The sequence below is a fragment of the Arachis stenosperma genome, chromosome 6 (genome assembly GCF_014773155.1).
Source record: "Arachis stenosperma cultivar V10309 chromosome 6, arast.V10309.gnm1.PFL2, whole genome shotgun sequence".
Classification (NCBI taxonomy): Eukaryota; Viridiplantae; Streptophyta; class Magnoliopsida; order Fabales; family Fabaceae; genus Arachis; species Arachis stenosperma.
Window position 1 is genome coordinate 92330616 of NC_080382.1, and position 71578 is coordinate 92402193.

Sequence of the window (71578 nt, forward strand, 5' to 3'; positions counted from 1 at the left end):
TCTTCTTTTAGAGTTTTTATAATTGTTGGAATCTCTTCTGGAGTCCCAATGATATTTAAATCATCAACGTACACAGCAATTATAATGAATCCAGATGCAGATTTCTTTATGAAAACACATGGACATATATCATCATTCTTGAATCTATTTTTGACCAGATACTCAGTAAGACGATTATACCACATTCGTCCAGATTGCTTCAGACCATATAAAGATCTTTGTAATTTAACTGAGTATAACCCTTACGAATATTCATTGGATGGTTTAGATATCTTTAGTTCTTCAGGGACTTTCATATAGATATCCCGATCTAATGAGCCGTATAAGTAGGTTGTTACCACATCCACTAAATGCATATGCAGTTTATGATATGCAGATAAACTGACTAAATAACGCAATGTTATCGCATCCACTACAGGGGAATACATTTCTTCATAATCTATACCGGGCCTTTGTGAAAAACCGTGTGCCACAAATCGGGCTTTATAGCGCACAACTTCATTTTTCTCATTTCGTTTTCTCACAAATACCCATCGGTATCCAACAGGTTTTACATCTTCAGGTGTACGGACTACAGGTCCAAAGACTTCACGTTTTGTAAGTGAGTCTAATTCAGCCTTCATGGCTTCTTTCTATTTTGGCCAATCATTCCTTTGTCGACATTCTTCGACTGATCTTGGCTCAAGATCCTTACTTTCATGCATGATATTTAATACCACATTATATGCAAATATTTAATTGATAATTGTCTTATTTCGGTCTCATTTCTCTCATGTAAAGACATAATTTATCGAGATCTCATCATTTTCACAATTTTCAGGTACCTGAACGTCTTCTGGCGTTAACATTATATCAGAATTTTGGACAACTGCAGGTGTATCTACTATGTCTTTTTCAATAGGAATTGTATTTACCTCTTTTTTCTTTCGAAGATTTTTATCTTTGGAACCGACAGGCCTGCCATGCTTCTGGCGTGTATTTACTTTAGTGGCTATTTGTCCTACCGGGACATCAATTTGAATTGGGGCATTTTCCACCCTGCCACGCTTCTGGCGTGAATTTGCTTTAGTGGCTACTTGTCCTACTGGGACATCAATTCAAATTGGGGCATTTTTCACTGGTATATAAGATTTGGTTATCCTCTTTGTATCGAAAAATGCATCAGGCAATTCATTTGCTATTCTTTGCAAATGTATAATCTTTTAAACTTCTAGTTCACATTGTCCTGATCGAGGATCTAAATGCATCAACGATGATGCATTCCAATTAAGTTTCTTTTCAGGAAGCTTATTCTCTCCCCCTAATGTTGGAAATTTTGATTCATCAAAATGACAATTCACAAATCAGGCTTTAAATACATCTCCCGTTTGTATCTTAAGATACCTCCCTATAGAGGGAGAATTATATCCAATATATATCCCCAATTTTCTTTGGGGTCCCATTTTGGTGCGATTAGGTGGTGCAATGGGAACATATACCGCACACCCAAATATTTTTAAATGGGAAACATTTGGCTGCTGGCCAAAAGCTAATTGCATAGGAGAGAACTGATGGTAACTCGTTGGCCTCAAACGAATAAGTGCTGCGGCATATAAAATAGCATGCCCCCAAACCGAGGTTGGGAGATTTGTTCTCATAAGCAAGGGTCTAGCAATTAATTGGAGGCGTTTAATAAGTGATTCTGCTAACCCATTTTGTGTGTGAATATAAGCTATTGGATGTTCAACACTTATTCCATTAGCCATACAATAAACATCAAAAGCTTGGGAAGTAAATTCACCAGCATTATCAAGATGAATTGCTTTGATTGGATTTTTTGGAAACTGTGCTTTTAATCGAATAATTTGAGCCAGTAATCTCGCAAACGCCAGGTTGCGAGAAGATAACAAGCACACATGTGACCATCTCGAAGATGCGTCTATTAGGACCATAAAATATCTAAAATATCCACATGGTGGGTGAATAGGTCAACATATATCACCTTGAATCCTTTCTAGAAATTCAGGGGACTCAAATCAAATCTTTACTGGTGATGGTCTTAAAATTAACTTTCCTTGAGAACATGTAGCACAACAAAATTCACTAGTTTTAAGAATCTTCTAGTTCTTTAGTGAATGTCCATGAGAGTTTTCAATAATTCTCCTCATCATGGTTGTTCCCGGATGACCCAATCTATCATGCCAAGTTATGAATTCATTTGGGTTAGTAAACTTCTGGTTTACAATGTCATGTGATTCAATTGCACTAATCTTGGTATAATATAACCCAGATGAAAGTGAGGATAATTTTTCTAATATAACTTTCTTATTTGAATCATGAGTTGTGATACATAAGTACTCATGATTTTCCTCATTCATAGTCTCAATATGATATCCATTTCGGCGAATATCTTTAAAGCTCAACAAGTTTCTTCGAGACTTGGTAGACAATAGTGCATTATTTATTATGAATTTTGTTCCTCCAGGAAACAAAATTATAGCTCTTCCAGAGCCTTCTATCACATTGCCCGAGCCAATAATAGTATTAACATATTCTTTTTTTGGCACAAGATGGGTAAAATATATATCACTTTTAAGAATAGTGTGCGAACTTGCACTATCTGTAAGGCAAATATCTTCAGAATATGTCCTTGCCATTTTTCTTCAAAAAACAAATGATAATAATAATAAAATGAGTAGAAGTACATGCATAGTAAAATTATTCACATGAATACTTAAGAAACATATACATATGTCAAACTATTCCATCATTGATCAAATAGGCAAAATTTCCTTCAGAATCCTTAAAGAAATTTGATACATCATAATGAGTGGTAGAATTTTCATCATTTGAAACAAAATTTGTTTCCTTTTCTTTGTCATCCCTTTTCAAGGATGCTTGATAAAGATCAACTAGGTGCTTTGGGGTACGACAGGTACGTGACCAATGGCCCTTTCCACCACAACGAAAGCATTTATCCTCAATTGATATATTTTGCCCATTATTTCTTTCTTTATCCCACTTCTAGTGAGATCTTTCTTGTGGACATAATTTCTTTTCCTTCCATAATTTTTCTTGTTATCAAAATCTTACCATTTACCTCTTCTGGGGTTAATTGCCGCATTTACTTCAGGAAATGGGGTGGCGCCAACTGGGCGCGCTTCATGATTCCTTAAAAGTAACTCATTGTTGCATTCAGCAACAAGAAAGCAAGAAATTAACTCAGAATATTTTTAAATTCTTTTTCTCGATACTGCTGCTGCAGGAGCACATTCGAGACATGGAATGTCAAGAAAATTTTCTCTAACATATCGGGCTTGAAGAAGTATCACATAATTGTACATTTCTTCAAAGTCTTTCCACAGATCTGCATGATCTTTTAATGTGGGATATTCGTTTTTCAATCATTCGTCAAGATGACGATAAAGGAAAATCATGGCCTTGACTTTTATCCTTCTAAGATGTATTATTTTCAGCCTGAATGGTATCTTCAAAATCCATTGAATCAAAATGGATTTCAACATCAATATCCATGATAAATAATTGTTTCCAGATATATCAAGAGCATTGAATTCAAGATGAGAGAATTTCGATATAATGAAAAATTATTACCTGAGTCTTCTTAAAAATTTGATCAGAGTCTCGTGCTGATAACGTGTTGTAAAATAAATAAGGAAGAAGTAATAAAATAAAAGTATGAATAAAAAATACTATTATTAATATTTACCAACACTATTATACTACTATAAAGATAATATATTAATATTATATTAGTAGTGTATGAAGAAAGAAAATAAAAAAGTGCTTTTAGACAGAAAGAGAGAAAGTATTTGCCTTTTATTGCTCTTGCTTTCTTAGAGACAAATAACCTCTATTTATAAGCATATATGGTAGTAGGTTTTCAAACTTCATTAAATAATATTCTCCTTGAAAACCTGAGCCTTGTGGAAAAATGGTCATCCACTAAATCTATTTTATCACAACACTTTACACCAACTTAATTTAGTCTCAATTTTTGTCTTTTTGTCTTTGTCTTTTAATTATCTATCTTTCAAAGGCAGCCTAAATGATAGGTGTGTTTTTTAGTACGCTTCTAGGTTAAGATTAGTAATCAAATGCCTTCATGTAATTACCATTGTCGGTAGGAACTTGCACAATAAGAGGAAGTGATAGAAGTTTTCGTCACAAACGGAGGCATTTCACACTGCATGTCTAAACTAAACTATAAAGATTGATATAATGATATTATAGAAGTGTAGGTAGAAGATAGGGTGACATTGTCGGTTTTATTTCACATCGAGGCTTTGCACTTTGGTACTTGACATTGTGCAAGTACTCCGGTATTGCCATAATAGTAGAATCACATTATGACTTTTGAAATATATAGTTCTATACTTGAAAGTAATACTAGTTAGGAGATAAGTTTGATTGCACTTGAAAGAGGGTAGAGACATTGTGATCTCAAAGAGAACCTTGGTTCTACGCCTGAAAAGAATATTAGTTGAGAGCAATGTTCTGAAAACTGGTTCGAACTGGCCGGTCGTACCGTGAACCGGACGCTAAAGCGGTTCGGTCAACAAAGAAAACCGCAGAATTTGATAACCGGCATTGAACCGACAAACCGGCCGGTTATCGGTCAGTCGAACCGAACCGGGACCCGGCCGGTTTTTTAACCTGGCAGCAAAATGCCGTCGTTTTGCAATGTGGGAACCCTAATTCCCTTTTCTCCTTCGTCAGTTTCGTCACTTCGTGCTTCACTCCAGCCTCCAGCGTCCCACACTCCCACTCCCACAGAACAACACCGACGAGGCCACGAGGCCACGACCCACCACGACCTACCGGCCACCACTGTGAGAGACAGAACGCCTGAAGCCCTCAACGCACTCACCTCCGTCGCGCCCTCAGCAGCATCGCGCCCTCATCAGCGTCGCCCTCAGCAGCGTCGCGCCCTCAGCAGCGTCGCGCCCTCAGCAGCGTCGCGCCCTCAGCAGCGTCAGCACGGTCAGCGCCCTCAGCCACTTCGCCGTCAGCGTCTGCCTCTGAGAGAAAGCAATAGAGAAGCGTCAGCAGCGTTGAAGAACTGAAGTCCTCATTTCCAGGTAATTTTTATTTTTTTTAATTTAGTTATGAACATGATTTTTTGATGAAATCTGATACTCTGTGAACTCTGTGAACAAAGAATTTTGATGAAACTCTGAGTCTCTGAAACTGTTATGAACTGATAGTGATATGTGAACTCTGTGAACTGACTGAATCACTGAACTCTGATGAAGTCATGAAACTGTGATGAAATATGAACTGATTCTGTGATGAAATATGAATTGATTTTGTGAATTGATTTTGTGAATTCTGATTTTGTGAAATCTGATTGTGTGAACTCTGATTTTGTGACATGATTTTGTCATTGTGAACTCTGGTTTTGTATACTCTGATTTTGAGAGATGATTTTGTGAATTGAATTCTGAATTTTTTGAACCTGAGATGTTGTTTGTATACTCTGATTTTGGAATTTGGATGTTGTTTGTTCATTTGCTGTGAACTTGAGAGTTGAGATTATTTGGTTGGATTGCTGGTAATATTTAGGTATGGAAGAAAGTATCAACCAAGACCTACCTAGGAATAATAATGCTGAAAATAATTCTGCTTCGAATGAACGTTCTCTTCCTCCCGCGAGTAACGAAAATCAGTCACAAACTTCTAGTGTTCGGGGGAAAACTGATCCTGCTTGGAGATACGTTGCTTTACAGAATATAAATGGAAAGCCGCATTACCAATGCTTATTTTGTCTGAGTACTTTTGGGGGCGGGGGAATTAATAGAATGAAAAAGCATTTGGCGAAGATAGGTGGAGACATTAAGAAGTGTTCTAAGGTCCCGTATGATGTAGAAAAACAAATGGAAGGTTTGTTGAAAGAGATTCAGAAAAGTAAAACTAGTAAAAGGAAAGTAAGTTTCAACGAAGAGGGTACCGATGAGTGTGAGGATGCAATTGATGAAGCAATAACGCAAGAGGAACAACAAACTCCGAGTCAGTTACCAACTAAGGATGTTGTTGGAGGCGATCCAAAAAAGAAAGCAAAAATCATTATTCCTCCTATGTTTGCACCAAGAACAACTCCGGGAAGTCAACCAAGTCTGAAAAGCGTGTTTCAAAACAAAGAGGCGCTTCATGAAGTTGATAAGCGAGTGGCTAGATGGCTTTTGGATTGTAGGATTCCTTTCAATGCGGTTATGTCACCTTTTTTTCAAGATATGTTGGATGGTGTAGCTGGCTTTGGGCCTGGTTATAAAGGTCCTTCTTATGACTCTTTGAGGGTTAACTTATTAGCCGATCTCAAAAGGGAGTGTCAAATGGTTGTTGATAGCTATAGGTCTGCTTGGAAAGAAACTGGATGTACTCTCATGGCTGATGGTTGGACAGATCAAAGGCAAAGAACATTGATTAATTTTTTGGTTTATTGTTCGAAAGGGTTGTGCTTTGTGAAATCTGTAGATGCCTCAAGTATGGTTAAAAATGCTTCTAGCTTGTGTGACTTGTTTTCAGAGGTGATTGAATGGATTGGACCTGATAATGTTGTTCATGTAGTGACCGATAATACTGCGAATTATGTTGCTGCTGGTAGGCTTATTAATAAGAAATTTGAAAATATTCACTGGTCACCTTGTGCTGCTCATTGCTTGAATCTTATTCTAAAAGATATAAGCAGCATGCCACATATTTCTAGCCTTGCAACACGTGCTTCGAAGATTACCGTGTTTGTATATAATCATACGGTGTTCTTGTCCTGGCTAAGACAAAAAGAGGATTGGAGGGAGATTGTTCGTCCAGGTGCAACTCGTTTTGCCACTGTCTTCCTTACATTGATGAGTATCTTTGAGCGCAAATCGGAATTACAACAATTGGTTGTTGATACACACTTTACCGGACACAAATTAGGAAGGAGTGCTAATGGGAGAGCTGTGAGTGCAATTATCCTAGACAATAAATTTTGGGATGATTGTTTTACTGTATGCCAAATTGTGAGTCCGTTGATTAAATTGCTGAGGTTGGTAGATTCCGATGATAAACCATCATTGGGAATTGTTTATGAAGGTATGCTGAGGTCAGAAAATGGAATCAAAGAAATGTTCAAGCATAGGAAGAGTGCATATCAACCTTACACAGAGATTATCAACTCAAGATGGGACAAACATTTGAAAAAAAATATTCACGCAGCAGCCTATTTCTTGAATCCTGATTGCTTTTTTTCTGAAAATTATAGAGAATCACCTGATGTCATGCGAGCTTTACTTGATCTTGTTACATTGCATTGCAAGGTTAATAATTTAGATTCAGTTGAGGCAATGAAAGAAATACACTTATATAGAGATCGAAAGGAAATCTTTGATAGGCCTGTAGCTGTTCCAGCTGCAAAAAAACTTCAACCTGGTAATAATATCTGTTTGATAATAAGCTTTAGTTATTTACTTATTTTATGTTTTGATTTCCTTAATTTGATAACTAATACTTGAGATATGGGATTGTAATTTATAGATGAATGGTGGAGGTTATTTGGTAGTTCTGCTCCATGTTTACAAAAAATGGCAGTTCGCATTCTTAGCCAAGCATCTGCTTCTTCAGGGTGTGAAAGGAATTGGAGTCTTTTTTATCAAATTCATACAGCAAGAAGGAATAGATTGGAGCATGATAGGCTAAGTGATATTGTGTATGTTACATATAATTTGCATCTTAAATCCAGGTAATTTATATTTCATCCTTTCATTTCATATCATTAGATTTTGTATAGCTAATATACTAGGCTTATCATATATTGTATTTAATTTGTTAGGAATGAAAGAAAAAAAAGAAAGCAAAAGTCGCAATATGATCCAATCGATATTGAAACTATTGATAAGGTTGATTTTTGGGTGACGGAAGAGGTTGTTGAAAAAGAGCCTGATCTTCCAAGTAATATTGAAGACTTGCTTGGTGAGTATTATAGTTTATTGAACATACAATAAATTACAATAGCTTTGATCTTTAATTTATTGATAATGTGTTATATTTTCTTAGATGAGATTGATGCTGATTTAGATCAAGGTGGTGGTGGTGGTAGTACTAGTACATTTTATGCTGCACCACTTGCTTTTTCTGGTCCAAGTAGTGGAAATGAAGGTGATGAAATCAATGACGCAAATCTGCAACAAATTATGGAGGATTTTGATGGTTGATGACAAATTTGGCTCATTTTGATGCTGCTATGTTATGTTTGGTTGTTTGTTTGTTGACTTTTGAACTTTGAATTTGTATTTGAATGAGATTATAACATTTGGTTTATGTAGTACTTTTAATTTGAATGATATTTTCAAATTTAGATTAGACTATAATTATATTTTTATGTGCTTATTTATATTTTATTTATTATTTTATTATAAAACGGTTTTTACGGTTCAACCACGGTCGAACCGGTTGAACCTATGAACCAGTGAACCAATACCTAGAACGGTTCGATGACCGGTTCGGTTTTCAGAACCTTGGTTGAGAGCGAAGTCTGATTAAAACTGAAAGAGGATTGTCCATTTGTCCTTCTCATTTTTGCTGTGGATGTAAGCTATTCCTTAAGAAGGAAAGAATTCTCAATTCTCAATCAATATCTAAAATCAAAGCTTTTGAAGTGGGCACAACATCAAGCCAGTAATTATCTGATTCAACTGCAAACTGTAGTTATTAGCTGTTTGATTGGTACTGCACAAGGCACGCTGTATGCTGCAGTTGGGTAGGACCACATTAGAAGAAGCCTTATGTGGTTCCTACTTACTACAATTCTCAACCATAAATCAGTGTCAAAATCACATGAAAAGGAGTTTAGCCACGTTTTGTGGGAGACTTGTAATTGTAAACCATGCCTGTAGCTTACAATTTTGAATTTAAACAGCGAACACATATTCTGAGGAATCAGAATCAATCACAACGGTTTTCCTTCAGCCGGTGCAAAAGCTCAGGCAAGACAAAAGTCACTTTCACTTTTTATTATTCTTCTTATTGGTTCGTGAATTTGTTTAACGGGAGAGACCAAGAGGCATAGAATTTTGTTAAATGCAGAACCTTGTTCTGCCCTTAAAAGCCCCCTGCAAAGTAACTTGGAGCATGGTGTATTTTGCTTTAGCATTATATCCGTTTGAAAAAGGAGAAAAAAAAAAGGGGGCTTACCAATTACTTATTTGTTGGGACACAAAAGTCAAATTTTTTTACCACTCCGGCTTTTGTACTTAATGTCGACACGATTTTTATTATGTATGAGTTTTTGTACGAGACTTTAACACTCAACTGCTATTTTTTCAGAAATGAGTTTTTATATGGAAAGAAAATTAGTGTAATATATTAATATTGGTCATTGGTGGGATTTATGTGTCTGTGATAGCAATAGCTTTTTACAATTTGCGAATTGTGTCAACAATTGTCACTTTGTCAGTACGCATTTTCTTTTTGCAAATTGCAAAAAAAGTAGCTCTATACATAGATATTTACCTAATTGGCTCATTTTGATGAAAAACACCCATTTTAAATTCATATTAAAACTTTTTGCCCTATTTTTCACTGTTCCATTGAGTTTGCGTCCTTAAACTTCTCATTTTTAGATCTGAAAATAAAATATCTTAAAATCAGCTCTCATTGCAAGTGTTTTATATTTTGGTTGCTTGAATAGCTCAATGTCATTAGGTTCGGATATTATTAAACTACTCTTCTATATTAGCCCATGATAACAATAAAGAAGTAATTACAAATTCAACCCAACAGAATACATAAATTTAGTTCTAATTTTAGTCTTTATTATTTTATCTTATCTTATCTTTATGTTATCTTCTCTTCTTATCTTATCTTTATTTTTATCTTTCATAGGATAATACTTTATATATATTTAGTTTTACTCTCATAATTTACAACACATTTCAATTCAATCAATAAAATTAGAACTGAATTTATGTATTTTGTTAGGCTGAATTTGTGGGTCACAAGACTTCTTTATTGTTATCATGGGCTAATATAAAAGAGTAGTTTAATAGATATTTTGTCCTCCCATAAAGAAAGCATCTTCTTTTTCTTCATTTCTATGTTATTTTCCCCTCAAAACTCAGTCACTCTGCTTTCTTATAATGATTAATAAATGGTGGCACATGTGTTGGGTGAGAATTGTAACTTTCCTTAAACTAATCATAAAATCCAGTTTGGCTTGGACAACTGCAATGCTGCTTTTCTCAAGCAACACCATCAAGAAGATTGCTTCTTTGTCCTATCATCATTTCTTGTGCTCATAATAATGGCAACTATATGCATTCATGAGTGCAAGAATTGAAAAGATAAAAACAAATAGATAACAAGATTTGTTAGGTATTACCTTTTTCCGAGCAAGCCACCCCACATGGTGTTGTCTATTGAGAAGTGAAATCACCTATGATACATAGTAAATTAAAAAACGACATGATCAGGAGAAAAAAAAAAGAGGATGAAGAAGAAATTTACTTCAATGATGTCTACCAAAAACTCCAATTATATACCTACCTTACTATCTTTAATTTGAGACATGTTATTGTATATTGAGTTTGTAAATATATATTAAATATGTCTAAAATATATATTAAATGTCTTAAAATATATAAATAAGTTTTTAAAAAAAAAAGGTTTTGGGGTGAATAGAGAGTGGTGCATGTTACCACGAAGAGGTAAAATAATAAAAAAAAAGAAGATTTATTTTTTATAAATTATTAAATAAGTTAACTTTTTAAATAAAGTTCTATACTCATTTTTATTTTCTTGGCTCAAAGGTTTGTTTAAGAGAATTATCCGGACAGAGGTCAGTCCTCACTACTCGGTAATTCACTATACACCTCATGTCACATTCTTATATATGTCCTACCTGTCAAGATCATTGATTCATCACCTTAGATATTTGGAAAATAGATTGCCCTCGTCTTTGTGAATTACTACTTGTCATTCCCCTATCAAATCAAAGGGCTAATATTAACTAACAAGTCCGAGCCTATACTACTAGGCTACTAGCCTCAGTTAAAAGTCAAAACCATCTTCCTACTATTGAAAAGTTGGCATTACTGTTGCAAGTTGCAACAAGCTCTATTAGGTTGGAAATTAATTCACCCTTCACCAAAATGGTGCACAGTTGCACATAGACTTGCCTTCTACTCTAGGCCAGAAAAGCAATGACATTAAGGTGCGTTTGTTTCTAGAGATAGAATATTGATACAAGAAAAAATATAAAATTATATTTGATAGATAAAATATAAATAAAATATTATGTTTAAAAATATTAAATTAGTATATTTTATATTTTTTAAATAAAAAATAAAAATATTAATAAAAAATATAATATAATTTTTTATTTTTATTATTATATTTTTTTTAATTTTTTATAAAAAAGGGATAAATTAATTTTTATAATTTATTTTAATTTATTACTAAATAAAATAAAAAATATTAATTTTTGTATTTATATCATTTATATCTTGTTTTTAATGTCTTATCTCATTCTATTCTCTTAATCAAATACAATTTTATAATTTGTATTAATTGGTTACTGAATGAGTTAGTTTTGAGCCAAGACAAGAAAAAAAGAATGGCCTAAAAAAAATTATTAAAATCTTAAGTTTATGACTAACACATTGGATTATTGGAATTTTTTTTATGGACAAATTAAAGATTAATTCATCATAAATCTAAATTTTATTTAAGAGTTTGTTGTTGGCTAATAGATTGCTACATGCACAAAGCGAGATTCAAATTCTCACATTTGCTTATATTAGTGAACTAACCACTAGACCAACCCAAATTTTTTTAAAAATTTATTAAAAGTTAATATTTGAAAGATATTTTTAAAAACATTATAATATATATTTGATAAATCAAATTTAAAATAATTTTTAATAAGTACAAGCAATAATAATTATATTTAATAAAATAATTTTTAAAAATTAAATAAATTATAAAAAATATAAATATAATGACATATTTAAATATTTATTATATAATATTATATTATACTTTTCTTTTTTATATATACAATCAAACTTTGAAAACACACTTTTAGGCATTTTGAAAAACATCTCTTATTTCACTACTATAAGTATAAGTATACATTGTTTTCATGTATAGAATATATAGAATAATACTACACATTCAAATTTTTTTTATAAACTAAATTTAACCAAGTTAAATAATAACATTTGAAATAATATTAGTTATAACTAATTTTTATTATAAACTATCAGTGCTCTTTAATTTAATATTATTTTAAACTATAATTTTTTATTATTTATAATTCTATTGTTACTTATAATTAGTTTTTCATTTATTTTGTCCTTCTTAATAAGATCATAATTTATATCATACAAAAATTTGATAATAAATGTAGTATATAATAATTACAATTACAAAAATTTTACAAAATCAAATAAAAAATAAAATTTTTTATACAAACAAAAATATAGTAAATCAAAGAATAGAAAAAAAACTCATACAAATAAAAAACAATAAAAATTTTATAAAACCAACAACATATATCATATAAACAAAAAAATATGAAAGAGAGTACTAAAAATAATAAAGAAAATTAAAATATTCACCTTATTAGTGATTGAAACAGATTTTGATGAAAAAAAAAAATTAGAACGAAGAACTACGAAGACCAGTAATGGTTACTGGTATTTTTTTTATAGAAGAAAATGAATGGTAGAGTTGGTAGAAAAAAAATAAATTTCTCACCTAATTTTTCAACGGTAACCAGTCATCATGAACCTTAACGTAAAAACAACAAATTTCAGCTTGACGTGAACATGGAATTAGAGGTGACGTTTAGAGGAATAAAAAGTTGCCAAACATAAAGATGAAGCGTTTAAGAGACGCAGTTCTCTCTTCTCCATGGCATTTGCTAAACACACCCTTTAGTTAATAAAAAAAATAGCATGTGAGTGAATCGGACAAAAAGAAAAAAAACGTATAGGTAGGCAATGTGAACAATGGATATGTTGGAGGTTCAATTTAATAGGTATGCATGTGATTATGTTCATTATTTTTAATTGGATGGTTATTTTTTTATTCGATTTACTCATGCACAATTAACAATGATTGGATGTTCAATTCACTAGGCGCGCAGATGGTTATCCTAATGTTAAGGTTTATGAGATAATTTAGAGTGGAATATTTTTTTACTTTATTAGGTCAATTCTAAAACTTATTGTTCACATTATTTATAAAAATCAATGTCTACCTAGCAAAATCGAAATAAAAAATCAATAACAAATTGATAAACTAATTGAACTATTTAATTTTTTAGTAGTTAATAAATTTAAAATAATAAAATCTAAAAATAAATGTTTTTTGAATATATATATATATATATATATATATATATTATATATAAATATATTATTTTATTATATTTATTGGATGTCAGTTAAAGTTTTAAATTTTTGAATTTCTAACATTATTTATTTAATAATCAATAAATTATAATTCAAAGGAAATAATTTTTTTATTTCTATTTAGAGGAATTTACTTGTTGCACAAAAAGTTTAGCAACGAATATTTTAAATATAAATTGAAATCCGCCAATAAGTTATTGTGATTTTGGTTTATATGTTAAAATCCTCCTTACTTGGTGGGATTAATTTGTAATTTTTAAAATTTTAAATTACATTTATTTAAAAATTAAGACCTATAAATACAAAAAGTAAAAATACAATGAAGTGTCTTCTTTTTTCTTTCTTACTTATAGATCTTATAAAAAATATATTTAATATATTAAATATATTAAAACAATTTGTTATCATTATACTATTAAATTATATTTCTTAAAATACAAAATAGTTACTTTTTTAACAATTTAATTATGATACAATGTTAATTAAATCGATTTTATATGTGTATCCAATTACGTAATGTCATATTAACAAAAATAACTATTTTTTATATTAAATGCATTTATTCAAAAAATAAATATAATTAAACAAGAGTTCAATCTTAATATATTAATACCGTAAAATATTCTATATAATTATTCAATTATATTCGTTCTTTTAAATTATTATTTATATAATTAATATAAAATAAAATTATTTTTGTTAATGTAACATTATATAATTAAATATATATACAATTTTTTTTCTAAAAGACAATGGGTTATTTTATTTCAAATGAAAGAAAATATTTTGTCCAAAATTTAGGACTACAAAAAAGAAAGTGGGGTTCTCCCATCCTTCGCTTAAACATTAGCGAGGCATAATAAAAGAATGAAACTAAGAAGAAAGTAAAGTTGGAATTAGGTTGGGGTTTCAGTGGATAAGTGGTGCGGTATTTTATAACTCACAAACTAACCGGCAAGTGCACCGGGTCGTACCAAGTAATACCTTACGTGAGTAAGGATCGATCCCACGAGGATTTATGGACTAAGCAACAATGGTTAAGTGATTGGCTTAGTTAGACAAACAAAAAAGAGTATTTTGGTATTCAAAGAGCATTAAACAGTAAATTAAAAATTTCAGAAAGCAAGCAGCAATGAGTTGGGAATAAAATATGGAGAAAACAGTTAAGGCTTCAGAGTTATCTATTTTCTGGATTGATTTTTCTTACTAACTATTTTAATCATGCAAGATTTAATTCATGGCAAACTATATGTGACTAGACCCTAATTCCTTAGACCTTCCTAGTCTCCTCTAAAATTCATCAACTGCCAATTCCTTGGTCAATTAATTCCAATTAGAAGGTGATGATCAAATTCCAGTTTATATGCCACAAGAATCCTAATTATCCAAAAATAAGGGGATTATATATCACGTATCCCGTTAAATACAAACAATTAGAAATTCAGGATAATATGTTTTCAAGCTGTTGTTCAAGTATAGAGCTTTTTCAAGTTATATAAGAACTCAATGAGAACATGGGTCATACTTCCGTTCCACCCAAATTCATAAAATAAAGAACAAAAACAATTATTGAAATATAAATCAAAACACGAATTAAATTAGAAAGATCAAACGAATCAATCCATACAAATAGACAGAGCTCCTAACCTTAACAATGAAGGATTAGTTGCTCATGGTTCAGAGAAAAAAACTAGGATTGTAAATAGGAATGGAATAATGTTGTGTTGGAATCACCCTGTTGGCATTCCTTTTATAATTAATCCTAATTAACTTAAAATCTATCTAAAACTAAAATAGTATCTTTTCCTAAAATAAGATTTTAGTTTAAATTCAAATTAATTAACAAGTATTCAGCTGATGGGTGGGGACCACTTGTTTTGTCCATTCTGCAGTTTCTAATATGTGTTTTCTGGGCTGAAAACTGGGTCAAAAACAGCCCAGAAAATCGCTCCCAGCGTTTTCTGCATTTTTTTACATGTGGCGCATGTCACGCATACGCGTTAGTCACGCGTACGCGTCGCTGGTCTTCTTCGCAAGTCACGCGAACGCGTCAGTCACGTGTACGCGTTGCTGAGCAAATCTTCAAATCACGCGTACACGTCTCTCCAAATCACGCGTACGCGTCAGTCACGCGTACGCGTCGCTCCTCGCTGCCATCTCCTTTGATTCTTGTGCTGCAGAAACTCCATCAAATTCTGCCGAATGCTACCTAAAATAAACAAAATTGCAAAAGACTCAAAGTAGCATCCATATTGGCTAAAAGATAATTAATTCTTTATTAAACTCAACAAATTAGATGAAAATTCACTAGAAAAAGATAGGAAAGATGCTCACGCATCAATAAATTTACAAGTTCCTAATTTTGTTTGGTAGCAATTGCCAGAAGTTCTTCAGGATTCATAGAGTGGCGTTCGAACATCCTCCTACAACTTTCTTTTCATATATCCAGGCAATAATCAAAGCAAAATGGGCCGAGTTCTTACTCACAGATCGGTTATCCGGGACAACAATTTGGAATCTCCACCAATAAAAAAAAGAGATAAAGTTTGGATTTGGGGTCAGGTGCGCTATTGGAAAAGATGCAATGTAACAAGGATTCTGGTTCATCATTGCAAATGGAACAAGTTGGTGAAGTATTTGGGAATCGCTAATTTATGAGCTGCATGACGGGGAGTTTTTCATGGAGAGACTTCCACCCAAATACCTGAATCTTATGTGGAGATGTCAGACTCCAAAGGAAATTCCATATTTTCGGTTGTTGCGTGATATTTGGACAAAATTCTAGAGAAACATGGTGGAAAAGGTAAGAAACTCTATATCCTGAAGGTACATCATATATCTTGAATCTGTTGAGTATCTATTGAATTTCATCCTCCCCTTCTACCGGTACTGTAGATAGAATTCTCTGAGCAACATCTTGGGAGAATATTGAATTAATTAGGGAATTAGGGACTGATTCTATTGCTTATGTGCAGAGAACAGATCATGAACTAGGAAGATTGAATGTCCAGCTTGGGACTAACTTGGAAGAGCTAGTACTAAGAATGGATACGGAGGTGGGAGCCATGGATCTCTAAAGAATCGGATTGCTGTTCCAGAACTAACTCTCTAATTTAACCCCTTTTCAACGACACTTCTACCTGCAAGGATACTCCTCCATTCCCAAGAAGGTAAGGACCCCAACTCTACATCTAGAATAGAATTATATCTGAAATATTTTTCTTTTAAGATTCTAGATAATAAAGAATCAGGATTAGTGGTAATTCTCCAACATTGTTTACCTAGGAGAGCCAAATTTTGTGCAAGTAGGTCTTTAAAGCCAAGCCCTCCTTTTTTCTTAGCCCTTGTTATTGTATCCCAACTAATCCAAACCATACAACATTCCGCAGCTTATTGACCCCACCAGAATTGATTAAGAATGTCATGGATTTCTTTGATTAGATTATCTGGCAGTCTGAAACAAGATAGGGTATATATCGGGATCGCTTCTCCTACCGTCCTTAGTAATACTTGTCTTCCTCCATTAGATAAAAGACATCGTTTCCAGCCTTGGACCTTTTTGATAACCCTTTTTTTGGTAGCAAAAAAGGCAGCCTTTTTCAATTTATTTACTAAAGAAGGCAGTCACAAATACTTGTCTTGAGCTTTAATGTGTGAAATATTCATGGTAATAGTAAGTGATGTGCGTATATCATGAGGAGTCTATTGCTGAAGAAGATTGCAGATTTATTAAGGTTAATTTTTTGCTACTGAAACTTTCAAAGTCCCTTAATAAATCTAAGATCCACCCACAATTGTCTTCTAATGCCTTACATAATAATATAGAATCATCTACAAAAGGTAAATGATTAACCTTCGGACATCTTCTAGTAATCTGAATCCCTTAAATGTGCCAATTTTGCTCTTCTTTGTGTAGCAAGAAGGAGAGGCCTTCTGCACAAAATAGAAAAAGAAAAGGAGATAGAGGGTCATCCTAACGGATGCCTCTATTTGGTTTAAAAAAAACTGTATGGTTGGTATTTCACAACCACAGAGTAAGAAACCGTCGTTACCAATTCATGAATCCAACCTATCCACGTAGAATCAAATCCCATCTTCTTCATGATAAACCACAAAAACTACGACTCAACCCTGTCATATGCTTTACTCATGTCAAGTTTAAGGGCCATCTTATACTCTAAACCTCTCTTTTTTTGCTTGAGATAGTGCATACACTCATGTGCTATCAGGATATTATCTAAAATAAATCTCCCCTTTAAGAATGCGCTTTGATTAGGGCTAATAAGTTTATTCATACACTCTTGTAATATATGAACCAGTATCTTAGAGATGATTTTGTAGAATACAGAGGATAAACTAATGTGTCGTACCTGGGACATGTTACAAGCATCAGAAATCTTAGGAATGAGGTAGATGTTAATGTAGTTGAAACTCCTTAAAATGTGCCCTCCTTGAAAGAAATCTCTAACTGCTTTGAATACATCCTCACCTACAGTATCCCAGTAAAATTGGAAGAATTTAGCTATTATCTCATCTTCCTTTGGAGCACTCTGCTAGTCTACACTAAAGGTAGCTTTCTTTACTTCCTCAAAAGAGACCGAACGTTGTAGCCTACGGTTCATGCTAGCTGTAACCTTAGGCTCAAAGTTTAAGAAAAAAGGCCCAGGATCCCCCTGATTGGTGAAAGTAAAGATGTCCTTGAAATACTCCTCTGCCACCCCTACGATGGCTGCATTAAAAGTAGCCCACTCTCCATTCTCAGCCTTGAGTCTCCAAATCTTGTTCCTCCTAGATCTAGCCTTAAATTATCGATGGAAGAAGCTAGTGTTTCTATTTCCTTCTTTTAGCCATTTAATTCTAGATTTATCCTTCCAATAGAGCTCTTCATTCAAATAGGTCCTCTCTAATTGTTGCTCAAGTTCCATCATTTCAGGACCTCACATTAAACCTGATGCCCTTATTTCTTCTAGCTTCCCTGTAATTTCATTAATCTATTTTTAGAGTTTGAAAGACTACTCCTTTGCCATATGACCAGCCAATGTCGAACGAGTTTAAGCTTTTGAGCTAGTTGAAACATGGGAGAATCTTTAATTTCTGTGTTCCAAACCTCACTAGTTCAAATTTGGATTGAATCCTCTTCACACCATCGGGTCTGGAATTTAAATCTTCTTTTTGAACGTTCAGTTTGTGGATTAGTGTAAAAAAGGAGAGGGGCAAGGTCTGAACCTGTCTTGGACAATCTAAGAACTGTTGGATTAGGGAACAGTTGCAGCCATGTTTCTCCCACTAAGATTCTATCCAATCGTTCTTGAATTAATTCCCCTGCTTTCTGCCTATTACTCCAAGTGAAAAGTCTACCAATCATTCCCAAGTCAAGTAAAGCATTATCACCAATAAAATAATTATAACCTGCTATAGAAGAATGTAATTTAACACTAACTTCACTTTTTTCATTTTGATCACCAATAGCATTAAAGTCTCCCAAAATATATGAGTTACCTTGTTGCTGCTGTAAGATTACTGACACCTCTTGAAATTGTGTTGAATGGATCTGTTCATGGCTGCTGAAATGAACACCAACGAGATTCCATTCCACATTAATGGATGTGTCTTTCATTAAAGCCACGATAAAAAAATCTGAACTATCAATTATTTGCACTACCACATAGTCCCTCCAAACTAGTGCCAAGCCTCCGACGCTACCCACTGGATCAATAATCTTTCAGTTTGTAAAACCACATGACCTCAACTTCATTTCCACTTGTCGAGATTGGTTTTTAGTTTCGCATAGAAAAACCATCCCGGGAGAGTGGGATTGTGACATCTCTTTGAGATTGTGGATTGTCAGGGGTCTCCCCAAATCCCAACAATTCCACGTAATGAGCTTCATATCTCTTCGGGTGCCATTGAACGACTAGCACCCTCCACCCTCGTTTCAGCAATCATATCATCAACCATACAGATCTTCTTAGCCTCATTTTTATTTTTCTTCCCTTGATTTCTTCTTTTTATTCCTCCGAACAGCTTACTTGAATCAGTCACTTGTCTAGCAAGTTGTTTTCACTTAGAACTCTTGCTGATTATTCCTTCATTAGGTAAGTTCTGTGGGGCAGATGTATCAGTGTTCATAGTACTAGTAATATCTTGTAGGACTAATGCCTCACTAGTCTTCTCAATTGACTGCCAAACCACTTTCGAAAAATTATCATCCTCCTTATTACCTCTAGGTGTCTCTATAAAGTTATTTTTTGTCCCTTTGACACTCAAGCTGACAAAATTATCTATCAACCAGTTTGGGGTTGGCTTTTTTCTCGGTTAGAGAGTGCTTGAGTTTGAGTTATTGAAACTGGAGTTATCACCAGTTCCTCCACATTCGATCCTCTTGCCCACTTGATAGGCTTTGACCCACTCGCCAAAACGATCTTGTTTAATAGCGCCCGCTGATGAATTCTCCATGAATTTAGAACAGTGTTTGGAATCATGTCCTAAATGAGCACAGTAGGTACAGAAAATTCTAATCCTCTCGTATCGCAATCTAATTTCTAGCACCTTACCATTTAGTTCAGCCATACGAATGCTGTCTTTCACCCTTTTTATCACCATCCAGCCAGACTTTGGTCTTGAGAATTCGAGATTCTCTTCCATGAACAGAGAAAAAATCAATGTCTATCACCTCTCCAATTTTTTTCCTAAGTCTTTTTTCAACCTGAATAGTTTTGAACTGCTCAAACAGACCCAGAATTGGATCCAGATTAGAAAACAAGTAATGTTTTTCTGGTTGTGTTCATCCGATTCAATCCATCTTCTCACATGCACGATATAATCCTTAAAGAGTCAAGGAGATCCTTTTTCAATTCTGAGAACTGATGCGTGAGCATCTTTCCTATCTTTTCCTAGTGAATTTACATCTAATTTGTTGAGTTTAATAAAGAATTAATTATATTTTAGCCACTATGGATGCTATTTTGAGTTTTGTGCAATTTTATTTATTTTAGATAGCATTCGACTGGATTTGATGGAATTTCTGCAACATAAGAATAAAAGGAGATGGCTGCGAGGAGCGATGCGCACGCGTGCCTGACGCATGCGCGTGAATTGGAGGTATCCATGGCGACGCATGTGCGTGACCAACGCGTACGCGTGATTTGAAGATTTGCTCAACGACGCGTACGAGTGACCGACGCGTCCGCGTGGCTCGCAGAAAAGACCATCGATGCGTACGCGTGACATGCGCCACATGCAGAAAACGCAGAAACCGCTGGGGGGTGATTTCTGGGCCCCATTTTGGCACCCAAGTTAGGCGCGGATCCAGTGAAACAGAGTGGTCCCCACGTTACAAGATGCGGAGTAGTTAGTTAATTCTGATTTAAATTCAAATTTAATTTTAAAATAGGAAAAGATATTATCTTAATTGAAAATATTAGATTTTAAATTAATTAGGATTAGTTATAAAAAGGGCAGACTTCTCTTTTATTAGGGACATTCCATTAGGGGGATTCCATTAGGAAATTCTATACAAATTTATATTCCGTATTCCATGAGCAACTAATCCTCCATTGTTAAGGTTAGGAGCTCTGTCTATTTGTATGGATTGATTTTATTGCTTTGTCTATTTTAATTTATGCATGGATTTATAATTTTAGAATTGTTTTCGCTCTTTATTTTATGAATTTGGGTGGAACGGAAGTATGACCCTCTTTCTAATTGAGTTCTTGTATAACTTGGAAAAACTCTATACTTGAACAACAGCTTGAAAACAAATTCTCCTAAATTTTAATTATCTGGATTTAACGGGATACGTGACATATAATCCTTTTATTTTTGGGTAATTAGAGTTTTTGTGGCATATAAACTGGAATTTGATCATGCAGCTTCTAATTGGAATTAATTGACCAAGGAATTGGCAGTTAATGAATTTTAGAGGAGACTAGGAAGGTCTAAGGAATTAGGGTCTAGTCACATATAGTTTGCCATGAATTAAATCTTGCATGATTAAAATAGTTAGTAAGAAAAATCAATTCAGAAAAATAGATAACTCCGAAGCCTTAACTATTTTTCTCATATTTTATTTTCAATTTATTTACTTGCGTGCCTGCCTTCTGATATTTTCGAATTTAAACCTTTTGAATATCTCAAAACACTATTTTTTGTTTGTCTAACTAAGCCTATCAAACACTATTGTTGCTTAATCCATCAATCCTCGTGGGATCGACCCTTACTCACGTAAGGTATTACTTGGTACGACCCAGTGCACTTGCCGGTTTGTTTGTGGGTTATAAAAAACTGCACCAAGAACGTCAAGATCATCCTCAAAGAAGAATTGGAATTGATTAGGACCTCTCTCAATCGATCGGAACCCCTCCGGTTTACCCTATATCGCCCTTAGGGTATTGTGAATTGTGCCAATCGAAAACACCTTATCTGCAAAGAGTCTCCCCGAGAGACTCTTCATACAAGCCTCAAACCCTGAGAATAATCTTCCGTCTCCAATACCACAATATTTTCCTCATCATCCTCACTACTTGGATCAATTTTAGAGTTCCTCATCCACCGAAATTTATATTGGATTGAGAGTGTTAATTGAGGAGAAGTTGATTATAAAGTAATGAGCATTAGGAGTACAAATTGATGTGATCGAAGAAAAAGATAGAAATAGAAAAGTAAAAAAGAGGTAGAAAGATCAAAGTTCTAAACAGAACACTAATAACACCTTAACATAACACTAAAAGAGAGTCTAATATATTAAATATATACGGATTTATTTTATACTAAAAATACATTAAAATTAAATTTATTGAACAAAAAGTGGCTGATTTTTTTTAATATGAAAAATATATTGGTGTTTTTGTTGAAAATGGAATTATTTAGTGTAATTATAGGTAAGTGAATTTTGCAAATAGGAAGTCAACAGGTGAAAGGTGTATTGAATATCTTCAACAATATTATAATACACTTTTAAATATCAATATTTAAACAAAACACCATCTTTATTTTCATATTAAAAATAATTTCTGACAAAGAGTTTGGATAAAATTATTTTTTGAGTAAAGGACATTTTCATCCCTGACATTTTTTTTTGCGGACATTTTTGTCTTCAAAGAATGGAAAATACATTTAAGTCCCTCACCTCCGAAAAACGTGGACATTTCAATCCTTCCGTCGAATTCAGGCGTTTGGACGGGACGGAAAAGTCTGACCTGGCAGAGATGGTGCTGACCTGGCCGTTACAGAGGCCACGTAGCAGGGAGCATTTCGAAACAGGACATATAAGTCCCTGGAGACAAAAACGATGATGTTTCGTTACTGACCTCCACTTCTTCTCCCTCGTCTACCTCGATTTTTCGGCATTGGCCTTGTTCAACCCATTATTGCAGCTTCGTCTCGAGCTTCCTCCGATGACGAAGCAGAAGAAGAAAAAGAAGAAGAAATCATTAAAGACGACGCAAGAAACCCCGGCCCCTGCCTCGCCGAAATAATCGACTGCTCCGCCGTCGCCGCTATTTCTCCTGCTCCGCCATCGCAGAAACCTCAACTTCCACTACACGTTCCGCCTCAGATTCCTCCTCTCTCTTCCGACGACGAGGAGCTCGTACAGCAGGTGGTGTCCGGCGATAGGGTTTGTTCAGATTTCAGTGGGTGTTGTGAGTCCATTGTTGCTCGATGGGGTAGAGCACACGGTGCCAATGGGCACCACCGAGGGCTGTTTGGTTGCAAGCACAAATAGGGGTTCCTTGAAGACCCAATCAACTTCGATTCCCTCGCTGTCGTTTTCGACAAGTAATTTTCATTTTCCATAATTTTAGTTCCTTTTTTTTCACTCACACCTTCAACACAAGTTTTGATTTTTTGTAATGTTATTGGTTCTTTGCTCTTTTGGGTAAGTGATTATCGTGACAAGTTTGAATTTTTTCTTGGCTTTCTTTTGTGATACTCCTTCAGATGCCATAGAAGGAAGAATTTCCTTTCTTCATTTACTCCCCCACAACCCCCACTTTGTCGATTCTGTTGCGTTTGTTGTTGTTGCTGTGATTGTTGCTGAAGCTGTTGCTGCTGCTGCTGTTATGGTTGTTGTTGCTGTGATTGCTGAGGGTCTTGGGGGAGAGGGGGGAGAGAAGGGGAAGAGATATTGTGAATTGAAGGGGATTGTTGTTGAGAGAAGTTTGAGATCGAAGGCAATTGCACTGACGTTGAAGGGTTGGGATTTGAATTAGGGATTGGGTTTGGGTTTAGACTTTGGGAAAGCTGGGATTGAGGGTCCATGGTAGAGGGTTTAGGTAAGGACGTTGAGGCGTTTGGAGTTTCAGCCATTTGTAAAAGAATTGCTTAGTGGAATTGGAGAGCAGAAAGTGAGTCTATGATTTCCACGGCGATGCAGACATGGCCAAATTGGGCGGAGAGGTTGAGTGAATCGCAAGAGGAAGAAGAAGAAGGACGGAGGAGATCGTCGGCGTTGATGGTGGTTGACGGAGGCGCGGCTGTGCGGCGGTGATGGAGGCAGGGCTGAGGAAGAATAATGGAAGGAAAAGGGACGAAGGAAGAAGAAAGTGGCAGATGGGGGAGGAGACGAAACGGCGTCGTTTTCGTCTCCAGGGACTTATACGTCCTGTTACGAAATGCTCTATACCACCTGTCCTCTGTTACGTGCCACCTCAGTGTCACCTCTGCCAGCTCAGCCTTTTCCGTTCAGTGCAAACGACGGAAGGACATAAATATCCACGTTTTTCAAAGGTCATAGGCTTTAATGTATTTTTAATTGCTTGAGGACGAAAATGTTCGCAAAAACAAAAAAGGTCAAGGACGAAAATGTCTTTTACTCTTATTTTTTTATGTGAAAAACCCTAAAAAGTTAACCCCCCTCCCAAAATACCGTACAAAAATAGTAAAATACATACCCCCTCTCTTGCAAACCGGACTCATACTCCATCGTCATCATAATCATAATCATCCTCTTCAGTATAATCCCAACCAACAACCAATCTCTTTCTGTCTCATATGCTATGATTCTTCCTTCTATAACTCTCTCTCTCGATGTACAGTGATTAATGATAGTCCCATCTCACCTTCCAGAAGCCCTTTTCTTGAATCAAACTCTACTCCACCACCACCACCACCGCCAATTTCTATTCTTTCTTTAATCTAATGTCCAAAAATATTTGCTTTTCGTTAGGAAATAGAACAACAATAAACATATATTAAAAGTGGGGTTTTGTTTTGAGAGAGAGAGAGAGAGAGAGAGAGAGAGAGAGAGAGAGATAGGAACCCCTGAAATCAATTTTTCAATCAATCAGTTCCCAAAAATGACGGAAGTGCTGCAATCCCCATCTCAGTTACCTTCACCTTCAAGCTGTTCGAGCAATAGTCCCTGTGGTGGGTCGCACCAAACTGCCCTTATTAACAGCCCCAACAACACAGTGGAAATTGAAGGTGTGGTGCTTCAGTCCCAATTGGATTTGGCAGAAGAAGAAGAAGAGGGAGAATGTGAAAAGACAGAAAAGGACAGAGAAAGAGATCAGCTTTCTATTTTGACTCTCTTGATTGAAACTTTCAGGAAATCTTTGATAGGTTGCAGTGCTAGCAGCAGCGCTGGAGACCTTTCTTCTTCTTCAATGGAGATTGGGTGGCCTTCTAATGTGAGACACGTGGCACATGTAACCTTTGATCGGTTCCATGGCTTTCTTGGTTTGCCTGTTGAATTCGAACCTGAGGTTCCCAGAAGGCCTCCAAGTGCAAGGTCAGTTTCATGCTTTCGTTCTAAATCTCAATCACAATTATTGGATTTGTTCATTCATTACTTGCCATAAATTTATTTTTCCTCTTTTATCTTTGTGCGTGTCTTTTATTTGTGTTACTATCATATTATTTTCCCTTTTATTGCTCATCTGGTTCCATTCAAGTTCATGCAATTGGTAAAAAAAAAAGGTCTTTTCTTGGATAACATTCCTTTTTAGAATCCACACATGATTCTTAATAAATCTCAAATTAGTTCCTTATTTTAGATATGAAGTTAATATATTATGTTGATTACATTACTAGTTGCACAATTGTGGTGGTTCTTAAGTCATTGTAATTTGGAACCCTTCTTTTCCTTCTTCCAAATCGGTTGTTGTTCTGTCCATGTTGAACTTGAAGTTGAATATAGAAATAGGGCGTACAATTGAAGGATCTCTATAACTCATGGTTCTGAATTTTCAGTAAATGGATCGACTTCCATGCTTATGCCGAGTCATGTTATCCACTCCCCTTCTATGCTCTAAAAGCCAACCTACTGGTAGAATGATATTTGCCACCTTGCCAATTATCAAATTTACAAGTGAACAATGGCAACAACAGTGTTGAATTGTAATATAAGGTGCCTTAATTTGCTAGCATGAATCATGCCAATGGTAACCAGTGATGGGAGAAAAATGAGCAGCAGGGAAAAATTGTTGATCTAGGGTGATTTCTTCTCTGAAAATCTGGGGTGCCTCACACTGCCACGGGTTTAGTTTATCGTGATAAAACAATCGATTATCTTTTGCACCTGAGATGGTGCACAATAATATTACAATTATACATACCTTTTGCCCCTAGTTCAGCCTATCTATTTGTTGATCTAGTTTTGATGATGTTCACGTATCTCCTCTACCATATTAGATGTCTGATAGATTCATTCTGAATTATATCTTCTTGTATAATTTTGATATATTTTATTTGTTTTCTACAGTGCAAATGTTTTTGGGGTTTCAACAGAATCTATGCAGCTTTCTTTTGATGCCAGAGGAAATAGTGTACCTACGATTCTGCTTTTGATGCAAAGACATTTGTACGCACAAGGAGGTCTGCAGGTAATTTTTTAGATCCTATATGTTCTTCCCTTCTCAGTTTGTTCATGGGAATCTAAATGTGATTCAGATTTCAAATAACATTACTTGCTTGAACAAAAAATGTGATGTTGTGGATGAACAATCTGTAGTCCCCCTACCCCTGCAGGCATCTGTTTTTCTCCAGAAACATTTTGCTTGATTTGCTATTTAATTTCAATCTACTTGGAGTTAAAATTTTAAGTGTACATCCAGGCTGAAGGGATCTTCAGAATTAATGCTGAAAATGGTCAAGAGGAGTCAGTGAGGGAACAATTAAACAGAGGAGTTGTACCAGAAGGCATTGACGTGCATTGTCTGGCAGGTCTTATAAAGGTATTAGTACGATTCAATATTTGCTTCCTTTTTTTTCACCATTCAGCACTACTTTTTGTTTCAAATATTTAGAGATTCATCTGAAATCAGGCTCTTGGATGTCAGTTCTGTTCAAACGTTCTATTTGGAAGTTATCTTGGTGATAATCAATGCATTTATGCCAATTGTTTTCCATTTATCTACTTTGGAGTGGAATGGTGGATACATTAACGAAACCACTAACTAATCAATGCTCCTTTGCAGGCTTGGTTTAGAGAACTGCCCACTGGGGTATTAGACCCACTTTCGCCAGAGCAGGTGATGCAGTCTCAGTCAGAGGAAGAATGTTCTCAGCTTGTGAGGCTACTTCCACCGACAGAAGCTGCTTTGCTAGATTGGGCAATAAACCTAATGGCTGACGTTGCTCAACTGGAACATCTGAACAAAATGAACGCACGCAATGTTGCAATGGTTTTTGCACCAAATATGACTCACGTAAGTTTTTGTTTAAAAGTTCCTACCCTCCAGTTTTTTTGCTTGAAATATTGAATGCTTGCCAACTTCACCTTTTGTTTTGCATTTCTTTCCTTTCTTCCATGTGGTTTGTTATCTGTCTTCTATTGAAGTAACCAGTGTTATGTAGTTGAAACTTTAAAATAGCGAACATAATCATCCTAAGCACAGTCCTTTAGATGATTAGTGTTTCCTAGGGCTGACATACTGTGTTCAAACTTGAAAAGTGTATTTTAAGTTAGTAAAATTGTAATTTTCTTTATATATAGCACTTCGTACAAAAATGTATAGCATCAGTCAAAGATTCCGGTTGATCTATTCTACCATAACCGCTTTTCTGATTGGCTATCGTATGTTGTCTGTATATTACTCTCTTGGGTGCAGCATTTTCCCGAGCCCTATGCGGATGTTTGTGCATCTGGCTTTCCTTGTTTGCAGTATGATATGTAAAACTATAGTACTAGTCTGAGTTTATGAATTTGATGCTAGAATTACATTTCTGCATTGTCTATTTCAGATGGCAGATCCTTTGACTGCTTTGATGTATGCAGTACAAGTCATGAATTTTCTCAAGACACTTGTCGTGAAGACACTGAGAGATAGAGAGGAGTCTATGGTAAATTCCAATCCTGTTTCCAACCTAAATTCTTTTGATGACGATGGGCACCACAGCACTTCACAACTGATCCTAAAAGATGACAGTGAAAGTGAAAAGGATTGTAATGAAGAGGATAAAGAATTTGTTACTGAAGAACCTTCTCAACAAAGCCCTAGTCATGTTACAGAAGACAGCTGTGAAACTGAAAGTGGATCGAAAATTTTAGACAGCTGTGAAACTGAAAGCGGATCCAAAATTTTGACGACATCCACTGAAAATTTCATTTCTAGAGAAAATAGGTTGCTAGTTGATACTTGTCCGTGCAATCTCGTCTCGCAGCTTTGTTCTATGGCAATCGGACTTCAGGACTCTAACAACCTTGCTTCTGCTGAGTGTAAGGAGGATCAATCAAATATCTGCAAGAGCAAAAGCCTTCAACTGAATACTTCTAAGTTGATTGACCTTCCAGCAGCAGGATCCACAGAGAAGAACCTTGGAACCTCAATTATTGGCCGTATAAATTCAAGAACGGAGTTGGCCGAAGCTTGGCGTTGAGCCATTGAATGCCATTTGATTTTCTTGATTGCTGCCTGTGGAACAGATAGCAGAAGATAAATAGTACTCCCAAGGATAATTGAGAGCATTCGCATTGTTGGAGTACTCACATAAATTCCTTCGGTGAAGAGATTAGAGGGTGGATGGGATAACCACTTGTAAAGAGGTCTGTGTGTGTTTTTCTACGTTTGGAACTGTGTAGTGTTTTTCCTGTTATTGTTTTTGGGTGAGGTTCTTAACCATGTTTGTTCATTCTATTTCATTAACCAAGCAGAGTTCTAACACACTATTTTTTCTCTCCTCTCTCAAGTATAGAGTTTAACGAATTCTGAATTGCTACATGCTCCTCATTTGGACCGATTCATTACTATTGATCACTAAAAGACTGCATGTTCTTACTTTGGAGCCATGCTTATCCTCTTAGGATAATGATACTATTACCTGACAATCTTGAAATATTGGGATAAAAACGTTGGGTAAGAATGTAAACGAGATTACGAGAATAAGGAGCCAAAAAATCATAATCAACGAATGCAGCCAATTGCATCGTAAAAATAAGTGTCACAATGTAGAATTCATTTAAGCAAGAATTTTCCCAAATCTGATTGGTGTGTATCTTCAAACGTTTCTCTTCACAAGATAAATAGATAGTGATCGCGATTTCATAATAAGAATATGTAATGGAGATATAAAAAACTATTTGGAATAATAATAGTGCCCCATATTCTCAAATATATTAGAAAAATAGGGATTTCATTCCCAGAGTGATAAGGTCATCTCGTGCATGGCACGGGAGTTGAACTAAGCCAAGAAGTAAGAAAAGAAACCACGTAGAGAGAGAATGAAGAAAAAGATCGTTGTGGATAAACAAGATAGAGAGAGAAATAGCAACTAGCACTAGCAGGCACCAGGTTGAGCCTCTCAGCTTCTGCCTTCTGCAGTGAACAAACATGGAGGCAGTACACTTGTCTGCCGTTGCCTCCCGCCATTTCTCCACTCCTTCCTTCTCTCACAACCGAACCTTGTACTCTTCTTCTTCTTCTTCTTCTTCTGTCAAACCAAATACGCTATGCTCTCCTTGGATTGGTTCAACCACACCCACTACTTCCTTTTCCACCCGAAACTTGTTCACGGTAAGTTCCAGAAACAGCAATTAATCTCCGAGTATTTCGAAGCAAGTTTGAAACTTTCATAGCATTCAGCTAAAAGAGAATTCGCTTGTGATTGATTTGGCCAAATGGGTCACTTGCAGAATGAGATATGGAGTTGGGTGAACTCCAAAAGCGTTACTGTGAGAAGGGACATGCGCGGAGTGGTGAGGGCTGAGATGTTTGGGCAATTGACCAGTGGCCTTGAGGCTGCGTGGAGCAAACTCAAAGGGGAAGGTTGGTTCTCACTTTCCATTTTTGTTTCTCAAGGGTTATTAGATATTCGTTGCTTGCATACTATGTTGCACATACAAAATACGATAGCGGAAAATTTTATGGAAAAAAATGGTCACAAAGTTAAGTAGTTTAGGTAGAGCAATATTTTATGTAGATACCCATACCATACCATATAGATGAGCAAAAACAAAGTATTTGTTTATCATAGTTCACATGTTATTTAGGGCCCCACAACGGTTTGTGGAGTATTTAATGAGTTAATCAATTGTGTTATGGATTTCGTTTCATTGGGGTGTGTTTGGTTGTGGTGTGCAGAGGTTTTAACAAAAGAGAATATTGTGGAGCCTATGCGTGATATCAGGAGAGCTCTTTTGGAAGCAGATGTAAGATGCTTTTGAGAGTTTGGTACTTTACATGATCCTTTGTGCAAATGGTGTTTATTAGGTAAGGTGAGTTTTGTTGTTGGCAGGTTAGTCTTCCTGTTGTAAGAAGGTTTGTGCAAGCTGTCACAGATCAGGCTGTGGGTGTTGGCCTCATTCGAGGAGTGAGACCAGATCAGCAATTGGTTAAGGTAAAATTATTTATTTATGATTGGAAACTCGTGCCAAGAGAAAGTCTAGGATTACTAGCAATTTTTCAAAGTTTAAATCACCGTGTTACACACATTCAAATTCAGTAGTCTAAAAGTTGTTTTCAAATTCAACTACTTCTACATAAAATTATGTGTCAAAATGCATTTGAAATTTGCGGCAAAGAATAAGTCATATGAGCAATTCACCAGTGCTAGTAGATTGTGTGGACAAAGCACCACATAGGAATTTCTGGTGTTCTTCTTAAGTTCTGTGTATAGTTCACATGTAGGGAAGCTAAGAGAACTCTTTTGGACAAGATATTTATATAATAATCTCATTTTAACGGTACTCTAGAAATTAACGATGCATCTATATTTTGAGTACTGAAATTCTATACAGGTACGAAGTTGGTGTTGATCATTGGGTTTTGCAGATTGTACACGATGAACTAGTAAAACTGATGGGTGGAGAGGTCTGTGAACTGGTTTTTTCCAAATCAGGGCCCACTGTCATTTTGTTGGCTGGACTCCAGGGAGTTGGGAAAACAACTGTTTGTGCGAAGTTGGCCAACTATCTCAAGAAACAGGTGAATTTGCAATCTCGCTCCTACTACTTATTATTCTCTTTTCTGGTAGCTATTAGTTCCTTGCGTTATTGAAGCATCCTTTATTAACACGAGCACCTATTCTCAGGGGAAGAGTTGCATGCTAGTTGCTGGTGATGTTTACAGACCTGCTGCTATTGATCAACTGTCTATTTTGGGCAAACAGGTACTGGAATTTCATCTCCTCAAAGTCGACAAGTTGTAATCTCGAAAGAAACGCTAGCAATTTCGTTTTAAATTTTCTGTGTGCTGTCTTTGCCAATGCTTGGTGGTTTGATTGTGGTGTAACTCTCAATTTTGTATCTATTCACATTTTTGTAATTAGTTTTAGCTTGTTTCAGGTGGATGTTCCTGTCTACACAGCAGGTACTGATGTTAAACCTTCAGAAATTGCTAAACAAGGTTTGGCAGATGCAAAGAAAAAGAAAATGGATGTGGTTATTGTTGACACTGCTGGCAGGCTGCAGGTAAATCCTTTCTAGGACTGGTAACGTCAAAATAATTATTTCATGGTTCAGTTAATAATTGGAAGAATTATGTTACATTGATCAGGATTGTTATTTCTTTTTAAACAGATAGACAAAACAATGATGGACGAGTTAAAAGAAGTGAAACAGGCACTGAATCCAACAGAGGTTTTGCTAGTTGTGGATGCCATGACAGGACAAGAAGCAGCAGGTACAGAAGTGAATTTTTAATTTTCAGATAATATGAAATATGGTTTACTTTATATAAAATAAAATGAAAATAACACATTGATTAATTGATTCTAAATTTGTGGCTGTCATGTGTTAATCATCTTTTTCTTTGGTTTTGGAATACTGTTTTACCTGACTATGGGATTTTCTGTGAACAGCTTTGGTGACTACTTTCAATCTTGAGATTGGAATAACAGGTGCAATCTTGACAAAGCTAGATGGTGATTCAAGAGGTGGAGCAGCCTTGAGTGTCAAAGAGGTTTCTTGCATTGGACTTAGCTTTTACAAAGTGTTTTATTCTTTATTAAATAAATATAATCGATACCAATAACTTCTGGTATTAAAAGAAAAGGACACATGGTTTATTGGAATTGAAATGTATGATTCATCTTTAGGGTACGTTTGTGAGTCAAGGTCTTGCTGAAGCAAGGAAAGGAAGGGTTTGAAAAGTAACTTGAGCCCATTTTACTCTTCAATCCCTTTCCATACCCCCCTTTCACTCCAAAACTTGAACTGATAAATATACCCACAGATAGTGTATCTGGATTTCTAAAGTGATTAACATAGTCCACCATGTTTAAGTCATGTCCTCTTGTGTTTTGCTTGATTGGATAGTTCAATGATGGCAGGTATCTGGTAAGCCAATCAAGCTGGTAGGACGAGGGGAACGCATGGAGGATCTTGAACCTTTCTACCCTGATCGAATGGCAGGACGCATATTAGGAATGGGAGATGTCCTTTCATTTGTAGAGAAGGCACAAGAAGTTGTAAGTCTCAACTATGTTACTAGATTGTTATTGTCACATAATGAACTTAAAATATTGAGCTATTAACCACATTCATTATAGATGCAACAAGAAGATGCTGAAGAACTGCAAAAGAAGATTATGAGTGCAAAGTTTGACTTTAATGATTTTCTAAAGCAAACCCGTGCTGTTGCAAAAATGGGTTCTGTGTCCCGTGTCATTGGAATGATTCCTGGTATGGGGAAGGTATGAAATCCTTAACATTAGATTTCCTGGATATTTATCATTATTCATTTCATTTTGTGTTGTCCTAATGTCTAATAATAGCAAATTAGCAATTGGCAACCTTTAAATTGAGCATCGCTAGTTGTTGTTACTATCCTTCTATGCAAGTATTTAACACTTCGAATAGATATAGTAAAACTCATGTAATCTCATTTGCAAGCATACAGGCTACACCTGCTCAAATTCGAGAGGCAGAGAAGAATTTGAAGGTCATGGAAGCAATGATAGAAGCAATGACGCCGGGTAAGAACCTTCGACAGCTCAGTAGTTAGAGTCTATATTTTTCATTTAGATTTTAGCTAGAATAAAATTCTTGGTTTTAACAACTAGTGCTTCAATAGTTATAGTTTTCTCCCCCCTTGTATTTTGCTGCTGCTACTTATGATTACTTAAGGGTAAGTGTGTCATCAATGGCAAATGCTTGATTCCCATAGTCAGATAAAGTTCTTAAGAAATAAAATTGAAAGGACTATTTGAACAAGATAATGATGTCAAACACTGTTAACTGTTTTGCTATCACAATAATAATGTTAAATTTTTGCACTGTCCCATCGACGATTGTTGCTTTTGCCAAAGTCCTTGCAGTTCTTTGAATTTGGATTAAGTGATTTGGTTAAACCAGCCCTTTATTTTTATTTCCAGAGGAGAGGGAAAAGCCAGAACTATTGGCCGAATCACCGGTCAGGAGGAAAAGAGTTGCTCAGGATTCAGGGAAAACAGAGCAGCAGGTATGTAGAATAATTTTCTGTAAGAATTTAATTTATATTCTCGAAATATCCTTCAAAGTAGCTGTTTCTCTAACTGTCCTATATTTTGGTATTTCCAAACTTTGTGGACTGCACTACAATAATCAGGTAAGCCAACTTGTAGCTCAACTGTTCCAAATGCGTGTTCGCATGAAGAATCTGATGGGTGTAATGCAAGGTGGATCAATTCCAACACTTAGTAATCTTGAGGAAGCACTGAAAACAGAGGAAAAGGTGATTTTATTTTATGTGCAAACAATTTTTAACAATTTCCAAGGAAATATTTTATAGGTGCCTGCTATGGTGCCTATGTTATGGTAATTATGGTGTCTTAAAAAGTATTACCAAAATTAAAGTAACACTGTTTTACTATTTAACAACGCTTTTTAATTTAAAAAAAGCGGTTACTATAATGTAAAAAAAGTGACTTTAATTTTAACAACACTTGTATAACCATTATAGTCACCATAACCATAGGAACTGATGCACGGTAGACTCCACCTTTTTTAAGGGGAAAAACTGAGCATGCTTTGTGGTTTCTGCATTGTACCTAGTTCAGGTTCCACCTGGTACTGCAAGGAGGAAGAAGAGATCGGAATCAAGGAAACAATTTGTGGAATCAGCAAGGCCAGCGCCTCGTGGTTTCGGGAGCAAAACCTGAACCTTCTAGAGGTGATCAGGGGAGACTGGATAAGAGACCGTCGGCGATGAACTTGTTTGATGTAGCTTTTTTCGCCCGAGACAATTATGTTCCCCAAATTATTAGATCAATTCATATAGGAATGAAGTTTGTTCAGGACCAAGAGTTTGATTTAACTCGGGAAGAAATGAGTCATATATTCGGAGGTGCAAATATAAGATATAGGGGTATCATTCTTGTACAAACTCAACTTAGCCATGTTATTATTCTTGTAATCTGCGTTTCATATTATTCTATCTTTTTCGAGCTGAAAATATACAAACATTTAACATTTATTCGAACTTTCCAATTTCCATAAAGGAAAATTAGCATGTAAAACTCCTTGGATTATCACCTATTCAAATAGGTACAGTTTTTTAATTTATTTTTCTTTTTCTTTTGGGTATATTAAAGAAAATGTTTAGCATGGTCTAAACAAGCTGTTTGGTAGGTCGAGTACCGGACGGTTCGGGAGGATTCTTGAGTTGATAGGTGGGGTGTGGCCTGGGACCAGGTCGCGAGGGTGAAGCTGGAGTAGCCGACGTCCCGAGCTTTGGGTGTGAAGGGGTGGTGTCACCTGCAAAGATACTCCGACGTTCTTGTCAGTTTAGTGTGCAAGCCAAAAAAGGGATAAAGTGGTAGGTGTCGTATCTTGGGGGAGGGGTAAGACCCTCCCCATATATACTGTGTCAGAAGTGGGTCCCACAAGGGCAGGACCCACCTTCCTCGAAGTTTCTTTGTACAGCTGTGGCGGCGAGCTGCCCTGGACGCGTATCGGGGTCAGCAAGGCTCCGTTTGGTTGATGTATAGGATGAGACATAGACACAAAGACACAGACACTAAAGACATAGGCATAAAATATTTGTGTCTATGTATTATGTTTGGTAAAAATATAATGAACATGACACAAATATTTAAAAAAGTCTGAATTGCCCTTCATTTAACCACAAGATTTACCAACACCGCTACACACCCATCACCTCAAAGGCTACATGTCATAACCATTAAATTTTTATTTCTTTCCGTATTTTTTTTCTTTTAATATCATCTCAAATTATTATTTAAATATTAAATATACAATTTTTTTATAAAAAATAGAAATTCAAAGTCCGAAATTTATCAAAGATTAATTAAATTCAAATAAATAAAAAATTAAATGTATTTTTTTTAAGAAAACAGAAAAATAAATTTGGTTGTAGATTTTAAAAGAGGAAGTAAAAAAAAAAGAAATATTTGAGGAGATAAGAGGATAAATTTTGAAAATTTAAAAATTGAATAAGGGTAAAAGAGTAAAAAAGTAGTGTCTCACAAGTTGTGTCTCAGTGTTTCATTAAATTGGAGGAACACTAAATTAGTGTCTCCGTGTCCATCTGTGTCTTCCCGTGTCCATAAAAAATTTGTGTCTCACCAAACCAAACAGCAGACATGTGTCACCGTGTCCATGTCTTATTGAGAAATGGACATCAACCAAACACTACCTAAATGAACGCCTCATACCCGATCCGTTCTCTTTAAGCCAGGCCGCAACAGTGCCCCCCACGCACCGGCAATAGTCGTGAGGGCTGTTGGCAGTGTGTTGTTCTCTTCTTTCGCGCGTTGTCGCGAGGTCGGCCATCCGTGGGGGGAACATGCCTCTTGCGCGCGTCTGTTTGTTGCTAGGGTGATCATTCGTCGCCTCGTTCCTCGCGCCGAGCATTAAATGCTCATAATGGGTTAAAAAATCCCGCACGCAAAGACCATTTTGCCCCTAGTCTTTTCGCGCCTCTTGAGTGGTAGTTTTTAAACCGTTTGCGCTTGTTCTCCTTTCCCATTCTCGCTTTTCCTATCTTCATCTTCTTCTCTCCCAAGTATCCTAGAGCATCATTTCTGCATCCTTGCGCGTTTCTTTCCCTTTCAGGTCTTCGCAACTATTCCAGGTAAATATTAATCCCTTCTCTTTTTTGCTTCAAGGTCCTTTTTTCTTCATCATTGGTTCTTCTGCTTGCATGCTTCTTATTTGTTTTGTATGATAAATGACCTTAGTGTTGAGTAGGTGCGTTGGGGGGGGGGGTCACCATTCCAGGATATTAGCTTTTAGGCTTTTGCTTGGATTTTGCTTTAGTCCTGCTTGATTTTAGTTACTGGATAGGCTAAATGTAGTTTCTGGATTTTTTCCGGGCTCTCGACCTCATAGACTAACCGAGTGATACCCCCACTATAGGTATGCCTCGCGTCGTCTCCCGAGCTTCTACCTCCGCCGCGGGTTACGACTCATACACTTGGGTGGCTTCCGACTTAAGGGACTCCCCGAACCAGATGGGTGAGGAAGAGCTTACCGAGTTTCGTCAGGCCGAGTACCTGTGCGGGGGTACTGACGAGGAGGCCAACTACGACGTCTTTGTTCCCGCCCCCCACGAACGGCTGTACGAACTCAATTTTCACGCCCCCAGGTTGCCGATTGGATTTGGTTTTACAAAGCCATTGACGTCAGGATTTTTGCTAGTAAAGAATTTATAAAAATATTCGCGTTGTAGATATAGCTTCTAAACTAACAGAAATCCCTTCGTACAAAAGTTTTGGTTGTCACAAGTAACAAACCCCTTTAAAATTGATAACCGAGTATTTAAACCTCGGGTCGTCTTCTCAAGGAATTGCAGGGAGGTATGTTCTTATTATTGGTTATGAAGACTGTAAATCGGGGTTTTGAAGTTTGGGCAATGGGCACAGATATATTTAAATGATGAGTAAAATAAATTAATAATAATAAAATCTCTTGGCAAGGTATAAGAACTGGAAGTCCTATCCTAGTTATCCTTATCAATTATGATGAGAATTGAATTTTTCTCCCACTTTGTTAACCTCTAACTATGAAGGTAAGTTAAGTGGATGAATTAATTCGAATCCTCAAGTCCCAGTCTTTCCTTGGAAAAAGTTAGAGTTATTGGATCTCGAATCAATTCTTGAAGAATTCTAATTTTCAATCAACAATGAGTTTGATAACTCAAGAGTCACCAATTAATCAACCAAAGCCAAAAGGGAAAATATCTAAATTAAATTAAAAGCATTCATGTAAATAAAGCAATCAAACTACGTTTAAACATAAATTCAAATTCAACATAAAAGAGTTCATAAATTAAATTGGAAAAATAAGTAAGGGAATATTAAACCTGGAATTCAAAAGAAAATTGTAAGTTGGAATAATAATAAATCCTAAATCCTTTAAGAGGAATCCTAATCCTAATTCTAAGAGAGAGGAGAGAACCTCTCTCTCTAAAAACTACATCTAAAATAATAAAAAGTGAATTATCAAAGCATCCTTATGAATGGATGTATTTTCCCACTTTATAGCCTCTAATATGTGTTCTGGGCTGAAAATTGGGTCAAAAATAGCCCAGAAATCACTCCCAGCGCTTTCTGGTCCGTATAGGTCGCGGAAGAGTGACGCGGAGGCGTCGTCCACGCGTTAGCGTGGGTTGTGTTCCTGCCAGGCCACACGGCCGCGTGATCCACGCGTTCGCGTCGCCTGGCGTCGGGGCAGCTATGACAAATTATATATCGTTGCGAAGTCCCGGATGTTAGCTTTCCAATGCAACTCGAACCATCTCATTTGGACCTCTGTAGCTCAAGTTATGGTCATTTGAGTGCGAAGAGGTCAGGATGGACAGCTTAGCAATTTCTTCAACTTCTTGTATTCCTTCCACTTTTGCATGCTTCCTTTCCATCCTCTGAGCCATTCATGCCCTGTAATCCCTGAAATCACTTAACACACATATCAAGGCATCTAATGGTAATAAGAGATGATTAAATAAAAGAAAATAAAAGCCAAAGAAGCATGTTTTCAATCATAGAACAAATTCTGGGAAGGAATTGTAAAACATGCAAATAGTATGAATAAGTTGGTAAAGAGTTGATAAAATCCACTCAATTAAGCACAAGATAAACCATAAAATAGTAGTTTATCAACCTCCCCACACTTAAACAATAGCATGTCCTCATGCTAAGCTCAAGAGAAACTATAAAGATGAAGAGGAATGGTAGGATGTATGAAATGCAACCTATCTATATGAATGCAACTACATGCAAAAATGTTTCTACCTACTTGGTTAAAAATAAATAAGTTCTCCAAGACAAACATAAATCAGATTTCACTAATTCAAATCATATAAAATAAAGATAAGTAAACTTGTAAGAAGATAGCTCATGAAAGCAGGGAACATAGAATCAAGCATTGAACCCTCACAGGAAGTGTATATCACTCTAATCTCTCAAGTGTCTAGGGTCAAGCACTCTACTCTTCTCTAATCATGCTTTCTAAAACTTTGTTCTTCATCTAACCAATCAACAAATATTTAGTATACTAATGCAAACATCATGAGGTCTTTTCAGGGTTGTAATGGGGCTGAAGTAAAGGTAGGGATATATATATCTAAGGCTAAGTGAGCTAATTAAGTGAATCCTTGATTAGTCTAAGATCTCACCTAACATACATACTTTGTAAAGAAAAGCTTCTTTACCTATTCTCCCATATTTTCCCCACTTTTGATGTTACATGTTCATGCATTAGTTTTAATTTTGTCCCATGTGCATTGCTTTATTTTGTATTTGGGGAATTCTTTTGTATCCCCTTTATTCAAATACTGAATTTTATATATATATATATATATATATATATATATATTATTTTTTTATGCACATGGTAATTCAATTATTTTGATTTCACATGAGCATGCTTCCCAAAAATTTTATTTTGAATTATTTCATTCTTTTCAACTTCCCACCCTTTGTTTTTATCATCCATATTCCCAATAGGTTTCTCACACTTAAACAATTACACAATTTTTTATCTTAAGCTAACCAAGGATTCAACTTGGGATTTTAAATTTATTTTTCTACTTAAGGCTAGTGTTGTGGTTTATAGAATAAGAGGGAATTAAAGACTCAAGGGGGCTAACAAGGGTGATGTAAAAGGTAGGCTAATTTTGGGATAAGTGAGCTAGAATCAAACAATGGCCTCAATCATATGCAAGCATGTAAATATATTAAATATTGGACATATAGAATGGAACAAAGCAAAGATTACAATTATAGAAAAGAAAACACACAAGGATAAAAATTTATGGTTAAATAATGTAACCATGTAAATAAGCTTAAAATCTCACAGGTTGTGTGTTCTTTGGCTTAAAAACCATGTTCCAAATACAACTTCAAACAAATTTAACACAAAGAATTTTCAATTTAAATTAGTGAAATATTATAAAATAAAATCTTGAAAAGAAATTCATTACTTCAACCAAGTGGTAAAATATGCAATCAAACATGCAAATGCAATAACTAACAAGGAAAATAAACCATCGGTGTTGAGATAGAAGAGTAACTAACCCATGGAGATCGGTATCGACCTCCCCACACTTAAAGATTGCACCGTCCTCGGTGCATGCTAAGATGTGCAGGTGGACGGGTTGCTTCAACTGATGCTTTTCTCTAAAGATTGAGCAGATGAACTTGTTTGTCTCCCCAGTAAGAAGCTTTTCCTCTCCCTTTGTGGTGGCCATCCTAAAAGAAGAGGGAAAAGAAGAAAAAGTAACCCAGAAATAAAAATAAGAATATAAATAAAGGCTGGGTGGGTTAATGCCAAATAATGGGGTCTCAATTACATGGTAGCTACAACATGCAAGTGAGAAAATAGTGGAGACACATGGCATATCAATAATGTAAAATTTTTGAAAAAATGAGGGAAGAGAGTGTGGGTAAGGAGAGATAATATAAATTCAAGTCAATGCAAAAGTGATACAGGTATAAAAGATTGGCATTGATATAAATAATATTACCTAACCAGAATAAAACAAGTCACTAAGCATTCAAAATAATTCAAGAAAAGATGCAACATTTAAATAAGAAAATTCAACACCAAAGGAAAAATAATGAATTTAGAAAAGAAGGAAGAATATACACTAAATTAAAATGCAATGAATGGAATATGCAAATAAATAAAATGAAAGATAAGAAGAATGAGAAGGGAAAGAAGTGAGTAAGAAAGGAGGGAGGGAAAAATTAGAATTGGGGAAGAAAAGATAAGATATTTGGCAATTTAGGATAAGCTGTGCGGCGCAAGCGACGCGATCGCGTGGGGCACGCGGTCGCGCGACTTGCTCTGATACTGATTGACGCGGTCGCGTGACATAATTCATGCTATTAGCGCGAGGGCAGCCTCGTGCTCGCACAACTCTCTGTTCAAATTATTATTAGTGCCAAATGTTAAGTGACGCGATCGCATGGGGCATGCGATCGCGTGAGTGGGCTTTAGAAGAACGTGACGTGGTCGTGTTGGTAGAATTGTGCGTTCAGCTTCAATCCAGCACCACTCTAGCACAATAATTGGTTGTGCACCCTTTTACGTCGAAATCCAAGGGACACGGCCGCGTGGGTCACGCGGTCGCGTGGGACGATGTGTGCCACTGGCACGCCTCCAGCCACGCTCCAGCGTGACTCTCTGTTCGTTTTTATTTTCTCCCCTCTCCTTGCGACGCGGACGCGTTGCTGATGCAGTCGCGTCGCGTGGCATTTTTTTTATGCATGAAAAATGCAGAATGCAATGCTAATATGAATGTTATGCAAAACTCCAGGTTCAATATAATAAGATAAAAGAAGACTCGGAAACAAATAAAACTAGATAAAAATGAAAAAGAAACGATCATACCATGGTGGGTTGTCTCCCACCTAGCAGTTTTAGTTAAAGTCCTTAAGTTGGACATTTGAGGAGCTTCCTGTTATGGCAGCTTGTGCTTGAACTCATCCAGAAATCTCCACCAATTTTTGGAGTTACAGTAGCCTCCGGGGTCCCAAACAAGCCGCAGAAAGCCTTCAAGCAAGTTAAAGCAAGTGACAAGGCCCCAAGAGTATTGATTTCTAGATTGAATTCCGGGGTCCCAAACCTTGCTTTTGCACCCGTCTTCTTGTTGAGCAATATTGTTCCATCCGGGTGGTAAGTAGTCTGAATTCTCACTAAAGCAGCCAAACAACTTCCTAGACCCATTCAGTCGAGCTTTACACCAACCCTTGCATTTAAACTTTGAGCACACAACCATGTTGAACGTTGCTTGACAATTCTTACCACTGGCCATCTTCCTCTTACTCTTAATGCCACAAAGAGCTCTAAGTTGACCATCCGTCTCCAGTAGCCCATATTCAAGTGGAATTAGAAAGCTAAGGGATATGAATTTTACCCACTTGAATGTTGCGAAGGATGATGGCAACTTAGGGGGAGGGGTCTCCAACAACTTTGGCAAGGTGATTCTAAGCTCCACTCCCTTGTGCTCTTCGACAACGTCCACCTCTTTGCAAACTTCTTTAATACCAACCTCTTCCTCTTGGTAGCTTTCTTCCGATTCAATCTTTTCTTCATTGCTCATCAAGGGCATGGGAGGTTGTGCTTCTTCTTCTTTAATCTCCATCTCTTGATCAACCTCTTCCAAGTCTTCAACTATGATATGCTTTGGAGGTTGTACACCCTCCTCAACATCAAATGCAACCGTCTTGGAAGGAGGCTTTATGTCTTGACCTTCCCATGGAGATTTAGCATCTCCTAAGTCTTCAACCACTTCTTCTTCTTCAATAATTCCGGCTTCCTCCACTTGTTCCAGTACAAAGTCATGCTCTGTACTGTTCACTGAAGTTTCTAGTATCTCCTTCATGTTACGTTCTTCGTTAGATTGTCCACACGAAGCCATGGGGGTTCCTTGAGTGTCCGAACGTCGGGAAGCCAATTGATTTATTGCTTGATTCAATTGATGAAGGGTTGCCTGAAATCGATCCACTATTTCCTTGAAATGATCCCTTGACTCCTGCTCCTCCTTGATGATTACCTTTCCATGGCAACTCCCTTCAATTACTCCTTCACCTTCAAGGGTCTCTTCTACTTTCACCTTTAGTGCCTCCTCTAGCTCCTTATGATGTATGGATTCGCGAAGACGATCCTCTCTCTCTTGTTCCATATCAATAGCATAATTGGGATCATCTTGCTCTTGGATTGATGGATGTGGATGCTCTTCCATGGATTGTGGTGATGGGATGGGTGGATCATTATGTGGTTGAAAACGAAGTGCACTAGAGCTTGAAGGTTGATTGTTGAAGGTATTTGATGGTCCAATTCGGGAGGCGAGAGCTTGTATAGTAGAGTTTAGTTCGGTAAATGCTTTCTCCATGGAGGTTTGGGGTGGATAGGAGGGTTCATTTGTTGGGAGAAAGGGTTCATGGTAGGAAGGTGGTTCATTTTGATAAGGATATGGAGATGGTGAATATTGAGGTGGTGGTTCTGGGTATGGTTCATATGGTGGTTGGTGTGGTGAATAAGGATTGGGGTCATATGGAGGTGAATGGTGGAAAGGGGCTTGTGAGTGTGGTGGTTCAAAGTTATGTTGTGAGGATGGTCTCTGAGCATATGGTGGGGCTTGTTGGTAGTTACAAGGTTGTCCACCATATCTTTCAGCTGGGTATGCATTGTAGAATGGTTGTTGTCCATGATATCTTGGAGGGTGTTGTTGCCTAAAGGGTTGATTAGATCCTCTTGGCTCCATCCATCCTTGATTGGTCTGACCTTGATGCATATTCCTGCTGTGGTTTTTGTTTCCTTCAACAAAGTTAGAACCAAACTCAAAGCGAGAGGGGTGAGAATTCATAGTAGTTATCAGAAATAAGGGGGAAAAAGGAGAAACAAATAAACAAGTAAAAGAAAAATATATATTTTTTTGAAAAATATTTACAATAACCAATAATAAGGCACACGTTTGCAATTCCCCAGCAACGGCGCCATTTTGACGTCAGGATTTTTGCTAGTAAAGAATTTATAAAAATATTCGCGTTGTAGATATAGCTTCTAAACTAACAGAAATCCCTTCGTACAAAAGTTTTGGTTGTCACAAGTAACAAACCCCTTTAAAATTGATAACCGAGTATTTAAACCTCGGGTCGTCTTCTCAAGGAATTGCAGGGAGGTATGTTCTTATTATTGGTTATGAAGATTGTAAATCGGGGTTTTGAATTTTGGGCAATGGGCACAGATATATTTAAATGATGAGTAAAATAAATTAACAATAATAAAATCTCTTGGCAAGGTATAAGAACTAGAAGTCCTATCCTAGTTATCCTTATCAATTGTGATGAGAATTGGATTTTTCTTCCACTTTGTTAACCTCTAACTATGAAGGTAAGTTAAGTGGATGAATTAATTCGAATCCTCAAGTCCCAGTCTTTCCTTGGGAAAAGTTAGAGTTATTGGATCTCGAATCAATTCTTGAAGAATTCCAATTTTCAATCAACAATGAGTTTGATAACTCAAGAGTCACCAATTAATCAACCAAAGCCAAAAGGGAAAATATCTAAATTAAATTAAAAGCATTCATGTAAATAAAGCAATCAAACTACGTTTAAACATAAATTCAAATTCAACATAAAAGAGTTCATAAATTAAATTGGGAAAATAAGTAAAGGGAATATTAAACCTGGAATTCAGAAGAAAATTGTAAGTTGGAATAATAATAAATCCTAAATCTTTTAAGAGGAATCCTAATCCTAATCCTAAGAGAGAGGAGAGAATCTCTCTCTCTAAAAACTACATCTAAAATAATAAAAAGTGAATTACCAAAGCATACTTATGAATGGATGCATTCCCCCACTTTATAGCCTCTAATCTGTGTGTTCTGGGCTAAAAACTGGGTCAAAAACAGCCCAGAAATCACTCCCAGTGCTTTCTGGTCTGTATAGGTCACGGAAGAGTGACGCGGAGGCGTCGTCCACGTGTTAGCGTGGGTTGTGTTCCTGCCAGGTCACGTGGCCGCGTAATCCACGCGTTCGCGTCGCCTGGCGTCGGGGCAGCTATGGCAAATTATATATTGTTGCGAAGTCCCGGATGTTAGCTTTCCAACGCAACTCGAACCATCTCATTTGGACTTTTGTAGCTCAAGTTATGGTTGTTTGAGTGCGAAGAGGTCAGGTTGGACAACTTAGCAATTTTTTCAACTTCTTGTATTCCTTCCACTTTTGCATGCTTCCTTTCCATCCTCTGAGCCATTCATGCCTTGTAATCCCTGAAATCACTTAACACACATATCAAGGCATCTAATGGTAATAAGAGAGGATTAAATAAAAGAAAATAAAAGCCAAAGAAGCATGTTTTCAATCATAGAACAAATTCTGGGAAGGAATTGTAAAACATGCAAATAGTATGAATAAGTGGGTAAAGAGTTGATAAAATCCACTCAATTAAGCACAAGATAAACCATAAAATAGTGGTTTATCAGCCATGTTCACCCAAGTGGGGGTCCGCATCCCCCTCTCCGGTTTTCAAATGGCGCTCCTCAGTCGGATCTCTGTGGCGCTGTCGCAGCTGCATCCAAACAGTTGGGCTTCGATCCGCTCTTTCGAGATGGTTTGTGAATACCTGGAGCTGTCGTGTCCGTCGACGTTTTCCTTTACTCTTTTAACCTCACAAATCCTTCCAAGGAGGGGAAGGCGAGGAAAGGGTTCATGTCCTTCCGATCTGCCCAAAGTCGGAGGATCTTTGGCTTTTTCGAGGACTCTTATCACGGGTTCAAGGATAAGTATTTTAAGGTGCGTCCAGTCAAAGGTCGCCACCCCTTCTGGTTGTCGTTGGAGGGGAACGCCTCATCCCGACGTATTGGAGTTTCGGGGCGGGGTCTAATGCTTTTATTAAGGTGACCTACAAGGGGATGTATGCCGTGGATAAAAAAATAGCCTACGTGCTGTGGGCTATTTTTGGGAGAAACCACATGAACCCCCACCTTCTTATGGGTCACCGGGAGGTCGCCTGAAATTATATTTGTGAGTAGCTTTGTCTTGTGTTTCTTGTATTGTCGTTGCTTTGGTTGGTCACGCCGGTTAAACAACTAACTTGTTTATTTATTTGTTGCAGTGGGAATGTCTGCCGAGGTGACAAGCCTTGAGAGCTTGTACAAAACTTTTTTGGAGGAGAGTGATGGGAAGAAGGCTGACCAGCGGCTGGAAGCCCCTCCCGGGAACAAGGAGGATCAGACGGCGCCCTCATCCTGTGATGTCGACATGTCAGATAAGCCTTCTGACGGGGCGCACGTTTCTCCAGTTCATAGGGAGGCGGCCGGTACTGGGCACTCGTCCTCTGCTCAACAGGTCGAGGAAGACGACCTGAGGGTTATCCCCACCCCCAAGAGGCAGAGGTCACTCTCCAGCCCCGAAGGGGCCCTCACCGTGATGGAAAGGAACTTCGATGCCGGGATGTTCATAGACTCCCAGTTGCTTTCCGGCACGGAGGAACACTTTCATGGTACCGACCTTGCGGGGCAGGCACGGTGGATGTATCGTACCCTCCTTCGTGGTGCGGCCATAGCTCGGAAGGCAGAATTTGAGTTGTCAGGTATGCAGTCGCTACGCAGGAAGCTCGAATCTGCTGTTACAGCCAACAACCAATTCAAAACTCAAGTTGAAATGCTTCGGGGGCAGCTGTCCGAGGTAAAGGAGAAGCTTAAGACTGCCGAGGAAAAGGCCGCGTCTGCTCAGGAAAAATTGAAGACTGCTGATGCTACCGTATCCCGTTTGACCGAGCGAGAGATGACTCTAGAAAGCCAGCTCAATGCCGCGCAAGATCGGGTGGTCGCTTTGGAGAAGGAACGTGACGTTGCCGTCTTGTTGGCCAAGGCCGCTCAAGCTGAGGTTGAGGGGCTGAAGAAGAAGCATAAGGAGGTCAGAGAGCAGGGAAAGAGCGCGATCTTCATGACCGAGGAGGCTCTCAAGGCTCAGGTGAAGATCGTGGCCCCCAAATTTGATACGTCGGCAATTGGGGTTTTCAAAACGATCAAGGATGGCAAGATTGTCGACATGCCCAAAAAATGAACTCTTGTACCTTATACTTTTGTATGGATTTGTGGTTCTGTTCTAGAACTTGTGAAACTAATTTTGTTATACTTTATTAGTTGCTTGGTCGGCTTGTGATTATCGTCTTTATTCGCTTATCTGGTAGCGTTTTCGTTTTGTTTTGTTACCATTTTGTCGGTGTATGCTTGTCGCTCATGTTTGTTTACCGTTATGTTGGTATCTTTGGCGAAGCCACGTCATGGCTTTTCTATTGTCGCGGCCGTTTGTTGTGGCTTTAATTTGGTTGGCTCCCGGGGTGATCAGTCCCGGAGCACCGTATTGTTGTCCCATTTACCATTCGTTATGAGGGACATGTTGTCGTGAGATGCATAATTGGGGAAGAGTAAATGGAGAAATTTGTTAAGCAAACATTAATCGACAGTTAAATAGATCTATAGCCATGGTAAGCGTTTAGCAATAGTAAATCACTGAGCTTGTCAAACCGCCTAGCCGGCGTGCTTGAGCTAGGAATAAAATCTTCTCAAGTTACCTGCATTCCATGTTCTCAGGATTTCTTTGCCGCTGAGCTTCTCCAATTTGTAGGCGCCTTTGCCGAGCACTTCTTTGACCTGTAGGGGCTTTCCCAGTTTGCCGCCAGTTTTTCTTCCCTTGGGTCGGTAGCCCTATGTCGTTGCATTGCAAGACGAGGTCATTTTTTCTAAATTCCCTCCTGAGCACTTTGGCGTTGTAGCGTAGGGCCATTCTTTGCTTCAGTGCTACTTCTATCAAATGGGCCATCTCCCTGGCCTCATCCACCAGGTCCTTCTCTACTGCTTCTTCTATCCCCTTCAGAAGTAACCGTGGGCTCGGCTCGCCGATCTCCACGGGTATTATCGCGTCCACCCCCATACGTCAAGCGGAAGGGGGTTTCTCCTGTGGAGGACTGCTCGGTTGTACGGTAAGACCGAAGGGCCGAAGCGAGTTCGTCGGCCTATGCACCTTTTTTGTTATCCAGCCGCTTATTGAGGCCCAGCAAGATGACCTTATTTGCGGACTTGACTTGCCCATTCGTCTGGGGGTGCTCTACCAAAAAGAATTTCTATTTTATACACAGGCCGGTGAGGAATTCTATGAACTTCTTGTTAGTGAATTGCGTCCCGTTGTCTGAGATGACGACTTCCGGGATGCCGAATTGAGTTATCACCTGCCTCCACATGAACTTTCTACAATTGGATGAGGATATGCTGGCCAGTGGTTCGACCTCTATCCATTTGGTGTAGTAGTCGATGGCAACTATGAGATATTTGACTTATCTCGGATCAACCGGGAAAGGTCCCAAGAGGTCGACTCCCCATTGTGCGAAAGGTCGGGAGGACGTCAGTAGACTTAGTTCGGAAGCCGGTGCTCTGTGGAAGTTAGAATTCTCTTGACACTTGACGCATTCATCACGAATTCTTTGGAATCTTCCATCATCGATGGCCAGTAGTATCCAGCTCGGATGAGCTTTCTCGCTAGGGCTTTGCCCTCGATATGGTGGCCGCAGCACCCCTCGTGGACTTCTCTAAGTACATAGTCCGTCTGGTCGGGATGCAGGCACTTCAATAGGGGCTGGCTGAGTCCCTTTTTAAACAGTTGTCCCTGTATGGTCGCATATTTGGTTGCGTCCCTTCTCAACGCTTTAGCTGCCTTCTCATCGTTAGGGAGGCTGCCGTTTTCCAGGAAATCAATGATGGGGTCCAACCAAGAGGGGCCTAACTTTGTCAAGTGGAGGGCAAATGCTGGTTCCTTTACCATGCCTTGGATGAGAGATCGGTTTTCGACTCCCGATTTCGTACTTGCTAGCTTAGATAGGAGGTCTGCCCGTGTATTCCTTTCCTTTGGAACATGTTGGATCGTGACTTCCTCGAACTGCTTGCTCAACTCTCTAACCTTCTCCAAGTACTTTTGCAATAGCAAGTCTCTGGCTTGTTAGCTTCCATTTACTTGTGAGGTAACGACCTGTGAGTCGCTACACACCTCCAGCCTCGTCGTCCCGACTTCCTGAGCTAGGGTTAGGCCTCCCAAGAGGGCCTTGTATTCTGCTTGGTTGTTCGACACAGGGAACTCGAACTTGGTCAATTATTCGTATATGACCCCAGCTGGGCTTTCTAAGATGATCCCACCCCCCCGATGTTTGGTTGGAGGCCCCGTCTACATGGAGCCTCCACCGTATGTCCGCTTCTTCGGTTGGGTCCCCTGCTACTTCCACCAGGAACTCTGCCATTGCTTGTGCCTTAATCGTGTGTTGGGGTTCGTATCGTAAATCGTACTGGGAGAGCTCGATGGCCCAAGTCATCATTCTTCTCGCTAAATCGGGTTTTTGGAGCACTTGAAAGATTTCCTGGTCTGTTCTCACGACGATCTGGTGGCCTTGGAAGTATTGCCTTAGTCTACGGGAAGAGGTCAAGAGTGCCAGTGCCAGCTTCTCTAATTTGCTATACCTCGGTTTTGCTCCTTGCAGCGCTCTACTCTCAAAGTAAATTGGTTGCTGAGCATTCCCTTCTTCCCGCACCAAAACCACTACAAGCGCTTCCTCTGTTATGGCCAGGTACATGTAGAGTAGTTCTCCGACCTTGGGCTTCCCGAGTACCGGGGGTGCTGCCAGGATCTCTTTGAAGTGATTGAACGCCTCCTTGCACGCAGGAGTCCATTCAAATGCTATCCCCTTTCTCATCAGATTGAAGAAGGGCAGGGCTTTCGCTGCCGATGCTCCGAGAAAGCAAGACAACGCGGTGAGCCTTCCTGCCAGCCTCTGGACGTCTTTGACACAGGCCAGGCTCTTCATTTGGAGTATAACTTGGCACTTTTTGGGGTTGGCTTCCACCCCCCTTTGGGTTATCATAAATCTTAGGAACTTTCCTGCCTCCATGGCAAAGGCGCACTTGAGCGGGTTGAGCCTCATGCCCTGTTGTCGGAGGGACGTGAACACATCCCCCAGGTCACGTAGGAGGTCATCAGGCCGGGTGGTCTTTGCCAGGATGTCATCTACATAGACTTCCACCGTCTTGCCTATGAGATCGCTGAATATCTTGTTCATCAGCCTCTGGTACGTGGCCCCCGCATTTTTCAGGCCAAATGGCAATCACCTTGTAGTAATAGATTCCTCCTGGTATTATGAACGCTGTTTTATCCTCGTCAGGCCGGTGCATCGGTATCTGATTGTAGTCGGAATAAGCATCCAAAAAGCTCAGATACCGGTACCTCGCCGCCGCATCAACAAGTGCATCAATGTTGGGAAGGGGGTAGCAGTCCTTGGGACATGCTTTGTTGAGATTGGAATAGTCCACACACATCCTCCATCTCCCATTGTGCATTTTTACCAGAACTACATTTGACAGCCAGGTCAAGTAGTCTAGTTCTCGGATAAAACCTGCTTCTAGGAGGCTGGCCATTTGCCTAGCCACCTCCTCTGCTCTTTCCTGCGACATCTTCCTTCTCCTTTGAGCCACTGGTCGGGCTTCCAGCTTGATGGCCAAGTGGTGTGACATGAGTTGGGGGTCTATACCTGGCATATCGGCTGGCGTCCAGGCAAACAAATCGCCATTGGCCCTGATCATTTCTACCAAAAGCTCTTTCAATTCATGTGGGAGGTTTCTGTTTACGAACATGAACTTTTCCTCCGTGTCCCCGACCCTAAACTTTTCCAGGTCCCCCTCTAGTTCGGGTCTGGGCTTGTCGCCGACTCTAGCGTCCAGGTTGGCGAGGAACACCCTTGATGCTTCTTTAGATTTTTTTCTCAGGGAGAGGCTGGCGTTGTCGCAAGCGACTGCCATTTCCAAATCTCCTTTTATGGATCCTACAGATCCGTCAACAGCGATGAACTTCATTACTAGAAGCTTCGTACTGATCATTGCCCCAACATCGTTAATGGTTTTCCTCCCTAGGATGATGTTGTAGGCTGTGGAGTCCCGTAGAACTACGAACTCAACCATCATCGATCTTCGCCCCTGTCCTTATCCTACGGAGACCGGCAGGAAGATTATCCCATCCGGGTTGATAAAGTGGTCGCCTAGCCCTACGACATCGTGCTGGTGAATTGTTAGGTCGGCATCACGTAATCCCAATGCATCGAACACGTTGCGGAACATAATATTCGAGTCTGCCCCCGTATCCCCAAGGATCTGTTAGACGAGGCCAGTTCTAACCCTGGCCGTGATGGCCATGGGGGGCTTTCCAGGATCTCGTCGAACCATTGGTCTTCAAGACCTAAAGAGATGGATGGAAGCCTTTTGGAGCTTCGCGCAGATTTGGAGGAGACCGCCAGGACTTTGGTGTCTTTCTTGTGTGCCGATCTCGACTTTGGAGCTGTGTTTCTTGTGGTTACTACATTCACCACGGTGTGGCCGTGGTCGTTGTCCTCTGGATCTGATAAACCCATATTTTATGATATATATTGTGCTCAATTTAAGTGATTTATTCAACCCTTCACATACTTATTCATAGAAATTGCATAAGTTTTGCTTTCCCTTTCCTATTATGTGATATATATATATATATGAAATACATGTTTTCTATGCTTTAAAAGTAATTATTTTAACTACCCTTTATTACCATTCGATGCCGTGATTTGTGTGTTGAGTACTTTCAGGTTTTATAGGGCAGGAATGAATTAAAGGATGAAAAGGAAACATACAAAACTTGAAGGAAAGCACAAATTGGAGTTTTGGAGCAACTGGCAGTGATGCGTCCGCATGGACGACGCGAACGCGTGGTTCGCACAAAAGAGAATCGACGCAAGCGCATGGATGAGACAAACGCGTGACTTGCGAAATACAACTGATGCGGGCGCATGACCGACGCGACCGCGTGGAAGAGCAACACTCTAGATGATGCGATCGCGTGACCCACGCGGACGCGTGATGTGCGCGATCTGCAGAATTTGCAAATCTCATTTCCAGCGATTTTTGGGCCCTTTTGGCCCAGATCCAAATCCAAGAGGCACAGATTAGAAGTTATAAAGTAGGGGAATGCATTCATAGGGAGATGACAATTCAGATTAGACTCATAATTCACCTTTCATAATTTAGATGTAGTTTTTAGAGAGAGAGGCTCTCTCCTCTCTCTTAGGATTTAGGATTAGGATTTTTAGAAATTAGGATTTATTTCTTCTTCATCACATGTTCAATATTCCTTTTATTTTATATTTCTATTCTACTTTTAGATACTCTAATGCTTTTATTTGTATTTGATTTATGTTGTCCAATTGGCTTATGAACTTTTCCATGTTAGATTTGACTGCTTTTACTAATGCAATTAAGGTATTTCAGATTTATGCTTGCTTTATTCCATTTATGATGCCTTCAATTTAATTTAGAATTTTCCCTTTTGGCTCTGGTTAAGTAATTGGTGACGCTTGAGTTATCAAATAAAGTAGTGGTTGAAATTGGTAGATCGCTCTAAAGCTAGTCTTCCCACAGGGATTGACTAGGACTTGAGGATCAAACTAATTATTCCACTTGACTTTCCTTTGCTTTAGTAAAGGTTAACTAAGTGGGATTAAAATCCAATTCTCATCACAATTGATAAGGATAGGACTTCCAGTTCTAATACCTTGCCAAAAGTTTATTTTATTATTACTATTTTAATTTTTTTATCATTTAACAAACTTCTTTCTTACTTTCAAAACCCCCAATTTACAAGACTCATAACTAATAATAAGAACACCTCCCTGCAATTCCTTGAGAAGATGACCCGAGGTTTGAATACTTCGGTTATTAATTTATTTAGGGGTTTGTTACTTGTGACAACCAAAACGTTTGTAAGAAAAGACTTTTGTTGGTTTAGAAGCTATACTTGCAACGGGAATTTATTTTGAATTCTAGACCACGCAAAAGTTCTCTCTTCAGGCTCCTGTCGTTGCTTCACTGTCCGGGTCTTGTGTTCCCCATCGTGGTCGCGATTTCGTCTCCTCGACTCCTTGATAAGGTGGGAGAATTCGGCTAGTTTTCCATCCCTGATTGCTTGTTCCAGTGCGTCCTTCAGGTCGAAGCAGTCCTGTGTCTTGTATCCGTAGCCCTTATGGTAATTGACAAATAGATTTTTGCCGGTATAGAAATCATTAAGTAGTCAATCGTAGTATAGTCTAAACCGACGCAAAATCCATTTATCAAACAAATCTACAATCTATAATCGAGAGTATTAGTCCCGAGTCGTTCTTCCCTAGGAATGCTACAAGGATGCATGTATTGGTTAAGTGGTCTTTTTGTGGTTTGAAGAGTGTGGCATAAAAGTGTGAATAAAAGAAAACAACAATCAATCAATATTAAAAGCCTTGGCCAAGGTTGAACATTGGAAGTCCCATCACTATAGCTTCCTTCAATTGTGATAACGAAGGAGTATTGCTTCACTTAGTTAACCCCTAATTATAGAGGAAAGTCAAGTAAAAGTAATTAACTCAAGTCACAAGTCCTAGTCTTACCCTAGGTAAGTCTAGCTTTAGTGCACTCTAAGTCAATTAGCAATCCTCAATTCTTAATCAACAATTGACATCCATTATTCAAGTGTCTCCAATGACTCAACCACTAGGCCAAGTGAGAGAATTCTACTCCATATCTAAAGTTGGCATTTTCTCAAACATGTGGAGAGCAAGAATGAAAGACATAGTAAAATTGAGAAGAGATTTAGAATTAAAGCAATTCAACACAAGAGAAAACAACAATCAACAATGAACAACAATGAAAATGAGATCTTTATTGAATCAATAGAATCCAAAACAACAAAGCTAATTCTAAGATCTACAAGAATTGAACAATTACAACACTAATTGAGATTAGAGAAGATGATCTACAACATGGACAAAGTAAATTGAGAGTGGCAATAGATCTCACCAAGGGATGGTTGAGAATTGAGAAAATGAAGATGAATCCTAGAGAGAAGTTGGGGTTTCTCTCTCTACAAATGTAACTAACTAAAAATATCTACCTAATGATCTAAAACTAGTCTATGGATGTGAATGTGTGAATGTTATGTCAATCCCCTTCAATCCTTGGCCCTTATATGCATTTTGGCGCCAAAGTTGGTTGCTGAAACCTCTCAAAATCGCCAGGCACGTGTTGTAATAAAAGAATCACGTGCGGGCTACGACGCGTGCGCGCACGGTACGCGTGCGCGTCCCTGGCCAATTCTGCGATGTGCGCGCGGGCGCCTTGTGCGCGTACGCGTGCTTGGCCGAGATCAACTCTTTGGCTTTTTGTGCTTCTCTCCACTTGCATGCTTTCCTCCTTGCTTCCTTTGATCCATGCCCAGCCTATTTCAACCTGAGATCACTAGCAAGACATCAAGGCATCTTATGGAATCAAAGAGAAACTAGAATTCATCAAAATAAGGTCTAAAAAGCATGTTTTTACACTTAAGCACAAATATGGGATAGATAACAAAACCATGCTAATTCCTAGGCTAAATGTGACAAAAGGTTATCAAAATATTCTAAATTCAATACAAGACAAATCCTCAAATTGGGGTTTGTCAACCTCCCCACACTTAAACCTTAGCATGTCCTCATGCTAAAATAAGAAGGAACTAAGGGTCATGACATTGAATGCAACTAAACTATATGAGTCCAATCTACATGCAACTATCTAAAGCAATTGGAAATACTTGGTTCAAACAAATCAATTCTCAAAAGACATGCGTAAGCACAAGAGCTAGGCATATAGGAACTAAGTCCAAACCACAATTGTATTGAATCATCAAAAAGAGTCCAACTTGCAAGAATATAGATAATATGGGTGAATACATGTGATTGAACTTTTGAACCCTCACCGGATATGTGTATTCGCTCTATTCACTCAAATGTTTAAGGGTCAATTCACTCAATTCTCTTCTAATCAAGCTTTCCAAAATTTGATTTCCTTCTAACAATCAACATTTATTCAGTGCATGCATACATTCATCATGAGGTCTTTCATTTAGGTTGTAATGGGGTTAGGGTCAAGGTAGGGTCATTTATGGTTAAGTGGACTAGGGTTTGAATCTTTGATTAGCATAGACTTTCCCACCTAACCTATATAATGACCTATACAAATGCAAGCTATCCTAACTACCCATTCTTCACTTTTCTTCTTACATACTCATGCATTCTTACTTGATTCATAACACTTATGCATTGATTCCCTTTTTTATTGACTTCACTTTGGGGTAATTTGTCCCCTTTTTATTATTTTTTTTTCTTCTTTTTTTTTTTTCATATACAATTTTTTTTTCTTTTCTTTTGTTTTTCTCATTTTTACTTTTATTTCTCTTTTCCTTTTTTTTTTCTTTTCATTTCTTTTTCTTTTGTCAAACTATATACAAGAGCATCAATGCATAAGGTCTATTCATTTAATCAATACATGAATATGTACCCAATTCCTAAACATGAAGTGTACTACCCCCTTTTATCCCATCCAATGTTCCCAAGCCTCACCAACTTTGAATGATAAACACTCTCACTAGCCTAGGCTATCAAAGATCCAAACAAGGACTTTTATTGGTTTTCCGCCTTGGGCTTGTAATGTGCTAAATTGAGAATAAGTTGGTTAAGCATAGGCTCAAAATTGGCTAACAATGGAGAGTAAAAGGTTGGCCATTTGGGTAAGTGGCTAATGAAGTAATGGCCTCAATCATATAAATGCATAAATGCAAGAAATAATTGGATATATAGAATCAAGCAAATCAAGGATCACAATCATAGAAAGAGAATAAATTCACACAAGAATGGAAGATAAGTGGCTATAAAATGTAACCACATCAATAGGCTCAAGTCTCACAAGCTTGTGTTCTCAGTTCAATACATGCTTCACAAGGTATGAAATTCAAGCAAGTTTCACCAAAAATTTCCTTCAATCAATTGGGTAATGCCCTCTATTTAAGCTTCTTGGAAAATCTCAATGTTTGACTAAGCAATAAAAGTATCTAAAATACATTCAAAATACATCAAATATACACAAAAAGTGTGCAAAGTGAGATAGCTAGAAAAGTGATTAAAATGTTCACCGGTATCTAATTATGCCACCGGCTACCTCCCCACACTTAAGATCAAGCATCGTCCTCGATGCTAATCCTGAGGATCCGGGATAGGTACACCGGTAGGCTCTGGCTGTGGCGGTGGTACCGGCTGAGCAGCGGCGATTATGGAGGGGGAAAGAAGGGAGGGCGCTGCGGCGCAACGCTCTTCGCGTCTTAGGATTCCCATTTTTTTGAATCGGCGCGTGCGCGCACCTTGCGCGTCCGCGTCGATTGAGAAAACTTGAGGTCTACGCGTGCGCGTATAGCGCGCCTGAGCGTATGTGAGCAAAATGGGAAGGGACGCGTGCGCGTATAGTGCGCGCACGCGTGCATGGAGTTGGGCTAGGAGCTTAGAGTTGGCCCAACGCAGGCCTAACTCTCTGGACAATGGCCTGGAAGTCGCGCAATCAGATCGGCGCGCACGCGGTATATACGCGTCCGCGCGAAGCAGGTTGGGCCAGGGGCTGAAGGTTGGCCCAAAACTGGCTCAACTCTCTGTGGATTGGCTCAATCGATGCAGCAGTAAACGGCGCGGACGCGGCAGGTGCGCGTCTGCGCGAATGTCCATATGCTTGACGACGGCGCGCACGCATGTTGTGCGCGCTCGCGTCCATCCTTCTTTTTTTTTTTTTTTTTTTTTTTGAATTGCCTAAAAACTCTAATTGCCCAAAGGCTCCCCATGGTGCCTACAAGGCTACAACTCCTTATTTTAGTCAAAATCACACACTTTCTAAAATGCAAGTTGGTTTTGAGATTTATTCTATTTCTACTAAGCACAACATACATGTTAATATGCTAGCAACTAATGTACACAAACAAGCTAATTATGAAGTGAAAAACTACCTACAATGGTAACTCAAATCACTTATTAAACAAGGTTAGAAGAGAGTGGAAAGAGTTTACCATGGTGGGGTGTCTCCCACCTAGCACTTTTAGTTAAAGTCCTTAAGTTGGACATTTGGTGGAGTCCTTGCTAGGGTGGCTTGTGCTTAAACTCTTCTTCGAATCCCCACCAATGTTTGCTCTTCCAATAGCCTCCGGATCCAATTTAAACGTACAAGGCCTTCAAGGGGGCCTAAGCAAGTAACAAGACCCCTAAGTTGATAGTGATCTATGTATGTTCCGGGGTCCCATACTTTATTTGTCAACCCCTTTCTTCTTGATCTTCATGCTTCCAATAGGGTAACAAACTTATTGAATTCTCCTTGTAACTCATACTCATCATCCTAATCCCATTAAATTTGGCTTCACTCCACCTTTGAGATTCAAAGTTTGATATTCCATCCTTTATGCACCTTGATTCACATTGTCCACCAACATCTAATCCGTTCTTATTCTCTAGCCCACAAAGAGCTCTAAGTTGACCGTCCGTTTCTAGCAATGCATATTGATATGGGCCAAGAAAATTAAAGGATGAGATGATTACCCACTCAATTTGTGATTGGGACGGCGACTTAGCAATGAAGATATCCATGGTCTTGACATTGTAGGTTCCACTTCCTTTGGCTCCTCCATGATGATTTCCATCTTTTGATACTTTCTTTAAATTCTTGTTGTTGCTAACTTCCTTCAAACCTTTATTATTGATCAGTCATGTGTTGGAGGTTGCGCACCCTCCTCAACATTGGCTTCACATTCGAAGGGGAAGCTTCAACAAGATCACCATTGTCACTTGATGTAGAGTTGTTTCGTGATCGAGCTTTCTTCTTGTTCAAACCTCCTCTAGGTCTTCTCCACTTCTTTATCTTCAACAACCTTCATTTCCTCCGCTTGTTGTAACACACATCCATTTCTTTGTGCTCACTTGAGACTCTAAAGTCTCTCTCATACCTCCCTCTTCGGTTGCTTTCTCACAATCATCCGTGAACTCATTTCGCTTGTGATATGAATCCCAAGAACTATCTTTGGACGGATGGTTGCTGAAGTTGATCCATTCTTCCTTGAAATGATCCCTTAGTTTCTTGTTCCGCTTTACTAACATAAGTAGGATCATATTGCTCTTGGATTAATGGACATTGATATGGCCATGGAGGTTTGTGGCGGGGAGGAGAGGTTTGATAAGTCATAATATGGTTGGAAAGAAGATCATCGAAGCTTTGAGGTGGGAAGTCATTTTGGTTATTGGTAGAGGGTGAAAATTATATGGGATGTAAATTCTTGGAGGGTAGAGGTGAAACTAGTGAAGGCGGTTTGGATCTCTTCTTGCTCTTGAAGAATGATACCAAGTGCATCATCCATGGGGACTTGGGTTGGAGGGTAAAAATGTTGGAGTGGTGGTGATTCAAGGGTTGCTCGTTCATAATCGTCACAAGGGTATGCATAGGGGGAATATAGATTTGGATCATATGTAGGCAATTGGTGGAAATAAGATGTGGGTTGAGAGTATGGTGCGTAGAATGGTGGTGGTTGAGAAGTATAACCATGATAAGAGTCATCATATCCATAGGAATGATATGCATTATAGGGAGGATTACCATCATAGTAGCTTGAAGGGGAAGGTAGCCATGATGATTGCTCATATGGATATGGCTCCCTTCCTAAGAATTCATCTCCCTCATAATGTGAGCCATCATTCAAGTTTTCATCACCTACAAAATAGTCATAGTCATATCCAAAACCACAAGGACGAGAATTCATAGTGGCAAAGAAGAACAAAACTAATAGAGATCTAAAACTAACAAAAACTAACAAACAAACAAAAGACAAACATATTCACAATATTGACATATTTACATTAACCAAAAACATGGCACTCATGCGCATTCCCGGCAATGGCGCCATTTGACAATAGATTTTTGCCGGTATAGAAATCATTAGTAGTCAATCGTAGTATAGTCTAAACCGACGCAAAATCCATTTATCAAACAAATCTACAATCTATAATCGAGTATTAGTCCCGGGTCGTTCTTTCCCTAGGAATGCTACAAGGATGCATGTATGTTAAGTGGTCTTTTTGTGGTTTGAAGAGTGTGGCATAAAAGTGTGAATAAAAGAAAACAACAATCAATCAATATTAAAAGCCTTGGCCAAGGTTGAACATTGGAAGTCCCATCACTATAGCTTCCTTCAATTGTGATAACGAAGGAGTATTGCTTCACTTAGTTAACCCTAATTATAGAGGAAAGTCAAGTAAAAGTAATTAACTCAAGTCACAAGTCCTAGTCTTACCCTAGGTAAGTCTAGCTTTAGTGCACTCTAAGTCAATTAGCAATCCTCAATTCTTAATCACAATTGACATCCATTATTCAAGTGTCTCCAATGACTCAACCACTAGGCCAAGTGAGAGAATTCTACTCCATATCTAAAGTTGGCATTTTCTCAAACATGTGGAGAGCAAGAATGAAAGACATAGTAAAATTGAGAAGAGATTTAGAATTAAGCAATTCAACACAAGAGAAAACAACAATCAACAATGAACAACAATGAAAATGAGATCTTTATTGAATCAATAGAATCCAAAACAACAAAGCTAATTCTAAGATCTACAAGAATTGAACAATTACAACACTAATTGAGATTAGAGAAGATGATCTACACATGGACAAAGTAAATTGAGAGTGGCAATAGATCTCACCAAGGGATGGTTGAGAATTGAGAAAATGAAGATGAATCCTAGAGAGAAGTTGGGGTTTCTCTCTCTACAAATGTAACTAACTAAAAATATCTACCTAATGATCTAAAACTAGTCTATGGATGTGAATGTGTGAATGTTATGTCAATCCCCTTCATCCTTGGCCCTTATATGCATTTTGGCGCCAAAGTTGGTTGCTGAAACCTCTCAATCGCCAGGCACGTGTTGTAATAAAGAATCACGTGCGGGCAACGACGCGTGCGCGCACGGTACGCGTGCGCGTCCCTGGCCAATTCTGCGATTGCGCGCGGGCGCCTTGTGCGCGTACGCGTGCTTGGCCGATACGCGTGCGCGTCCCTGGCCAATTCTGCGATGCGCGCGCGGGCGCCTTGTGCGCGTACGCGTGCTTGGCCGAGATCAACTCTTTGGCTTTTTGTGCTTCTCTCCACTTGCATGCTTTCCTCCTTGCTTCCTTTGATCCATGCCCAGCCTATTTCAACCTGAGATTACTAGCAAGACATCAAGGCATCTTGGAATCAAAGAGAAACTAGAATTCATCAAAATAAGGTCTAAAAAGCTTTTTACACTTAGCAAAATATGGGATAGATAACAAAACCATGCTAATTCCTAGGCTAAATGTGACAAAAGGTTATCAAAATATTCTAAATTCAATACAAGACAAATCCTCAAATTGGGGTTTGTCAGTAATCACAGTAGAGGCTCTTGTTCCCCCCGGTTCGATCCTTCAGAGGTCAAGGGTATTGAACCACCGTATCGTGGGCCCTGCCAGGGTGACCGGGAAGGCGCGGCACCTTACTTCGTCTCCTACTCCCTCCAGGTTCATCCTGGCCTCAAAGGCCGTGAGGTGCTCCTGCGGGTCTTGGGTTCCATCATACTTCATGTCCGTGGGTTTGTCAAAGTGCTTTGGCAACCGGACCTCGAGGATGGAACGATGGAATGGGGTGGCGCCCATTATCACGGGTCGCCGTATTCCCCCAGATCTCTCTTTGCTGCTTTCGCGATCTCGCCTCGTGGCGCGCGCCCCCTTACCTCGGGCGTAGATGATTGCGTTATGTCGTCTTCTCGGGTGTTCCTGATCTTCCCGGCTACTTTCCGATTCCGATCTTGAAACGGGAGCGTGCCGAGAGCGACTTCGGTGGGAGGTTCTTCCTCGGTTTTCGGGAGACTAGGAGTAGTTAGGGTTGGAAGTTTGCGTACGATGCTCCTGATCCGCCAGTTGGCGCTCCAGGTTCTGTACCCTATGGCGCAGTTCCTGCATTATCCTAGCGCTGTCGCTACCAGTTCCCCCGAAGGGGCGTCTTTCTTGGGCTCTCGACTGTAGCTCGGTACGTCGCGGGGGGCGGGGGGACCTCAGCCGCTCCCGTGGAGAGGCGACGGAGGCTGCCCCCTCAAGGCCTGCCGCGCGGCCATGGTCCCTTGGACCTTGCACGATGTCCATTTAGGCGTTTTCCACAGACAGTGCCAATGTTCGGTAGGTCCGGTACCGGACGGTTCAGGAGGATCCTTGAGTTGATAGGTGGGGTGTGGCCTGGGACTAGGTCGCCAGGGTGAAGCTGGAGTAGCCGACGCCCCGAGCTCTGGGTGTGAAGGGGGTGTGTCACCTGCAAAAAGACTCCGACGCTCTTGTCAGTTTAGTGTGCAGGCGAAAAAAGGGATAAAGTGGTAGGTGTTGTACCTTGGGGGAGGAGTAAGACCCTCCCCATATATACCGTGTCAGAAGTGGGTCCCACAAGGGTAGGACCCACTTTCCTCGAAACTTCCTTGTACAGTTGTGGCGGCGAGCTGCCCTGAACGCGTATCCGGGTCAGTAAATGAATGCCTCATACCCGACCGTTTGGGTAGGGTGGTTCGTGGGTCGGGTAGGCCCATGTTCTCTTTAGGCCAGGCTGCAACACAAGCATATCGGTAAAATATGAGAACAGGAATAAGCCACCAAATTAGTTAGGACTTAGGACCCATAAAACGCTAACAAACTCGACATTTGGAATACTGACACGTGTCAATTAATTTCCAGCAAAACTTCGACATTGAATTGGCCATGAAACCTTGATCATGAATGCGTTTTTTTTGTTATCATCTTTCCTCTCGTTTGAACTGAATAACACGGTTACATTACAGAATACAAAGTAATATGGGAATAAACAAAACTTTTCCAGTGGCAGATGTTGCTGCGGAGTTAAATCCCGGAAATAATACACGTGTTCAAGTTGATCCGGTATCATCCGAGGTGGCGGCCGCCAAGGAAATTCAGGTGAATAAACAAAGAATTCAATTTAGAAAAAAAATGCATAGTTAATTATATTGTTATATTTTGTACTGATTGTGTGTTGTGGGATGTGTTTGAAGGAACAAGCTGAGGCTGAAGATAAGAAGAAGGAAAAGCGAAAGAAGGAAGCATTGCAAAAGCTGAAATCAGGCATTATAATCTCAGCGGTAGTTGTGGCTGTGGCAGGTGCTGCCTTTGTCATTGCCAAGAAGTTGAGAGAGAAATGACATCACCTTCATAGAGATTTAATTTTTCTAGGTTAGTTTTACATTAGTTCATATTCTTCCTTTTTTTAATTCTCAATAAATTCCCATCCCCCAAAATTATTATTCCTATCGAGATGATCATCATCATGTATGCTTTTTTGCGATGTACTTGATGATTGATGTCAAAGTTCAAGAGGTAGATCAATTTAAGATTTCATTTTCATGATGAGCAATGGGCTACAACAACGTTACTAGGTTTCATCGCTCATCTTTGTTAATATGGGATACAAGTTAAATATGTTCGAATCAACCTACACATGAAAATGCAAAACTTGGTGACTTTCTTAATGAGATTGATGTGCAGTTTAATTACAGCCAAACCTAATTTGTCAATGGGTCATGATACGAAATGTAATGTGTTTTTATGATATAATAGTGGTAAGCTGATTTGATTTTATGATCATCTTGTTTTATTCTTTAAACGTTTCCTTTTCTCTTCACTTGTTTTCTAAACCTTCAATTCAGAAGTAAACACTGCAACGGAGCAATTGAACCATGTGGCTTAAGCACACTGCATCTAGGAATCATAATACACTAGTGCTATGAGGATTACTTGAAATGTTGATTTGGGCTTGAGTGTGAGACCCATATTCTTTCTGGAGCAGCGTCCGACTTGTTCCCATGTCATGGTGCTGTCGTTCGAATTTCTTGTGAAAAAGTGGGGTTAGTACCTGCAACAGATTCCAATACTTAAGTTAGCAAGGACTTTAGGTAGGTTTTTAGTAGGTTAGAACGTAAATATACCTTTGGAATGTTAGTGTATTTATAGTAGAGCTAGTAACCACCTTTTTTTGGAGTAGTTCCACTTTTTTTAGGTGAATGAACGTTCCCCTGATTTTAGGAGTTTGTTGGGGTCTATCTTTTAGTTGAGATAGAGATAATGTGTGAGATTCGGGGAGACAGTTACTTATTTGGATAAGTAATGTTGGGTCCTTGTCGAGTGTGCCGCTTTCAAGAGGTCGGGTACTCGACATATTTTGAAATTTTGAACGTTACCAGTTTAAATAAGGGGTGAACGTATGACGATTGGATTTTTGACGGTTTAGAATTTCTCAAATAAAATCTCGTCGAAGTATAGTTTCTAAACCAAGCAATAATCCTTTCATACAAAAAGTTGTTTGTCACTAAAACAAACCCCTAAATTTATAAACCGAAGTATTTAGACCTCGGGTCGTTCTCCCTAGGAATTACAATAAAGTATCTTGTTATTGGTTGTGAGTTAATTTGGGGTTTTGGATAGGAAGCATGAAAAGTAAATGGTAATGAAAATTAACTAACAATTAACAACGCTCTTGGCAAGATGTGAGAACTAGAAATCCTATCCTAGTTACCTTTCTCAATTGTGATGATAATTGTTCGTTATTCCCACTTATTTACCTCTAACCATGGAGGAAGGGTCAAGTGGATGAATCAATTTGATTTCTCAAGTCCTAATCAACTCCCAAAGGAATGACTAGCTTTAGAGGCATTCAAATCATTAGCAACTTCTAATTATCAATCACAAAGGAATTGATAACTCAAGAGTCACTAATTACTCTACCTAGGCCAAGAGGAACAAAACCTACACTAAAATCCAAACAGCATTTTATCAAACACTTGGAGGCATAAAAGGAAAACATAGTAAATCAACAACAAGAGTGAAATCTAACAACAATTATTAAAAGAAATTAACACAACATCAAGAAACATTTTTATTATGAATTACCTTTATTGAATTGGAAGAGAAAGGAAGGAACAAAAGTGGATCTACAACAAGGTCTAAGAACATCATAAAGGAAATTACAACAAAAGAATAGAGAGGAATGCAATAACAAGGAATTAAGAGGATATAGAAGAAAGCAAGATTAAAAACTTAAATCTAAGATTTGAACTAAACCTAATCCTAATTCTAGAGAGAAGTGAGAGCTTCTCTCTCTAGAAACTAACTCTAAACTAATCCTAATGATCCACTAATGACTAAGTGATGAGTCATGATGCCTTCCCTTATCCTTCATCCTTTTATTCCTTTCCCTTAGCAATTGGCGCCAAAATGGGTTCAGAAACCCTCTCAAATTACCAGGCACGTGTTGCATTAGTGAGGTCATGTGCCATCATCGGCGCGTGCGCGCACGGTACGCGTGCGCGTCCTTGGCCTGTTTCGCAATGTGCGCGCGAGCGCCTTGTGCGCGTGCGCGTGCATGGCCTAGATCAATTCTTTGGCTTTTTGTGCTTCTCTCCACTTGCATGCTTTCTTCCTTGCTTCCTTTGATCCATGCCTAGCCTATTTCAACCTGATTACTAGCAACACATCAAGGCATCTTATGGAATCAAAGAGAAACTAGAATTCATCAAAATAAGGCTTAAAAAGCATGTTTTTACACTTAAGCACAAATATGGGAGAGATAACAAAACCATGCTAATTCCTAGGCTAAATGTGACAAAAGGTTATCAAAATACTCTAAATTCAATGCAAGACAAACCGTCAAATTGGGGTTTATCAACCTCCCCACACTTAAGCCTTAGCATGTCCTCATGCTAAAATAAGAAGGAACTAGGGGTTATGACATTTATTTGGATGCAACTAAACTATATGAATCCTATCTAAAGGTAACTATCCAAAGCAATTGGAAATGTTTAGTTCAAACAAATCAATTCCCAAGAGACATGCATAAGCACAAGAGCTAGGCATATACGAACTAAGTCCAAACCACAATTGTATTGAATTATCAAAAGGAGTTCAAACTTGCAAGAATATAGATATGGGTGAACACATGTGATTGAGCTTTTGAACCCTCGCCGGATGTGTATCCGCTCTATTCACTCAAGTGTTTAAGGGTTAATTCACTCAATTCTCTTCTAATCATGTTTTCCAAAATTTGATTTCTTCTAACAATCAACACTTATTCATGCATGCATACATTCATCATGAGGTCTTTCATTTAGGTTGTAATGGGGTTAAGGTCAAGGTAGGATCATTTATGGTTAAGTGGACTAGGATTTGAATCTTTGATTAGCATAGACTTTCCCACTAGCCTACATAATGACCTATACAGTTAAGCACTAATCTAACTACCCATGCTTCACTTTTTCTTACATACTCATGCATTCTTATTTGATTCATAACACCTATGCATTGATTCCTTTTTATATTGACTTCACTTTGGGACATTTTGTCCCTTCTTTATTGTATTATTTTTTTCTTTTCCATCATCATTTTTCCATTTTTTTTCTTTTCTTTTCATCATTTTTTTTCTTTATATATTTTTCTCTTTTTTTTTTTTCTTTTCAAACTAATACAAGAACATCAATGCATAGATCTCTACATTCAATTAATACATGAATATGTGCCCAATTCCTAAACATAAAAGTGTACTACCCCCTTTTATCCCATCCAATGTTCCAAGTCTCACCGAACTTGAATAATAAACACTCTCACTAGCCTAGGCTAATCAAGGATCCAAGCAAGGATTTTTCATTGGTTTTCCGCCTTGGGCTTGTAATGTGCTAAAATAAGAACAGTTGGTTAAGCATAGGCTCAAAGTTGGCTAACAATGGAGAATAAAGGTTGGCTATTTGGATAAGTGAGCTAATGAAATGATGGCCTCAATCATATAAATGCGCAAACTCAAGAAATAAATGGATATATAGAATCAAGCAAATCAAGGATCACAATCATAGAAAGAGAGCTATTTCACACAAGAATGGAAAATAAGTGGTTATAAAATGTAACCACATCAATAGGCTCAAGTCTCACAAGCTTGTGTTCTTAGTTCAATACATGCTTCACAAAGTATGAAATTCAAGCAAGTTTTCAAAAATTCTCTTTCAATCAATTGGGTTAATGCCCTATATTTAAACTTCTTGAAAAATCTCAATGTTTGACTAAGCATTGTTGTGATTGAAAAGTTCAAAAATTTTCTTAGTTCACCCTTTCCTTTTTCACTTAAAACCAATTTCTTATGCAAAAAGGGTAACTAAATATTTGCAATTCAAAATATGATTTCTAATCACAACTTACAACTAAAAATAAAGATAAACAAAATGTATAAAGAAGAATCCAACTAAAAGTACGGAATCTATCATCCAAAACATCTAAAAATATCCAAAAGCATCAAAATATCTAAAATCCAAAATAAGCACTAAAAGTATCCAAAGCAAACTAGAAATGCATCAAAATATATACAAAGATGTGCAAAATAAGATAACTAGGCCGAAAAGTTCACCGGTTCCCAAATAATGCTACCGGTGCCCTCCCCACACTTAAAACCAAGCATCGTCCCCGATGCTAAACTGGAGGATCAGTGGGAGGTACAACAATAGGTGCTGGCTCTGACTGTGGCTGTGGGACCGGCTCCTCATGAGTCTGTGGTGGCTCTGTAGAGTCAGGGGCATCCTGCTGAACCAGTGCCTCCGCATCCTCCTCCTGATGATCCTGCTCATCGGAGGTCGGAGAATCGGGAAGCGGAGGTAGCTCAGCACCCAAAGAAATAAGGGCCTGGTCCATCCGATCTAATCGGCGTCTGACATGGCGTCTCTCGCGCTCTAAAAACCGAAAAAGACGCTGGACCAGGAGATAAGTCGGCTCAGGGGCTGCTGGAGGATCTGTAGATGATGAGGGAGCTGCGGCTGTAGAGGATGATGGGCCAGCTGTAGGGGCTGATGGTGAAGGTGTCCCGACGATAGCTCTAGCCCGAGAACGGCGTCTAGCAGGTGGTCTTTCATACACCCAACCACCCCAGGGGATAGTAACCTCCCTATCATCTGCATCAGGGGGTGGTGGTCGCACATCATCGTCCAGCCATGGGACCTCAGCTAGGGCCGCCATACTCGTGACCAATGTAGGAAATGGAAGTAGGCCACGAATATGCGCCCGCCACATGCACTGTCTGATAAGTCTAGGGAAAGAGACATCCTTCCCCTCCATGACACATCCAATCAGCAGGAGCATCTCCATGGGGATCTCAGAGAAGTGGGTGGTGGGCAGGACGTAGTGGGCGAAGATCATCTGCCAAGTCCTGGCCTCCCTAGTCAAATGAGTAAACAACATCCCCTTGGGCTTGGTGTTGCCCGCATCCATAACCCATGAAGCATCCGGTATCCCAATCACGCGCCTAAGCGCCTCATAGTCAAAAGTCATGGTGTGGATGGCTATCTCAGCCTGCTGATGGGCACACATGTCATTCGGAATATGCCGACACTGTAATGCCTCCCCAATGGCGGTCTCAGTGATCATGATCTCCCTACCCCGCACCTGAACCGAATCCAAGGTCGGCCGAAAGAAGTTGCAGTAAAATTCCTTTATCCAAGATATATTTATATCCCCCAAATCCCGGTCAACAAAGTCGATACCTAACTCAAGGATCCGACCGGTAATGGACCGTCTCACATCATTAGGTAGGAGCAACTTCTTCTCAGTATTCAGCTTAATTGTTCGATATCTAGAAAACCGAAGCTCACAGTAGAGATTGGGGAATTTGTCTGGATTGGTAGAAGGCAATTGCTGATTCTCTTTTTTCTCCTCACTTAACGGATTCTTAGCATAATGTTTGTAGATGGAAGGAATGGAGGGGGTAGAGTGTTTTCTCTTCTTAGAGGCAGTGGCTATGGCTTTGCCTTTATCCGACATCCTGAAAAATATGATTGAATATATAAAGCATGTAGCATGTAACAAAGAAGGCATGTTCAGGATACAATGAGCAAAGAACCATCATGATGTTGCAATGAATATGCAAAAGTGAACAAGTCAACAACTCATTTTCAAAAGGCAATAGTATCATCATAAAATTGAAAGAATTGTCAAAGATGGTTAAAGGTGAGTGGAAGTTAGATGGTTAAAGAAATTAGTAAGTTAGAAAAGTAGATTAGTAATGTGATGATATTTAGGCTCAATTGAACGAGAAGTTGCGGTTCATGTTCACAATGATTGTGCAAATCCGGGAAGTCAAAAGGAAATGGAAATTTGCCCAAAACTGAAATAAAGATCAAAATGAAACTAATTTCCTTGAAAATCGGGCAGCATTCCGGCTTAAAATTGGATGTTCCCGGATAGTAAATTAGCACAATTAGCATAGAAAACAATACCAAACAAGCACAACAGCAGTCAGATCTTATTTGGCAACACATTTTGCATGAAACAACAACCCAAAACCAACATACAGAACCGAAGGAAGCAAATAGCAAATAAGCACATACGGAGCAATTATCAGGCCTAGAATCCTCTATCCAGCCCTAGCTACCTAGCCGCAAATATATCTATCTAACCTAACATACAAAATCTTAATTCTAACTAACTAACATGCAATTACAGAAAAACAGAAAAAATAGAATAATAAAAGGAAAAACAGAAAAAAGATAACAGAAATGGAGCAGGAACCTGGGAGCAGAGAAGAACTAAGAATGGAGAGGGAACTGGGGGGATAGGGCCAGGAGCTGCGCCGCCGTTGACGGTGGCGGGGAGTGGCCGAAAAGGAGCGGCGGTGGTGGCTGCCGGCGCTGTGAAGGTGAGGGACGGGGGCAGAGAGCAGATGAGAGGGGGAGGACGTCGAGTGGGTAGAGGAAAAGAGTTGCCGGCGGTGGTGGTGGGACCGCGGCGGAGATGGTGGCGCGGTGGAGGTTGGCCGGGAGGAGGAAGAGAGAGTAAGTAGCTGAGAGAGAGAAGGAAGTGTATGAAGGAGAGAAAGAGGGTAGATGGTGAGCAATGGCGGCTGCGGTGGTGGACGACGGCGTAGCAGAGGTGGTTATGGGGGAAGAGAAGAGGGAGAAGAAAATTGGAGGTTGGGGAAGGAGGGTGCGCGACTGCGCAGCGTGCGTCGCGCGTTAGGGTTATCCCTATTTTTGAATCGGCGCGCACGCGTACCTTGCGCGTTCGCGTCGATTGAGGAAAACTTGACGATTGGATTTTTGATGGTATAGAATTTCACAAATGAATTCTCGTTGCAAGTATAGTTTCTAAACCAATCAATAATCCTTCATACAAAAAGTTGTTTGTCACTAGTACAAACCCCTAAAATTTATAAACCGAAGTATTCAAACCTCGGGTCGTTCTCCCTAGGATTTACATTAAAGTGTCTTGTTATTGGTTGTGAGTTATTTTGGGGTTTTTGAGATTATAGACAAGAATTATAAATGGCAAGGGAAATAAACTAACAACTAACAACGCTCTTGGCAAGATGTGAGAACTAGAAATCCTATCCTAGTTACCTTTCTCAATTGTGATGATAATTGTTCGTTATTCCCACTTAGTTAACCTCTAACCATGGAGGAAGGTCAAGTGGATGAATCAATTTGATTTCTCAAGTCCTAATCAACTCCCAAAGGAATGACTAGCTTTAGAGGCATTCAAATCAATTAACAACTTCTAATTATCAATCAACAAAGGAATTAGATAACTCAAGTGTCACTAATTACTCTACCTAGGCCAAGAGAAACAAAACCTACACTAAAATCCAAACAAGCATTTTATCAAACACTTGGGAGGCATAAAAGGAAAACATAGTAAATCAACAACAAGAGTGAAATCTAACAACAATTATTAAAAGAAATTAACAACAACAGTCAAGAGAAATATTTTTATTATGAATTACCTTTATTGAATTGGAAGAGAAAGGAAGAGGTTGCCCGTCCGGTGGTGGCTGCCGGCGGAGCAACAGTGGCGGAGGGGGGAGTGAGAGGGGAGTCGGAGAAGGGGGAGGTGGTTGACAGGGAGAGGAAGAGAGATGAGAGGGAAGGTAGGGGAGTGGGTGGTGACGGACGGCGGCCGTTGGTGGTGGTCGCCGGTGCTGCTGCCGCGGAAAGGGTAGAAGAAGAAGATGGAAATGGGAGAAAAAAGGGGTTTTGCGCGACTGCGCAGTGCGCGTCACGCATTAGGTTATCATCATTTTGAATCGACGCGGGCGCGCACCTTGCGCGTCCGCGTGCATTGGTACAACTAGGGACCTACGCGTGCGCGCACAGCGCGCTTAAGCGTGGATGAGCAAAATTGGAAAGGACGCGTGCGCGTACAGTGCGCGCACGCGTGCATGGAGTTGGGCTAGGGGCCTAGAGTTGGCCCAACTCAGGCCTAACTCTCTGGAGATTGGCCTGGAAGTCGCGCTACCAGACCGACGCGCACGCGGCATGTACGTGTCCGCGCGCATTGGGGAAAATGGAGATCCATGCGTGAGCGTGCAGTGTGCTCTAGCGTGGGTTGGCAGATTCGGTAACGGCGCGTGCGCGTACAGTGCGCGCACGCGTGCATGAGATTGGGCCTGAGGCTTAGAATGGGCTTGAGGCACGCCCAACTCTCGGGTCAGAAGCCTAGATTGGTGGCAGCACGCAAGGACGCGCGCGCGGCAAATGCGCGTCCGCATACATTGATGAATTGTGATATGATGCGCTAGCGCGATGCGTGCGCTCGCGTCGTGTTCAATTTTTGGCATACGGGTGCGCACGCGGCAGGTGCGCGTCGACGCAGATCGAGTTGGGCCAGGGGCTTAAAAATGGCCCAGAAATGGCTCAACTCTCTGGGGTTTGGCTCAATCATTTGTAGCAGCAAATCGACGCGGACGCGGCAGGTGCGCGTCCGCGTGGGTCGTGTTGGGCTCAAGGCGTAATGTTGCCCAAGGGAGGCCCAACTCTCAGATATGTGGCGATGTTGCATCCGCACAGGGACGCGTGCGCGTACATGGTGCGCGCGCGTCCAACCTTTTTTTTTTTTAAAGCTCTAATTTTCCCAAGGACTCCCCATGGTGCCTATAACTCCTTATTTAGTCAAAATCACACACTTTCTAAAATGCAAGTTGGTTTTTTTTTTTGAGATTTATTCTATTTCTACTAAGCACATCATACATGTTAATATGCTAGCAACTAATGTACACAAACAAGCTAATTTTGAAATGAAGACCTACCTACAATGGTAACTCAACTCACTTATTAAGCCAAATTAAAAGAGTATGGAGAGAGTTTACCATGGTGGGGTGTCTCCCACCTAGCACTTTTAGTTAAAGTCCTTAAGTTGGACATTTGGTGGAGTCCTTGCTAGGGTGGCTTATGCTTAAACTCTTCTTCGAATCCCCACCAATGTTTGCACTTCCAATAGCCTCCGGGATCCCAGTTTAAACGTACAAGGCTTTCAAGGGGGCCTAAGCAAGTAACAAGGCCCCTAAGTTGATAGTGATCTATGTATGTTCCGGGGTCCCATACTTTGTTTGTCAACCCCTTTTCTTCTTGATCTTCATGCTTCCAATAGGGTGACAAACTTATTGAATTCTCCTTGTAACTCGTACTCATCATCTTAAACCCATTGAATTTGGCTTCACTCAACCTTTGAGACTCAAAGTTTGATCTCCCATTCTTTATGCACCTTGATTCACATTGTCCACCAATATCTAATCCGTTCTTACTCTCTAGCCCACAAAGAGTTCGAAGTTGACCGTCCGTTTCTAACAACGCATATTGATATGGGCCAAGAAAATTAAAGGATGAGATGATTACCCACTCAATTTGTGATTGGGACGGCGACTTAGCAAGTAAGATATTCAATGATCTTGACATTGTGAGTTCCACTTCCTTTGGCTCCTCCATGATGATTTTCATCTTTTGATAACTCTTTTTAAATTCTTCTTGTTTGCTAACTTCCTTCAAACCTTTATCATTGATCAAGTTATGTGTTGGAGGTTGCGCACCCTTCTCAACATTGGTTTCGCATTCGAAGGGGGAAGCTTCAACAAGATCACCATTGTCACTTGATGTAGAGTTATTTTCGTTGATGGAACTTCCTTCTTGTTTACCCTCCTCTAAGTCTTCTTCCACTTCTTTATCATCAATAATCTTCATTTCCTCCGCTTGTTGCAACACACACTCCATTTCCTTGTGCTCAACTTGAGACTCTAAAGTCTCCCTCATACCTCCCTCTTTGGTTGCTTTCTCACAATCATCCGTGAACTCATTTCGCTTGTGATATGAATCCCAAGAATCTATCTTTTGACGGATGGTTGCTTGAAGTCAATCCATTTCTTCCTTGAAACGATCCCTTAATTCTTGTTCCGCTTTACTAACATAAGTAGGATCATATTGCTCTTGGATTAATGAACATTGATATGCTTTCATGGAGGTTTGTGGCGGAGAGGGGAAATCATGATATGGTTGGAAAGGAGATTCATCAAAGCTTTGAGGTGGGAAGTTATTTTGGTTATTGGTGGAAGGTGGAATTATGCGGGACGTAAATTCTTGGAGGGTGGAGGTGAAACTAGTGAAAGCGGTTTGGATCTCTTCTTGCTCTTGAAGAATGATACTAAGTGTATCATCCATGGGAACTTGGGTTGGAGGGTAAAAATGTTGGAGCGGTGGTGATTCAAGAGTTGCTTGTTCATAATCGTCACAAGGGTATGCATAGGGAGAATATAGATTTGGATCATATGTAGGCAATTGGTGGAAATAAGATGTGGGTTGAGAATATGGTGCATAGAATGGTGGTGGTTGAGAGGTATAACCATGATAAGAATCATCATATTCATAGGAATGATATGCATTATAGGAAGGATTACCATCATAGTAACTTGAAGGGGAAGGTTGCCATGATGATTGCTCATATGGATATGGCTCCCCTCCTAAGAATTCATCTCTCCCATAATGTGAGCCATCATTCAAGTTTTCATCGCCTACAACATAGTCATAGTTATATCCAAAACCACAAGGATGAGAATTCATAGTGGCAAATAGAAACAAA

At 38.9% G+C, this 71578-nt stretch overlaps 5 protein-coding genes across 5 annotated transcripts; 3 read left to right on the forward strand and 2 right to left on the reverse strand.

Moving 5' to 3' along the window:
- The first annotated feature begins 5564 nt into the window (after nt 1-5564).
- Nucleotides 5565-8189, forward strand: LOC130934281 (uncharacterized). The gene is made up of 4 exons (XM_057863868.1): nt 5565-7407; nt 7513-7717; nt 7817-7947; nt 8032-8189. Exons 1-4 carry the CDS (start codon nt 5565-5567, stop codon nt 8187-8189), a joined length of 2337 nt encoding a protein of 778 aa, XP_057719851.1.
- A 16125-nt stretch (nt 8190-24314) lies between these two features.
- LOC130935333 (rho GTPase-activating protein 5-like) lies at nt 24315-28552 on the forward strand. Its single transcript, XM_057865033.1, has 5 exons — nt 24315-25122; nt 26095-26215; nt 26447-26566; nt 26810-27040; nt 27576-28552. The coding sequence occupies exons 1-5, from the start codon at nt 24689-24691 to the stop codon at nt 28209-28211; spliced, it is 1542 nt and encodes a 513-aa protein (XP_057721016.1). The 5' UTR covers nt 24315-24688; the 3' UTR covers nt 28212-28552.
- Nucleotides 28553-28921: 369 nt separating this feature from the next.
- Nucleotides 28922-34291, forward strand: LOC130932409 (signal recognition particle subunit SRP54, chloroplastic). The gene is made up of 15 exons (XM_057861732.1): nt 28922-29344; nt 29464-29596; nt 29912-29979; nt 30066-30167; nt 30602-30754; nt 30861-30938; nt 31114-31239; nt 31348-31450; nt 31629-31729; nt 32100-32237; nt 32319-32462; nt 32669-32744; nt 33144-33229; nt 33356-33481; nt 33807-34291. Exons 1-15 carry the CDS (start codon nt 29162-29164, stop codon nt 33906-33908), a joined length of 1719 nt encoding a protein of 572 aa, XP_057717715.1. The 5' UTR covers nt 28922-29161; the 3' UTR covers nt 33909-34291.
- Nucleotides 34292-47132: 12841 nt separating this feature from the next.
- LOC130934282 (uncharacterized) lies at nt 47133-47540 on the reverse strand. Its single transcript, XM_057863869.1, has one exon. It carries the CDS (start codon nt 47538-47540, stop codon nt 47133-47135), a length of 408 nt encoding a protein of 135 aa, XP_057719852.1.
- Nucleotides 47541-65158: 17618 nt separating this feature from the next.
- LOC130934283 (uncharacterized) lies at nt 65159-65698 on the reverse strand. The gene is made up of 2 exons (XM_057863870.1): nt 65399-65698; nt 65159-65305 (listed from the first exon to the last, which is right to left on the reverse strand). Exons 1-2 carry the CDS (start codon nt 65696-65698, stop codon nt 65159-65161), a joined length of 447 nt encoding a protein of 148 aa, XP_057719853.1.
- Nucleotides 65699-71578: the final 5880 nt, after the last annotated feature.

Bases quoted from the DNA above. Each gene is read 5' to 3' on its own strand.
- LOC130934281 (XM_057863868.1), top strand. From the start codon at position 5,565: ATGGAAGAAAGTATCAACCAAGACCTACCTAGGAATAATAATGCTGAA. The intron at 7,408-7,512 runs GTAATAATATCT...TGTAATTTATAG, and splicing joins TGCAAAAAAACTTCAACCTG to ATGAATGGTGGAGGTTATTT. The intron at 7,948-8,031 runs GTGAGTATTATA...ATATTTTCTTAG, and splicing joins TAATATTGAAGACTTGCTTG to ATGAGATTGATGCTGATTTA.
- LOC130935333 (XM_057865033.1), top strand. From the start codon at position 24,689: ATGACGGAAGTGCTGCAATCCCCATCTCAGTTACCTTCACCTTCAAGC. The intron at 25,123-26,094 runs GTCAGTTTCATG...TGTTTTCTACAG, and splicing joins AGAAGGCCTCCAAGTGCAAG to TGCAAATGTTTTTGGGGTTT. The intron at 26,567-26,809 runs GTATTAGTACGA...GCTCCTTTGCAG, and splicing joins GTCTGGCAGGTCTTATAAAG to GCTTGGTTTAGAGAACTGCC.
- LOC130932409 (XM_057861732.1), top strand. From the start codon at position 29,162: ATGGAGGCAGTACACTTGTCTGCCGTTGCCTCCCGCCATTTCTCCACT. The intron at 29,597-29,911 runs GTTGGTTCTCAC...TGTGGTGTGCAG, and splicing joins GAGCAAACTCAAAGGGGAAG to AGGTTTTAACAAAAGAGAAT. The intron at 29,980-30,065 runs GTAAGATGCTTT...TGTTGTTGGCAG, and splicing joins GAGCTCTTTTGGAAGCAGAT to GTTAGTCTTCCTGTTGTAAG.
- LOC130934282 (XM_057863869.1), bottom strand. From the start codon at position 47,540: ATGGTAAAGGAACCAGCATTTGCCCTCCACTTGACAAAGTTAGGCCCC.
- LOC130934283 (XM_057863870.1), bottom strand. From the start codon at position 65,698: ATGGCGGCCCTAGCTGAGGTCCCATGGCTGGACGATGATGTGCGACCA. The intron at 65,306-65,398 runs GTCAGACGCCGA...TCCGATGAGCAG, and splicing joins TAGAGCGCGAGAGACGCCAT to GATCATCAGGAGGAGGATGC.